At 38.9% G+C, this 72089-nt stretch overlaps 1 protein-coding gene across 1 annotated transcript; it reads left to right on the top strand.

The window, feature by feature from the left end:
• Nucleotides 1–16192: 16192 nt before the first annotated feature.
• Nucleotides 16193–71856, top strand: LRP12 (LDL receptor related protein 12). Its single transcript, XM_086741154.1, has 7 exons — nucleotides 16193–16413; nucleotides 44960–45016; nucleotides 57091–57226; nucleotides 58734–58936; nucleotides 63633–64734; nucleotides 65362–65494; nucleotides 68637–71856. The coding sequence occupies exons 1-7, from the start codon at nucleotides 16335–16337 to the stop codon at nucleotides 69498–69500; spliced, it is 2574 nt and encodes an 857-aa protein (XP_086597280.1). The 5' UTR covers nucleotides 16193–16334; the 3' UTR covers nucleotides 69501–71856.
• Nucleotides 71857–72089: the final 233 nt, after the last annotated feature.

The raw sequence follows: 72089 nt of genomic DNA, 5'->3' as shown, positions 1-72089 counted from the left end.
ATTGAAGACACATCTGTAGATTTAAACACTTAAGAATATAAAGTGACAGGGAGTAATTTCATTATAGTTGGTGAAGTTGCTTAGTGTTCACATCTGTAGGAAGGAGATCTTTTGTTCCTATTAAATTCCCATGCATTCAGCTGGTACTGTACTCTTGATGTTGCACGATAGTCTGCCTAATCTTGCAATAAAGCACAAGGAAACATGGACTTACCAAATAATAACATTTCTTTAATGATGTATTCTGAGTACAGGGCTTTATGAAAAAAGCACACATGCACATACGCACATAACACCTTCCGAGTTCCGCAGGCTACTTGTGTAACACTTGGGGTGTTACAGAAGACAAGTGTTATGCTTTTGCATAATGTCATTATATATTTGAGGGGCAACTTGGGTGGGTTGTGATCTGGAAGAAGCGAGCTGATAACGATTCCAGCCACTGCTCAGCTGGAATCTCTCCTGATTTTTCACCCTTCTGTGCTAACAGAGCTGTCCCCTTTAAAAACAGTCAGGACCAGTATATGTCTTTCTCACTGATGCAAAGATAAATAAACCTTGGTAAGAGATAAACATTCCTCTTCTGCCTCCACCCATTTATTTGCCATCAATTTCCATTTGTTAGGGGTGATTTTCCCACATAATCTGTATTTGGACTTTGCTTTGAAACCTGAACAGGCATGAAAGAAATCTGCTGTAGGAAGGCAGACTATCTCTAGTGTTTATGCTTTTCTCATACAGGCAGTAAGAAAGGAACCTCTGAGAATGGTGGCAGTGAGCATTGGGGATAAGGCTAGAGAAGAAATAAGTTGTGTAATGTTCCAGAATAGGCTTGAAAATATTCTTTTAGTAAACTTTCTACCAGGCTCAAAGCTTTATCATGTTGCTTTTTGACTCAAGTGCTTAGCCAGTATTCAGAGCTGCGCCCAATTACTCTGCTGGTAGGGGAAACTGATTTTTACAATAAGGTCTTACTTTAGTGAAATTCAGTTTATTTACAAAGAAATCTACACAGTGTCCTGCTTGTGTGGACACACTACGATCAACTAGCAGCAGGCAGTTAACGTCCTCACATTTTCTGAGCTGTTCTTTCCAGTGAGTTTCACCTCGGGAGCCCAGCCGTGCTCCTTCCCTGCACAACTGCAAACATGGCTCCTTCGGGCTACGACTCTGCCCTCCCATCCTTCTTCCCTTTTGCCTTGGATCAACAGATGTATGTATCTGCTGTCAGCCCATCTGCAGGTACAGGTGGTTCAGCCATGCTCTGGCCTTGCTGTCCTACTTTCTGGCCTTTAGCTTCAGGTTCAACTGCTTCTTCGTTCAGCGGGAAGAATGGCGGCCTTGCCTACCCATGGACTTCGGCCAGGTGCTCTGCTCGTGACAAACGCACACCAGCACGAATGCTTCCTCCTAAAATTCCATAACTTCAATATAGGGAATATTTGTTTCTTTTTGTGTATGTTATTTTATATGTAGCACCTGCAGAGAGCATAAGAAAAGTATGATACTGCCTGTTCCAGTTGATGTGTTTGGTGTTTTGGTGAATTATTTATCTTCACATTACACCACGTATGCCCTCAAAATGAAAAGGGAGACCCTTGGCACATGTGGATTAAGAAAGGAATATAACACCAAGTTTTGGAAGAAATGTGCATGTCCCAAAGTCAGAGCCATAGTTTTGGTGTGGACCACCACTGCTAACAGCTCTGAATTCCCCAAGATACAAAAAACAGGAGTGGGAGCTATATAATTTTATGCAAACGACTTATAGATCCAGATTTTTAAAAAGCACAATTGGATCACTTGAGAGAAAGCACTTCAATGTTTAAAGCAAGTGTGAATGGGAAGGTTTCTTAGGGTAGGAAAGAGACTTCTGCTGATCAGAATATGGGAAAAATTCAACAGGAGAAATGAAGTAAATGTCTTACTCGGTAATAATATCAATGACCTATACTTACTAATATTTGTTTTTATTATTTTTAAGCTGGTACCATTTAACCTATTATGGTTTATAGAAGGAAGTTAAAGAATTTAAGTTAAAGTTCAAATCCTAGCTGTGGTGTCATTTTAATAGTATTTTACTTTTGAGACTGTTGCCATCATGTGTATTTATAATGAACAGAATTTTTTTGTAATTGGAAGAGCTATCCAAAGAAAACCAGACTTTTTATTTCACAAGTAAAATATAAATATTTAGTAGTGGTCAACAGACTGAGTTATAGCTGTGATATTGTAGTTATTATTCTCATTTAATAACTAAGATTTTAATGTAGGTGGAGTATGAAAAATACTGACTTTTAAAATACAATGTATGAATGGAGTGGAGGAGACTACCTCATTAGTTTGTGTACACTGAAAATTTTTGTGGTATGACTTTCCCTAGATTTCCCACTGCTAAGGATATTACTAAGGATATTATTTTTGTTTGTGTAGTGTTGAATGTGGTTTCTTCTGCAGGGAGTGCATGACAAACAAGCTGAATGCTTTAATAATTATAATAAATCAATATAATGGTGTTTAATTTTCTTGCATTTGTAATAAGATTTTGTTGACTGTTTAGTTTTGAGTTCTTTTATAAAATGCTACCTGCTACACTAGAAAAAATCATGCCAGCTTTCTTTGTATTCAGATCCATGAAGAATAGCATTTGAGGAAATGCTACGTCAGTTCCATTATTAGTACTCTTCAAATTTATAAAATATAAAATGACTGATCTCTTACTTTGGTGCTCTGAAGAAGCAATATAATCTCTAAGTACACAATTTAAACTGAGTATTTACTAGAAAGACATAGTTTCAGAGTATTTCATTTGGACACCTTTAGAGTCTACTGAAATTAAGAAATTGGCATTTTATTTTTTTATTTCCATCATTTTGTATCACCTGATTGCTGAAATTCTACCTTCTGTATTCCACCAGTGAGCAGCCACAGCAGCATTTTGGGTTTTTTGTTTTGTTTTGTTTTGTTTTTAAAGAATTATGACAGTAGATCAAATGGTAAATAGGTTATCTAACAGATGTTTTACATTTTTCAATTTACCACTCTCTGATGATATCTTGTTTCAAACAGTATTTTTCTGATTAACACACTGTGTGATCCCTGCGTATTTCTGGAGCGGTTAACTTGACTTTTTTAATTTGTCAGTAATTAGTCTTAAAGAACTGTTTGCTGAGCAAGCAAAATAAATGTAGGCAGTCATTCCACCTGTGGTAAAACTCAGAGGTCTGTATAATCAGCACAAGCTACACTTCTGAATTAAAAAGGTACAAAGAGGAAGATTCTTACAAGTTAAGCTACTTGGAAAGGATGAAATATAGGTCAGATAACCCAATTCCCTAATTCCCTGCAAGATACTCAGAGACCACAGCAATAAACCCAGTGCAAAAATGTATGATGAATAAAATAGCATGAAACATTGTCTGTTCCCAAAGGAGTTCGTGGGTATTTTGTCGTTGACTTCAAACTCATGTAGAATTCCACCCATGGTATTTCAAGCTAATTGGAAAGTTTTCTTGAAAATTTATATCAAATTTGGATTTTTTTTTTCTTATAGTCAAGACTTTCTGTGTATTTAACTAAGCAAGTTTGGATTTTACTGTTCACCATTGTATTGTCTCACTGGAGAGGAATCTCAAACCCTTGTTGCTGTTGACTATGAAATTGCTCCTCTCTTCATGACTCCTGAAGTCCTAGAAGATTTTATAGCTGTACTTAATAGCTATCTGACAAAATCCTGAACTAAAATATTAGAGTGTCATATGCCTTTGCATCTGCATCCTTCGGCTTACTGTTATTTGTCCTCACTGGTGTAGATACATAGAGATTTTCTTACTTATTATCTTAATTAAGTTTACTATAGTTCAAGATACATTTAGCAAATTGTAATTACTAGTATTTCTTTATATATAGCAAAAAAAAATTAATCAGTCCATCGTTCATTTCCTATTCCTTACATATGATTCTGGCTCTCCCTTAGCTTACAAAATATAATTACAAGTCATTCAGTAATTTTATTAGTGAATACCCTGAAGGCTACGGGATGCATATCTTCTAGACTGGCTCATCTTTACATATTCTGTTTCTTCATGTATTCCCCTACCTGCCAGATCACCAGATATAGTGACATAATCTTCATTACTTAATTATAATTATTAGTCAAGGGGTTTCTACCCTAGACATATAGCTTCCGAGCAGTCTGTTGAACAGATTAGCAACAGGTTTAAAAAATAAACCACTTGACACTGGGAATATTATCTGCTAGTCACCAAAGAAGAACAATAGGAGAAAAAAATACCCTTTTATTATTTGGAGAATGCTATGTAATGAACAAGCACAGAGACAGAATGAAGGTTGTATGTGCATCCATTGCTAAAATGTATTAACTTTTGAATACAGTGCAGTTTAAAGTACTTTTTCTCTTAACGTATAAATTATGCATGTATAGATATGTATATCAAAAATGTTTATATGTTCCTCATGTGGGCTGGGGGATTTCTTGAAGGGAGGAAAATAAGGGGCGGGGGGAGGAGCTTGAAATTCCAGTGAAATCTAGTTTGCAAGCAATTTGCTCTAGCAGCTATAAATTTCACTTAAGCAATTTCCAGGTGTTTGGTGCACATCTATACATGGGGAGCCTTTCCCAAGAAATGAAACTTAATGGCTGCAGTAAAACGGATCTTGATGCGAGATATTTGTGTCTCTACTCTCTGTGAATCTTTACTTCATGGATGTGTCTTTTGCTTTTGCATTGTCTTTGGTTTTTTTGAAAAGAAAGCAGATGAATAGGCTTTGTACTAATGAGTTACACTAGGAGGCTGCTGAATTTCCAGACATGTATTTCATGAATGGACTTCTCTTTTGCAGAGGCAGTTTTTTAATTCCGTTTACTGTCCACATTACAGCATACTTGAAATCAGAATCTGTGACCTGTGGGCACTGTGGATTCATGCAGTAAGACATCCACCCTCAAAATCTTCCCAGTCTAAATGTAAACCGTGGGGAAAGGGGTATTACCTCATTCTTTACGTTGAAAACAGACTCGGAAAGACTTAGTTTTTTCTCAAGGTCACTGAGGATAACTGTAGCAGCGTCAAAAAGTTCTCTCTTGATTTAGTGCCAGTTTGTTCCAGCTCCCATGGAAGTCCTGTCAGCAGCACTCCAATCTCCTTTTTTTTTTTTTCTTTTCTGGCAGAGCCTAAATGTCACAAATTGTTGCAGAGCTAAGTAGATCTTACATCTAGGCTGGACTATCCTATGCAGAAATGTCTGTCCTGAAAGTGAGACTTTAGTCTGGGTCTGTTTAATGGGTATTTCAAGTAGGCAGCAAACTGAAATATATGTGATACGTTCCACTGCTCTGTGCTTCTAGTTGGAAGAGCGAGAAATGAGTAACAGATGAGCAGAGCTTTAGAGTCCACAGAAAAGTTGCATCAGTATGTGGAGCTTTCAGTGACTTTTCCTTTCTCAAGGACACTTTAACCCTTAGAGCAAGAAGTGCCATGTCCATGCCGAGCCTGGCCAGAAGCAGCCAGCACCTTCGCTGCAAACAGCAGCCAATTTGGAGGTTGTCTTGATAGGTTTTTTGATGTCGCAGATTGCTGGAATGAAATTTTATCGTTCTGCCACAATTTTCAGCAGGTTTTATCTCCTCCTACTGGAAGAAATTGCCAGACCAAGACAGGGATTTGTTCCTGCACTTTATGTCCACATTCAGGCTAGGAAGTTGAAGTTTTCCAAGGAAGCAACCAAGTGAGTTTTATCTTCTTCTCAGTGTCTACAGCAGCTTCTCTAGAAAGCTTTATCTGTTTAAGGGATTTAGAGATTAACAGCATGGCCAGAGTGTATACTGTCTCTGGACACACAGATTATGTGTAAGGAAATATTGGCTTCCCCTCAATCTTTATCCTTCCAGCTCTAGATCTGTGATGAAGAAGGAGGGGGAGGACGGCACAGAGGGGAGTGGAATGAGAGACGGGTGCTGCAGTGTCAGCTATCTGGGTTTCTGTGACACAGACCAGTCATCAGGGACAGGACTGCAGATAGCGATGGAGGTTTTTTTACTGACAGAGCCTTTTTCTTCACCCTTTTGCCCTGGACAGCAGTGAATAAACAAGTAAAATTTGAACACTGTGAAAAATAACAAAATGCCTTTCTGAATTTTAAGAGCCTCATGTGCTAGTTCAGAAGGAAATGATCCCAGCTGCCAGCATTTCCAGCAGTCCCAGATATCTCCTGCAATGTATTTATGCAGGCTCAGTAGAAAACTATTCTGCACATTTGGAGCTAAAGGACAATATAATAAATGACTGCAGTGAATTACATTGCTATTGCATCAGATTGCATCTGAATCCACTACTAGTGGGTTTTCTGCTGCTGGAAATCTGCCCTTCAGGATCTCATTGTCCTCTTGTTTGTTTGCTTACATCCTCCTTGATACTGCAATACCAGTGCAAGTCCAAGGTAGATTAGAAGCGGCTGTTTTGTAGCAAAAAAAAAACCCGAAAGCTGTTGTCTATTAGCCACTATCACTTTTTTTTCCAGTGGGAAAAATAAGCCGGCTGTCTGTTTGCAGAGTAGTGAAACTTCATCAAATGGCTGAACTTTTTAAAAACGGAAAATTTGGAGCTTAATCCAAGGGTGATTTCGGGAAAACCTGATATTAGTGGAGCTTCGTTTACTTTGAGGAACAATGCTAATTCCTGCAGTTAATTATACAGCCTGTGGCTCTAAAGTCTCTGAATATTGACGGGAAAATATTTTAGTGTTATTCTGCTACTGCTCACTTGGAGTGTGTCAAAGACTTCTACAGGCCCGGCAGGAATATATTGAAAACATAATTTCAATAAATAAGCAGCATAACATGGTAGGACTAAAGCCTGAAAGGGAAAAGTGAAGTGCAAAACTGTCTGGCAGTCGAAAACTAAAATGTAAAACAACTGAGTCTAGTCCTAAGTGTACTTTTTAGTATATTGAAACACTCCTCCAAATGATCATGCTAATTGTAACTCAGTGATCTCGGTGGCTACAGGGGAAGTGGTCCCCTCTGCTGTGGATCTCCCACTCTCGCTCACGGCAGATACACTGAAAGATGCAAATGGGATTTAGACACCCAGGCCTTAATTTACTTCTGTAGCTCTAATGACTAGATGTAAAATGCACTGTTGGTATGTTCTCTGAAGAATAGGTGACAGAATGTGAATGTCATAATCTTAATCTTCCTTTCACATTTTCTTGTATTTTAATTAAAAGATGGAGAAATGCTAAAAAAAAAATGTAGCACATCTTTCTTCACTACAGGATGTCACCCTACGACAAGGTCCAATTAAAATATTGAATTATTAAACTCAGGACATTTTATTTTCATTTATTTTGCCGAACATTGTTCTTTAATATACTAATGTACATCTCCAGGAATATGCACAAAGTCTTGACATGCACTTACTCTGTCTTCTGTGCAGTTTAATATAGGTTTGCTTCTACAAATAAAGGTAAGTTTGTATATTAGATTACAAATAAAAGCAGGGTTTTTTTTCTAGTAGGCTAGAATGATCTATAAAATACCTTTTTAAATGGAAACAAATTAAAAAAATTAAGTAAGTGCTTTTAGTTCTAATTGACATGTGTATTTTACACAGACTTCAGAACTAAAAAGTTAATGTTCATCTTGGGGACTTCCAGAGCTTTGTAAATCCCTGGCACTCTTTAACGTATTACCACATGGTTTTTGACTTAGCTTGAATGGGTATGAGTGGATTGGCAAATTTTATGAGTCAAGTCAAAATCTTACTGAGATTCTTACAGTTTTTTTTAATAACCATGTGATTTGAGGCAAGGAAATGTGAGACCTAGAATGACTCCTAGAATGTTTGGAACAGGTACTGTTAAGATCAAGGTACCTAAATAAGAGTGGAAGGAATAATAGTGTATATTAAAGTCATATATATATATACACACACACGTCTATGTGTCTACTATTATTTTGTATCTTTTGAAAGAATAACTGTTGTGTTCAGAAGGTTAGGAAAAGTGTGGTACTCCTTGGAATGCTTTTGCTCAAGCCAGTACCTGTCAGTATGTCTATATTTAGCAGTCTGAGAGAAGCTCTTAGAAGGTCTCTTCTCTAACCATGGCTAACCTGGGGGTTATGTTAAGATCTTGCTACAGTTGGTTAGATGATCTGATTCACAATCCTCATGAATCTTTGCCTAAGAGATATCATTGCTTTCAGATTTAGGACTGGAGTCCCTCCTGCCAAATCCAGTTCAGTCATGCATTAAGAGCCAAATTATGACTTTGAAGGATAGTCTCCACTGGATGAGACAATGGAAAGGAAGAGTAACACTGATGTAATGTAATCTCTCTCTGAACATCTAGCTCCTGTAAGGGTTCCTCCCTTTGAAGCTAGCAGCCATCCTATGGAGTGCTCATGCCCACCTCTATGAGTTTACACACCATAGTTTTCTCCAAATTGCAACTCACATCTACAAAATGGCATTAAGTATGGCTAAGCCAAACAAAATCTGTTAAGAATTTTGAAACAGGAACATCCCAACTGTTATTGTGTAAGAAAACAAAAAAGTCTTGGAGAATTGTAGAAATCAGTTTTAGCATTTATTAGGGAAGGAGACTGGCTTAATTTCCTGAATACGCTAAAGGGCCGCACAGCTCCTCTGGCTGAGGTCCTGCCCTCCGACTCAAAGTCCTCCACTTGGAGCTTAGGGGTGCACACGACAAACAGGTCATCTGGAACCATGGCTAAAGATTAGCTGTACTCAACAAGATAAAAAAACCTATTTGGGCAAAATACGAACAGATCACGTGGGTTGCGTTTTCTTCCAGGCCTGTCAACATGCAGAACATGATTGCCGCTATAAAACTAGAGTTCCTTCTGCTTCTTTGAACTTTGGGCTATACTTTAAAAGTAGTTCACTACTTCAGACTTCATGCTGTTTCTGCCTTAATGACCAGTGGGGACATGATGTGCATGTGCAGGCCAGATGAAGGAGGTTCTATTTTAACCTAATTAAAAATCAAGAATATTACCACTGTCAGTATGGAGTCTGAAAAGATAATTGCTTCAAAACTTGTGTGTGAGAAAAAATAAAATGAATTCAGAAAATGAAAAATTCCACAAAAAAAACCCCTGTAGGTTTTTTAATAACTCCTTCCACACTATCTAATTAGCCTCTTAGGTTTTGAAAACTGCTCATGAAATGTTCTGTTACCATTTAAGAGATTTTTTTTTGTTTTCTTTGCAATCATGAAGTCTTTTGTCTTGGCTTTTCCTTTTCTTTGGCACATTCAGGTTTTTTGCCTTTCTTTTCCTCTTGGTCTTTGGGTTTCTCTGCTCTACAATTAAAGTAGTATTAACAGTTAAGTTCTTCATTCTATCCATGAATCAGCTGCACAGTTGTGCTCTTTCTGTGAATGGATAATTGTTCAAAATTATTTGAAAGTTTTATACAAATATTTTTGCCTATAAATTCATTGTTTTGACTAGACTTTAAAGTCAAGCTTTTCCTGTGCGTTTACTATAATGTTTTACAGAGTAATGCGTATACTTGTGTAAAAAGCATGTAGGTTTTAAAAAGAGATTGTAGTGACAGAAGTTTCTTCCAGGTGTCAGCTAGCATGATCCTGAGAAGCTAAATCCAAAGGTAAAAGAATGGCTGCTAAGAGCAGCCCTAAGTCTCATGACTGGAGTGAAGGACTAGATCATCTTCTCATGCTGTTCAACCCCTTTAGACAACCACTGATGCTTCTCTAGTGCACTTGAAGTCCTGTAGTAAAATAATGCAAATACAGTGGTTATTAAGCCACTTCTAGGGCTGTTACTAAGGATGCAGGCAGAGGAATGAAGGTATCGCCATACTTGTTGATCTTTGTGTGCCATCTGTGTCCACATTGCTACAGTAAGAGTTAAGCTGCTTTAGTTAACAGTAAGGAAAGAATAAGGCAGTTTAACACTAGTGGTGTTACCATAATGTAGGTACTCACCTAACCATTATGTTACACTGTGTAATTGCAGGCTGAATTAGGTCACGCTTTGTCACATGGCCTATCCCAAATTGAAGTTCCTTCTGTTTGATTGTCCTTGCGGCAGCAGCAAGCTTGGGCAACATTTCCAAAAATGTCTAAAACTACAAAATTAGTCAATAGCAATTCATGCAGCATATGACAAAAGTGCTATTATTGTCACGGAAACTACAGAGCCCGTGACTACAACTCATGATTTAATCGGAACAGTCAGCTGAACATAAAACAGTTGTAATAATATTTAAAGCATAATATCCATTACATGTAAGAGAGACAATCCAGATTTGGATGACTAACAAGAAAAAATAACTACTATTACATTAGGGACATAAATTACTTTTAACAGAGGTAACAGATTTTGCCAGCAGTTCTTAAAACTTGCTCGTACACAAATGCCTTTCTCCTGTGGGGGATCCAATTACTTTGTTTAGATCCTAGGCAAAGAGCTTACAAACTCTCTGCAAACAGCTCCTCAGGTGATACAGCATGGAAAAAGAGACTTACTCCAAGTGCTCTGCAGTGGTTTGAAGAAACTAATGTGAATTCCAGAAGCAGCTAGTGGAGCACGGTGCTTAAACTAACATGCCCTACAAAATTAGTTTGGGTGCAAGCTACAAGGATGCAGCTACACTGCCACTGGCTCTAGACATACTTCATTTGCAGTTAACCGAGCTATATTTGGACTGTTTTCCACTGCACAATGTACACAATGTCCTATGTTTGGACAGTCCTTAGCATAATAGAACCCTACTCTTGATTGGCCTCTAGACTGCACAATTATACTAATAATAAATATCAGGAAATAAATGATCACTTATCACATTTGATATATTTCCTCCAGCATGCAACAGCAATACTAATAGGTACACCACCACAATGCAAGCAGATTCTGATGTATGCTATATATATTTAAAACAATGGCCTTGATCCAGACATTTCTGGCACCATCTTCTACTGTCTTTTATCATTTCATAGTGAAGTTATGTAGAGTACTCTAGATTTGAAGTAGCTGTGGTCTAGTATTAAAACTAACGTAGAATAAAAAATCTAGTTTATTAGCACCCTTTAGACAATTGCAGTGCAAACAACTGTTTGTTAAAAAAAATAAATCACTGAATAGACGAACAAATTGTTTTTATTCCAGTCTTCATGCGCTGTGCTACAAAACAAATGCAAGTCTGGGAGAGAAATCTACTTCCTTTGCTGCCTATTTTTTATGTTTTAAGTTTATAAATAATTTATTTAAAAAACTAATATCCCAAAATAAGAATATTTAGAATTCCATTGATGTCCTTCTTATGATAAAGTACTTCAGTTCTTCTCAAACTGGAGAGACATGGATTTGATGGGCTGACCATTCAGTGGATAAGGAATTGACTGGATGGCCGCACTCAGAGAGTGGTGGTCAACAGCTCCCTGTCCAAGTGGAGACCAGTGATGAGTGGCGTTCTTCAGGGGTCAGTACTGCGATCAGTGCTGTTTAACATCTTCGTCAGCGACATGGACAGTAGGATAGAGTGCACCCTCAGCAAGTTTGCCGATGACACCAAGCTGTGTGTTGCAGTCAGTAGGCTGGAGGGGAGGGATGCCATTCAGAGGGAGCTGGACAGGCTGGAGAGGTGGGCCCATGCAAACCTCATTAAGTTCAACCAGGCCAAGTGCAAGGTCCTGCACATGGGTTGGGGCAATCCCAGGCACGAATACAGGCTGGGCGGAGAATGGATCAAGAGCAGCCCTCAGGAGAAGGACTTGGGAGTGCTGGTGGATGAGAAGCTCAACACGAGACAGCAATGTGTGCTTGCAGCCCAGAAAGCCAACTGCATCCGGAGCTGCATCAAAAGAAGCGTGGCCAGCAGGTCAAGGGAGGTGATTCTCCCCCTCTGCTCAGCTCTTGTGGGGCCTCACCTGGAGTACTGCATCCAGCTCTCAAACCCCCAACATAAGAAGGATGTGGACCTGTTGGATTGAGTCCAGAGGAGGGCCACGGAGATGATCAGAGGGCTGGAGCACCTCTCCATGAGGACAGGCTGAGAGAGTTGGGGCTGTTCATCCTCGAGAAGAGAAGGCTCTGTGGAGACCTTATAGCGGTCTTCCAGTACCTAAGAGGGATCTACAGGAAAGATGGGGAGAAACTCTTCAGCAGGGCCTGTTGTGATAGGACAAGGAGCAACAGCTTTAAAATAGAGGGAGGTAGATTCATACTTTGTATAAGGAAAAAATTTTTTACACTGAGGCTGGTGGAACAGTGGAACAGGTTGCCCAGAGAGGTGGTGGATGCCCCATCCCTGGAAACACTCAAGGCTAGGCTGGATGAGGCTCTGAGCAACCTGAGATCTGGTTGGAGATGTCCCTGCTTCTTGCAGGGGGGCTGGACTAGATGGCCTTTAAGGGTCCCTTCCAACCCTAGCTATTCTATGATTCTGAAAAAAAGTAAATACAGATGTGGTAGAGGTCTCAGCAAAAATTAAACACTGGCACTGAATACAACAATATTTCTTACAACCTCACCTAAAGGGAGGTTATGGGATAGAAGATAACGAGACTGGTAAAGGAAAACTACTGTTACTTCATTAAACTGAGATCTAGTCAACATCTTAAATTGTCCCCATTCTTATTGTGTATTAAAATGGTGCCAAGAGGCCCCAACCAGGAGAGAGACAGTGTAAGATTATCTCCTACAATTACAGACAGTCAGAGCAGGAATAGAGAGAAAGGCATGAACTGGGGAGAACTATAATCGGTCATAAAACTGCTGTTAAACCTGTGGGTAGCATTTGTTAACAGCGTAGTCTGAAGGGACAAAAAGGGAAAACTGATGAGGAATGGGTATAAAGAGAAAAAAAGAAGAGCAAGGATGGCGAGAAGGAAGAGCATGTGGCAGGCAGTGGAGTGATGCTGAAGTGGCTGTAAACAACCAATCATTAAAAAGAAAACAATGTTGAAAGTAAAATTACTGGGGGGAAAAATCATATGCTGATCTCGTCAGAGGGTGCCTGATAATTCTTGCTGAAGTTGCTTCAGTAGCTTCATGTGCCAACCTTGAGCTTCAGACAGAAGAATAACTGCCTGTTCCAACAACCTTGGTTTGGTTCAAGGTGAACCACGTGTGCACATTCAGGATGTTTTATCTTCACCTGCCTTCAAATACAAAAAAGATGGTGTCAACTTCTGTGCTACCTTAAAGTGATTCCTACTGATAAACTTTTATTAGTCATCTTCAGGTAAAAGTAAACAAACAAACAAAAGCAGTCATGATTAGAATTTCATGTATATAAAGTTATATCTATGGTTTACTATGTACTTTTCAGGCATAGGAGAAATGATATTCTTCTCCCCAAACATCAAAGAGATTAAGACAGACAGCTCTAAGCAGAGGCCAACAGATGGAGCAGCAAAAAAAAGAGTAAGACTTTTTAGTCAGATAACTTTGCTAGAAAATAAGTCTTTTGAAATACTTTAAAGTTCATAGATTTGGTGAACTCGCTAATGGGGCTACACGGGAAGATGTTGCTTGACATCCTGAGCGTCTTATCTGGACTACTAACACTTTCTCTTCCCTGGACTTACAAGATCCAGCACATCTCGTATGCGGGCACTGCTCTTGCAGAGGTTTTTTTTTTCTCTAGATCATCACTTCAGTATCTCACCTTTTTGCTTGCCAAGCTCATTTAGTACTGAGGCAGGAGTCTTTTGCATATCATCCTTCGCTCCACGTCTTTGAGAACAATGTTGAAATTAAGCACATGACACCAGGGGTTGATGTTTTGCTCTCTGCTGCCACGAATGATCAACTTGGGTACATGGTGAAGGGTAGCCACTTGTTTGTGCAAGTGATCAAAAGCAGTTTTGCCAACACAGATACTTTGGTTGTTTGGAATAGCATTTAATCTGAAAAGATAATTACTGTTGTCTTCTTTGTTATGCAAGTGAAACCTATGGAAAGAGAATCATACCACTTCTCTCAAAAACACACAACTGGGTGGTAGAAACTGGATTGAACTAGACAGACAAAAACAACTGTGGGAGGAGAGGAGGAAGGCTAAGGATCATGTGTTTATTTGTTTAATGCTGACCTATGTCTATGGCAGAGAGTTTAACAGCTTCCAGTAAGGACTTGCACCCAGCACGTACAGCTGTAATTACTGTGGGAGGGTTAGGAGTCTCTGTGTGCTCATAGGCTCTGTGTGGTATCTGCTTGTAAAAGCAGTACTGGCTACAGACCAGACTTTCTGAGCATCCTTCCAGTGCCTCACTGTTAATAATTAAAATAAAAAAGAGGAATGGGATACGCTGGGTGGAAAATAGGACATCTGAGGTTTCACTGAAGAAGTTAGTTAGACTTGGAAGTAGAAAGAAACAAAAAAGATTGTTGGCTAAGATGCTGTGAATGCTTTACTTATTTGTATAAACCTATAAATGAAGGTTGTGTTTTCTTCTGCCTTAAAGTGTTAATTCAGTATGCATACTCATGGCTTCTGGGAGGTGAACAGTCACAATCCTCATAGGTTCAACCATGACTGTACAAATTTACTGAAGACTAATCCAATGAGGGTTACTAAACTCAATGATACCATCTCTAATACAGGGTGTTCCTGAGCCACAACTTCTCAAGAGAGCTGGAGAGCATTCATGCTTGCCTGGTTTACCTTCCTTCTTTGGTGACTATTATTAATGCTTCATCTTCTTGCAGATGCTCACCCTTAAATAAACCTTTCCTCCCTCCGAAGAGAGACATCCTCCCAATACACTTCTCTTCCTTCCCAAATAGATGGGAATTGGAAAATAAAGGTGGAAGAAATCAGAGAACAACAAATGAAAGGAAATGTTCTCAAGTTGCACCAGGGGAGGTTTAAATTGGATATTAGGAAAAATTTATTCACCAAAAGGGTTATCAAACACTGGAACAGGCTGGCCAGTGAAGTGATGGAGTCACCATCCCTGGAGATATTTAGAAGATGTGTCGATGTGGCACTTAGGGATATGGTTTAGTGGTAGACTTGGCAGTGTAGGTTAATGGTTGGACTCTGTGATCTTAAAGGTCTTTTCCAACATAAATGGTTCCATGATCCTATGAAAAAAAGAGGGGAATAAGGAGAAGTAGTGTAAAGCACTCCCCACAGCAATCATCATGTATGGAGCAAGAACTCTGGTCTGATCCAGCATGTCTGTTCTCATGGTGTAGCTATGAAACCCTAGCAATGTAAGCTAATTTTTATTTTTTTCAGGAATGCTAATATTTTGTTTTTCCAAGTACATCAGTTCATCTAGTAGAACAGAGGAAATAAACACTTTTCCCAGTGTGCAACAGGCGCTGCAAAATTCAAGCTAAATATAGAAGTTGCACTGTGAATCTCACTTGCTTTTGACACTCGGTTAAACAATTGAGAGCAACAGCTAACTGTGCAACTGGAAATGGTGTCATTAGAGGGTGAAAGACGAGCGATCGTAATTGAACAGAAAGCGTCACCAAGAATTTCTGTGGGGTCCATAATTTTGGATACTATGCATCTACAACGGTTATGCTTTTTGCTTTCACGGTAGTTTTTCGGTCTCGGTGGTGAAACGCAGATTTGGAGGTCAGAAACACGGCGGACACCGGGGTGTTGCTGTGCTTTACAGATCGGGTTTGCTTTCTGCAGAGTTTTCTTCAGGGCGGAGCGGCCGGCCACCCCAACACCCAGACGGTTGCTCTGCGTGGAAGCCGGGAACCCAGGCTGCCCTGCTGCCGCAGCGACAGGAAGATTCGCCCTCCCTCCCACCTCCTGATCCCGCCTCCTGGCAGCGCGGCGCGGCCAGGCCGGCCCGGCCGGCCCGCGGGGCCCAGCCCCGGGGGACGCGGCCTCGGCGGGACGGGCCGAGCGCTGCCAAGGGCGGGCCGAAACCTGCCAACCGTGGCGACCGAGGAGAAAACGGAGGAGGAACAGGACGAAGAAGGGGAGGCGCCGGGGCGGTGCCGCGGCGGAGCGTGCTGCCCGCGCCCTCCCCCGCCGTCTGGGGGCCGCTGCTCCGCCCCGCTCGCCCGCCTGGCCCGCGGCTGCCGGGAGCGACTCCATGCGCTCGGGCCGCCAGTGCGCAGCCGCGGCGGAGCCTCAGCCGGGGAGGAGGAAGCGGCGCGGCGTGAGGGGAAGGAGGCCGAGGCTGGCGGAGGTGGCGGCTCATGGCTCCGCGGGCGGGCGGATGAGGCGCGGGTGTGCGGGCCGCTAGCGCTCCCCGAGGCGGCAGCTCCGGCGGGCGGCTTGCAGCGGCCCGAGCTCTTGCAGCGGCTCCGGCTCCCGGCCGCCTCCCTGCGGGCTGGTGTTATGGCCCCTTGGGGGAGCGCAGAAGGCTCCCCGGCTTGGAGGTCAGCGCAGCTCCTGCTCCTCGTCGTCTCCTGCTGCGGTAGGTACCGGGGGAGTGACGCCACCCGTCCGCCTCCGTCTCCCGGGCCGGGAGGCGGCCGCCCGCCGCGGGGGACGGGGAACAAAGCGGCCTTTCTCCCGGCGGCGCGGCGGTCCCGGCCGGCGGCGGCGTCCCTCGGTTCGGCCCGGCCTGGCCCGGGCCCTGGCCCTGGCGCCTCCCCGGACCGCCGCTACCGCCTTGCCCGCCGCGGCCCTGCGGGTGTCCCCGTACTGTCCCTTCCCAGCCCCATCCTCCCGTCTGTGCTCGGCTGCCCCGGGACTGGCCTCGGGATTTTTTCCTGTCTGTAGGGGTGGGCGGAAATCTCCTCGGGGAAGTCCTTAAAACTGAGGCCGGGATCTGGCCCGGCTGCCCTCGGCTTTCTCTCTCGCAGATGTACGTTGCCGGGAACTCCGGAGTTGGCGTGGGGCGGCGCAAACAAGCCAACCCCAAATCCTCTGAGTCACGAATAATCGCTCTCTGTGGATAATGGGGATGCCTGGGAGATGTTCCACGTCCGGCCGGGCCCGGAGGGACGCGGGCTGGTGTTTGGGAGCAGGAGGCCCTCCCTGGTCGGGGGGCCGAGGGGCTGCGGGGCGGAAGGGAGGGCTGGTGGTGTGATGAGTTTGTGAGGTATCAGCACAGGCCTTGAAGCCCGTGCAGGGACCTTTCCTTCTGCTCAGCCTGCTTTCAGTTCATACCTGAGTGGCATTTCATTTATGTTTATAAACCCATATTTAAACAGACCTGCTAATGAAGAATACTTCTGTAAATGCGTTAGGGAACGTACCTGTGTTAGTTTTTATAGTATGTAAGTGGCCTAGTCCTACACAATAGATCAAAACACAGGTACTCAACAATGAGCATCATCACTTGTTTTCTCACAGAGTTGTGTGTCTTTTACGAACTCGAGTGTAGGTTGTGTCCATGGGCCCCTGATGCGAGAAGCAGCCTTTGGCACAGACCTGGGCGTGTGCCTTCCTCTGAGGAGGACAGCAGCGAGGACCCTGATTTAGCAGTTTCTGAAGTAGATGCCTTTGCTTTAAACACGTGATTGAGCATATGAAGTATTCTGGGTTTGTCTGTGCAGAGGGCTTTGTCCAGCCCATGCCTGTGCTGCAAAGATCCATGCAAACTCCTGAGTGTAAATGTGCCACGAAAATTTGTAAGATGTTTACACGAGTAGCAGTAAGGTAGGCTTCTTCAAATGGAACTACAGTTAAGCCAGTACCTGTAACTAAATAGTTACACTAGTGTAAGTTAATTTTTGAGGGGACCTACTTGCATGAAATAAGCAAGTTGCTGACCCATCTTTTACATCCACATAAAGTCAAGGAAAAGAGTTTTAATACCTATATAGGCTGTTAAAAATTTGATATATCAAAAGCTAAAGTGAAAGCATGACTGTAAAGGAGTTGGCCTATGGTAGAGCAGAAACTGGTAGGGAAAATCTCAAGTCTGGATATATTGAGCTGTCCTTGTGTTTGTATACTTAATGCATTTGAGAAATTTAACTTCTATGCAAAAGTTTTTAACAAACTGTATTTGTTTATTATGTGACAAGAGTTGAAGTGAAAAGTAAAAATTATAATTGTCGTGATATACCTCATCAGCCTGACTTCAGTAGATTGGCTCGGATTGTGATGCTGTAACTTAGACAGTATGGTCAGCATTTCCACTCTAAAACATTAAACCGCAAGCACAATCTTTAGTTAGAGAAAAAACACGCAGATAAAATTCTTGCTGAATAACATTTTTTGTAGACCTTTAATCAAGGCTTTTCAAAGTTCAACCAAGAATGAAGGCTCCGTAAGTTTCTTTTGCCTTGCTGAGAGACACATTGCCATCTGTTATTGCCACTGCTGGGAAGGAGAAGCTGCTTCTGATTTCAGTCAGTGTGCTGCCTCATCCTCATGAGGAATTAGTTTCTCCTAACAGTTTTTGTTACAGATCCCTGAAGTTCTGACCAGTTTCACTGCTCAAAGGAAAGGAACTTTCTCCTCCCTAGGCTAGAGTATCCAAAATGAAAGCAAACATTCTCTGTCTAGGGTAGTCTTATCTCAAGCTGTCATTTTGGTTACTCCTATTTGTTTCTTCAGGGAGAAGGAAGTGGGAGTGGGAACTGTTCCCTATTAAAGCATTTTACCTTCCTGTACCACTGCTTTTAGTTCTTCCAGGCTAAACTAATTTAATATCATCGTGAGTTTGATCCAGGCACTGCAGACAACAGAGCTCTGGACTGTGGTGTTGATCCTAAGCAGAGCCTTGTCGATGTCACTACGTTACTGCTTGTTAAGGCTTTGAATACAGTAGATGGTACTTAAGGTGAATGCACACTTGAAAAAGCAGTAGTGCATCACTTTGGTTGCCTTCCATTATGCAGTTGCACAGCTATAATATCTAGAATCTTCCACTAATTAAAAGATTAAAGTCACCAAGATTGATATGTGGGCATTGAGCTCTACAGAGAATGTTTCTCTGTTTCCTTGTAGTTAGTGAATTTTTCAAACCTTCCTTCTGATTGTGACTATAATTATAAAAATTTGAGAAGGAGGAATACTGATGAGTGGAATATTGGAATAGCACCGACTAACAAGAATTATAGCTTGGTGAGGTGTTGGGCAATGGTATTTGTTTTTAATATGTCTGGCCTTCTTGTTGGCTTGGGAGTTTTTTTATCCAAGAAATAATTGATTGGATGTGTCTATATAATCCTGGCATAGCTTTTACTGGGACAAATATGAAGACATTTCTGCATATCTCAAAGGCTCTAACAGTTATCTGAGTTTGAAATGGAACCGTATGTGGCACAAAGTTGTTTCTTTAGGGGGAAAATGTCATTTGAGAATTGGATCCTGTTCCTGAGGGCAACGTTTTTCAAACCAAAGTTTGATGATTGATCAACTGGAAATCAAATGAATCTTAATTGGTTTTTTTTATTAAAGCACAAGCTTAGATTAGAGAACTAAATTCCTAATGTTACCATTTTGTTTGATTTTTGTTTAACTCTTGGCAGGATGATGGTTTGTATCTTACTGTTCCTGTGATGTAGCATTTTCAGGACCAGTTTGGGAGGGACTGGTGTTAGAGAGCAGAGGCTGAGTTATGAAAAGTCTCTGAGGTGGTACAGTGTAAAAGCTAGGATATACCTTCCTTTGGAACAGAGTCTGGAAGTGTGGATACTTGCCTTCTTCAGATTTCTGGAAAGTCATATTTTTTTTTACAGTCTTAACTGTAGATATCACCTGATATATTAATTTGAATTTCTGTCCCACTGAACAGAAGACTACAGGGAACTTTTATAGTGTTCTGTACAGTTGGTAGTAGTCATTGCGGTAGTACTGCAGGTAAATTCCCCTGCTTCTGGCTTCACCAGATGTAAGGAGTATCAAAGGAAAATATTTACAGTAGTAGGATGGTGAGACTAAACCAGTTAAAAGGTAGAAGTGGGGGCAGATGGAGATCAGTCTTAATTCTCCTTATCTCCAGGATGGGTTTGGCTTCAGTGAGTATTTCTTGAAGCACCAGTGACTGAGAAACATTAGCAGAGGTCAGAAAATTACTATTCCCAAAAATTGTAGTTGAAACAATGTTGTATGTTACTACTGAGACTGCAATGCTATTGACATTATTCTGGCATGTTAAAGACAGACATATGATTCTTATATAAGTTTTGAAACACTTAGTTTTGGGCTAGAGTCATCCCAGGTTTTTGTGGTACAAATGTTGCTTGAAATTACGAGACTATATATATAATTCATTCTTCATTTAGTTTTAAGATAAGGGAGGTAAAATTCTCATAGAAGTTTACTGGTCAGGACCCAAATTTTACTTACATGTCAGTTTACCAGTGAGAGAGTGAGGAAGAATAAATAATTCTTCAAATTCATTCACCTCATTTGAAAGAATAGGCTGAATCATGTAAGCAAATAAAGTCTGCCAGCCAGTTTTTTAATTTTCTAAAGAAGTTGAACTATAAAGCCAGAACAGACTGTCCTAAAGGAATGGCTTGGCATAATAAATTATTGTACCTTAAACTCTTGAATGTCACTCTTCAGTGATACGTTTGTGATATACTGAACAGAAACATTTTGCTAAGCTGTAAATCGTATTATTGGCAAAACTGCTGCATTTAATTTATTAGAATGGTTTTGTAATCTTTGAAGTGAAAATGTCCTAATTCTAATACCATAGAAATTTATGTTGTCTAATAAGTTGTTCATATGTCAAGTTGTGCAAATAGTTCAGTGAAGTTCAGCTGGCTGTTCGGAGCCACAGTTAGGTCTGTAGTCAGAGTGTCGATGAGGTCGCATGGACAATATTTAAAGCAGTTTTCCTTCGAGGGGAGAAGAAAAACTCCACATTCTAGATGATTTCATAGCAAAAAGAGTTTGAAAATCTGATCTAAGGTAGTTGGTGTGATTGTTAGTATGCACTAAATGAGAACATTGTCAACTAGAGGAAGAGCAGAGGGGTACTTGTAACTGGAATTGGGACAGAAGCTGTCTGACTTCATTCCTGTCATCAGAGCAAAGCATATGATTGGCATGGCTTTTTTAGTTGTTTCTGTCATTGCTAGGAGAGGAAGAGCTCTGCTGGGTTAGTGTTCAAAGGGCTCTGCAAGTGAATCTGAGTCCTTCGCTTTAGTCACTCCTATTTTAGTATCAAATAGATGTAAAGTGTATGGGTATTATTTTCAACTAAGCTCTGAATATATTGTTTTGGCTTTGTCGTGGCTAAAATTTGCAGTTATGATCGGTTGTGGTTTGTTAAAAGGTCAAATTTTTAAACTTCAGTGTGTTAGGTACATCCCTCCACACGTCATTTATCTTTTAGCTCATGCCTCAGTTTTCCATGCTGTAGTATGAAAATGTTCATACTTGTAAGTATAGTTCATTCATTTCCTTACATTTTTAAAAAAAAATTAATGACTACTGTTTGTACTATATAAATAGTGTGGTTTTGCTTTCCTAGATGTCTCTGCGTTTTCCAGTTTGTGTTCCATTTATTGTCCCAAATAGTTAATTGTGTTAAATACTGGAGCAGCTGAGATCTCTAGCTAGGCATTGAGTGTGATTTGTCAACAACTATTTTTTTTGTTTTGTTTTGTTTTGTTTTTTTTTTTTGGGGGGGGTGTTGGTTTTCTTGGGGGTTTTGGTTTTTTTTTTGTTTTTGTTTTGTTTCATTGTTGTTTGTTTTCTTATATACATTTCAGAATTCCTAGGTGTAAAATTCTGCAGTACTGATTGTTACTGAGGTGTCAGCTGGTTGGCAAGATTCAGGCTGCTAAGTTTACTGAGTAAGAAAACACTGGGTACCGATGCATTTGATACTGTGGAAGTTGGTTGTATACCCGAGTTCCTGTGTTTATCCCCCAGTAGAAGTAAATGCTCCAAGTGATTTATAGCAGGCTATATAATAGCATACTCTGAAGAACTATGGTGTTCTGACTACATTGTTTTGTTTTCTACACTTTATTTTTTTTCCTGCAGTTGTTACTTGACTAATGCATGAAGGTTTACAGTTGCATTGAAATATGTAGTATTGATTCTTGTGAGTATCTAACTACTAAATTTAGCATAATTGACAGATCAGTGCAAATAATTTCAAAAGCACTATGCTAAATTGTGGTTCTGACTTGTTTCTCAGAACAGATGTTTTACATTTGGATATGCTATAACTTTTGCTACATTGTTAATGTGTCGATGATGTCTTAGCAAGGGAAGTGTATTCAGTAGCTATCTGCCAGATTTTTTTTTTTTTTTCCCCTGCTGTTACATTTGACACTCTGAATTTTAGGTTGTGAGGGAATTCCTGTATAACTTTCTCATCTGTTGTGCAAGGAACAACTTTCTGGAACTAGTCGGGGGTCGGAGGCAGGCGGGGGGAAGTCTAAAATCTCCCCCCCCCCCCAAATTATTTGTTACTGGATCAAAAGTAAGTTAGCAAGCAAGAGTAAAAGCCTCTCAAAATTTAAGAAAGCTTACAAGTAGAGTATATTTGGAAGGCAAAAAAAAAAAAGTCACACAAAAATGTCTGGTTTAGTAGCTTGAGTTGTCATAAGACTGTCTTTCTTTTCATTTAAGCATCTTGTGACTCGCCGGTACTTTCCTAGATACCTTTAGTTGGTTGTGGAATTTTTTGATGTGCAGGAAAGCTCAACTTGCTCACTCTTGGTGAACTATAAACTTTCCGTAAAGCAATGAAAGTGAACTAGTTGTGTTTCTCTGTAAGTGGAAAGTACACTTGAACTATGTATTAGGATGTGAGCTGCATGTTTTTACCCATCTGATTGTGTGTCTGTAATTCATGACTTTCCTTCCTTTAACCTCTGAGATGTTTCCTCCGCTAAGTGGAAGCCCCTGGGACTGACTCTGGGTAATCAGGGCAGACTTTAGAAGTCAGTTGCAGCCAGAAAACAGTAGAGTGATCCTCTAACAAGCAGTGTGAGCGCATTTTGGCGTGTGGTGGAAGTCTGTAATGAAGTTGCTTGTGTTTAAAAGTTAGGAAAAAATGACTTTGCTGGAGGCTTCTGTAACTTGGTTTTATTATTCCAGCTGTGTATGAACCTATTGGGAGACATAGATAGGTCCCTCTGAAAGTACAGATTATGAGAACAGCTCTTTCATTGAAAAAAACCCAGGATTTTGGTTTTTTCCTCTAATTTATACAGTGTTACTAGTAATAAGTTTGTTCTAGTGAATGGTATCTCTTAAAAATGTAGTGCTCTTACTCATTTAAGGAACTGCTGCTTTAGAAAGAACATTTTAGTAACTGAAGATGAACAGTTTAGAGCAGAAAATAGAAGTCTTGTTGATGCATCTTGTAGAGGGAAGACATGCATTTACAGTCATGTGCTCTGGCTTCTAGGTTTTAGCTGTATGTGAATTTTCATAAGACTTTGGTTAGCGCCTTTTTTCTAGACTTTACAAAGTGTATTAGAATACAGTGAATTAGTATGCTCTGATAGGGTGTTTTCCTCCTATGAAGTGGTATTTGGAGTATCTTAAGTAAAAGAAAGTAAAAGCTTCAATTACGGATATTGTAGTGACTGAGAGATCATGAATAGGTCACATGCAGTAAAAAAATCCATATATATGTGTTCCTTCTATTGCATAGTTTTAAGTGGAGCCTTTAACTCCCCCCTCCTTTTTCCCTGCACATAGAGCTAAATGGAGTCCTTTCTGAAGAAAGAGCAATTCTAGAGTCGTAATTAACGTGCTGTTTTATTCATAATATTCTTGTATTTACTTCAGTCTGCTCTTCATACTACTAAGCAATTACATTTTTCCATTTGTTCTATTCTAAAGAAGTGCTTAGAGAGAGCGCACAGGATTTAACTCAAAATGCGTGTCTAAACCGTATGGAAATGCATGTAACTAGGCTTGGGAGAGTACGTATCTATTTTTTTTTTTTTTTTCAACTGTTGATAATTTTTTTAAAGTATAGGGACAGAACATTTTTTTTCCTTTTCAAAATGTAAACATCAGTTTAAATGTTCTGAAAGAGATGCCTATTGTTGTCTGTCAGAAAAATAAATTATAAAATCATCAGTTACATGTCTCTTGATCACAATGACATGCAGCTGGAAGTTCTGTCTGGGGTGGATTTGGGTAGTTGGGTAATTAGTAGAAGTGGCTTCCCTTGTCAGAGCACCTTGCACTGCTCATATTTCCCATCTAAAGGTACTGAGAGAGCAATCAGTTCCACAGCTAAAGTTCAGCTTCTGTCTGTGGCTGAGATATTCATGAAGATTGGAGAGCTGGGACGGCAAGGCGGGGAAAGATTGTGATATCTCGGCTAAAGGTGGCAGAACTGTTCTTCAGTGTGGAAAGGGAAGCTAAGCTGTGTGGGAGAACAGCTGTTGTTCGAGAGGCTGTGCAAGTGGAAGGGAGGAAGGGAACCCTTTTATTTTAAGGGGTGTTACAGTGCCTGAGTGAGCATCTAATCAGTCTAAGAGGTTACTCTTATGAACTATCAGCAAGCAAGAAAGGCGGTTTGAGTGCAGGAGGAGCTCAGGAGTCACATGAGGTCTTACTCACAGGCCTTCCGAGTACTCTCAGGCGGGGTGATGTTACATTTCCGTAACATTTTACCTGTGCCTTAGAAAATAAGTGGATGAACAAACAGATATATTTGAGCATTTTGTGACTTGACGTATGCCTTTTGTCCATGTTTTGAAACATCCTCTCTTGTGACCCCACTCTGTGTTCCTCTTTCTGGCTGATAGTGGCATTTGGCAATTGTGAGCTTTTTAGCAGCTTTTCTGCTGGATGTGCCTGGGAGCTGCATGTTTCTAGACTGCAGTTACTACTGACCTCCCTGTTGCTGCTGATCCAGCTAACGCTGTTTCCAGGCCTGTTGCCTAGGTATTGTCTAGCTTGTCTCACTCAAATCCCTGATTTCAAGTTATCTTCCTGTCTGTCATCTGTGCACGCTGTAACAAAGCTTCAGTGGTATCACAGTTCTAATGTAAATAGCAAGCCGGTATTCCAAAGCTAAGTGATAATGTTACTGCTCTCTTGTTAACTCCACAATACCAGCTTTCTGTTTTTCTTCATCCATTGTGGAAATCTGGGGCAGTACTACCTGTAACAGCCCTTTTGCCTTTACACTGTAGATGTATAAGGCTTGGGAAAAGGACTATACATTTATCTTCTTGCCTTAGTGACGAACGGAGTCTGCTTTCCCTACTGTCTGTTAGAACCACACAGCTTGTGTGTGGTGCCTTTGGGGTCCATGAGGAGTCATCTTTGAATAAGAGATTCTGTGTTCTAAATGTGCAGATTAGGAGTAGTAGTGCTGCAAACTGTTCTATGCAGTGGCATCTCTGGGCGATGACTCCCTTGCAAGTCAGACCTGCCTCACCAGAGTGAAAAGTTAAGGTCACGGCTGGGGAGTTGAGAGACGCCCCCCCTCTCTACTCTCAACTAACACAAAGTTCTAGTAGTACTTGATAGTGACTTTTTGGAATTACTACAGCTGAATATTTCATAATACATCTGTCTTAAAATGTTAACTAAAAGCAGAAGCCAGGAAGATGTATGTGGGAATCAGCTGAGTATGTCTACGTTTGAATCTCTTTCACCAGTTTTCTTGAAGTGTCCCCAGTTTGTGGCTGTACAGAAGAGGTGGATATGAACTCTAGATAGCCATTTAGAGTGCTGGACATGAAAGAATTAGGCATAGAGTGCAATAGCTTTCAGAAATTACTAATGGCCAAAATAAAGCCAAATTTAATTTTTTAATCAAACATCTTGCTTGCTGACCATGCTGCACATATTTGGGAGACAATAAAGTACTCGAATCACCTAATTTGAAATAAGCATGCACAATTTCTCAGGCATGTGTGTGTTATTCAAGTAAAATGATCACATTAAACAGGTTTTTTTCAAGGGAGATCAGTGACTCTGATGGGAAAGAGATCTGAACTAGCTTTAAACTTGTGAGTTGTTGAACATAGTTTATAAATTATTGCTATGAATGTAAGGATCATGGTATTACATTCTTATTAAGCAGCTCCTTCATGCCTGTTCTAAAATATCATCTACTTTGATGTATTTTTGAAATGTCTGAAGATTTTTTAATTTTAGACATATAATCAGAGTTTGTGTTTTGCAGTTTATGGGGTTCCATTGTTCTGGGTCTACTTTTCTCCCTATATCTGGAAATCTATTAAACAGGAAGGACATGTACTTATGTGAGTGATATGCTTCATTACATAAAAGCAGATAAATAGAAATTCAAATGTGTAGGCACTGCGTCTGACATTGATCTTGTACTTGTCACCATGCTATGTCACATTTTTTGCTATTTTAAAATTCATGCCTCCCTTTAAAAAGGATGTAGGAGCAAGTGCTGAATTTTGTTAGCAGTTTGGCTTTTAATAGAGTGGAATGTCTGCCTGTACATGTAATTTTTTACCCTTTATTTTACAGCTGAATTAGTGCATTGAAGCCTAATCTACCCATTTTCCTCTTCAAGCTACATTACTTAAAAAGGAAACCTTTTGAGCCTTAGAACCTTTCTGTAGCAGTGTAGAGTGAAGCATCCCCTGTTGCAGCATGGTCATTATTATTTAAAAAAAAAAAAAAAATTACCAAGTACTGTATTCTTTAGTTAAACTTATCAAGAGATAGGATTTAGTTATTTGTGTGGGACAGGCTAAGAACTCCTGTCATTAATCTACAACTTTGTTTCTTAAGCCAAGACTAACTTTCTCTGTGCTTATGTCTCCTGTTAGTTTTGTTGATCGTTGCCTTAGCCCATCCTTAGTGAAGTTAGAATTGTGAATTAAGTCAATTACTATCTCAGTGGAAGTTGACAAAATCAAGGTAGATCTTTGATTTTCCAAAGTGCATTTGATTTTGTGTAAGTACTGCTAAGTCCTGTGGTTGTATTTGGAAGGGGGAGGGTGTGGAATTTTAATCTACGCTCAGCCTTGACTTTGCTATGTTTTGTTGTGATCAGTTTAAATTTTACTGCTGGCATCAATGATATCAAAGTCAAATCAAAATGAACTACTTTTAAAAATGTAGTAAAATTGTTACCTATAATTATAAGCAATGAAATTTAGCTTTAGATCTTAGGAACTTTCGGTGGTGTTTATTAATTCAAAATTATCTTTATAAAAAGGTAAAGGGGACAAAGGCCAACAGGAATGCCAGCTGTACCATCCCTTTTAGCTCCAGCAAGCAGTTACCTTCTGGGGACTGAACCAGTTAAAATACTTCAAGAGTGAAAACGTACATCTCTTGAGAAGTCATGTTGTCTTGGTACCCCAACACTGGTAGTGACTGAATCCATGTAAAAGTTGTCTTGTAATGTCAGTGCTGAGCCTCTCTGTGTCTGTAGATGATCCAGAAAGGAAAATAAAGTAAATAGTCAAGTGGATAACAATCAATGGCGAAGTATAAACAGTGTTAAGAATTTGCAAGTATTCTGTCTTCACAATATTTACTTTATTACAAATAAGGCTTACTCTTCAGTTTTGCAATCTATATCGGCTCGAAAGTACTTCCTAATTTTAGAAAGTAGTGTATGAATATACTATCAATAGAAGATGAGGAATGGAAAACTCAGATACCCTGAAATATTCCAGACTTCCTGTATACTTTTTTTTTTCCCCAGAACTGTACCTCTTGTAGTGATATCCTTTTCCTTTCTTTTTGAATAGCAAACACACAGTGAAACCAATGCCCTTAAACTGTGACTTATTATTATTCATTAGCCAGAGTTGCCAGTAAGGAATTGTAAGGGATGTAATCTGCTTTCATCAATGCACAAGTGTAACAATGCTTTTCATGCAAATTGAAAAGAAGCTACATCCAAAAGAATACAACTGCCTGTCAAGTTTGGTAAATGGTATTAACATAAAAACTAGTATCTTTTTCACATAGCTATTTTTCCAAAGCATTCTTCGTCCCTTTTTTTTCAAAAAAATAACTTTGTTTCATTCATACACACAGGTTGAATTTGAGTGTCCCAACAAATAGCTGCTGTTCTAGTTTTTTTCCCTAGTTGGCTGCTACTTCATATGTGGCATCTCTTTGTAAAAGAACACTTGTAGCAAGCGTGACTTCCTGACACTGAGCTTCCTTCTTAAAGATAGGTTTATACTAAAAGACTGCTATAAACTTTATTCTAAATTTACTGTGCATTACTGATATGACATGCTTGGAAACAAACCTTCAATTAGTATTTTTCTTTTAAAATATTGTTTGTATAGTTGCCTAAAAGCTCTTTAGTATTTGAAGGTTAAGTGTTAAGATAGACTAGTGACCCCTCACACTGACAGTATTCCTGTAAAGTGGTGGTGTTTGCAGAATAGAAGCTGAAGCACAGGAAATAAATAGCTATTCCATGGTTGTTCATGAATAGAAGTTACTCCACATTTCTGGTCCTGTGCTGATTTTGTGTGTGAGCGTGAAGTGAGGAGTATTGGTTTGGCTTAACTCAAGGCAGAGTCAGTGTGGGAAAAGGCACACTTTTTAAAGGGATGAGAGGCAACAGGAATGTGACTTACTGCTCTTCAGGGAAGCCTCAGTTCTCTGTGTAGGCAGACTAGTCTGTCCCTCAGAGGCAAGATAAAGGATGAAGAGTGGCCCTGAAGCGTTGAAATGCAAACAGAACCCTTTTGGGAAAGATGCAGTTGCTGAGTTTGTGTTGTGGAACTGGAAATAGGCTACTTTGAGAGCACTGTGTCGCTTCTGCTTTATTTAAAACTCCTGTCCTTGTCTGTTTTTACAGTATGACTGCCAACTAATTTCTCTCATCCCCCAAATGCCAGTCCTTTTCTGCTCCTAAGAAGCACAGTCCATTGTATCTTTCGGTTACTGTTTCTTATGGGAATGGGTGCAGACTGTTTGAAGGTTTAGTGATGATCTGCTGCTGCCACTTAAGAGCTCCTTCAGACTAGCTATCTTTTATTGTAAGCAAACAGGTAAAACATTTTTTTTCTTATGGGTTATTGTATCCTGTGTGGAATCTCTTACATTTAGTAACAAAAAAATTTTAGAGTGAAACTGTTACGTTGGAACACAAGTAGAAATGTGTATTTTTTTCTTGAAATTTTTATTAACTGGATTTTTGGGGCTGTTTTACCAAGTATGGTAGAAGTAGTCCAAAATACTTGGAAGTTGTGGAGAATGTACAGATGTGCACAACTGCTCTTATGCTGTATGATCCGTGAGAAACTAGGCTCAAGCTGATATTCAGGTCACCAGATAACAGTGAATATGCACAAACTAAACAGCTGAAGTGTCTTTTGGAGTATTTGATTGTGAACTGGGTGGACAAAGGGGTGGGCAGTGAATATGTAACTTGATCTTCAGTCATCTGATGTTTATCTGAATGATTCTTGGCAGGTATTTCCTTGGAGTTGAAACCAGTTTTAGTATAGTATTCCATATATTTAATAAGATTTTTTAGGAAACTGGAGTGCAGAAAAAAAGCAAGTAAATTGTTAAAACTGTTCTTAGGAAGGAAGTTAATGACTCATGTAAACCTGTGTAGTGAGAATTGTTTTGTTTGGGAAAGGAATAGATGAGAAGAGCTGGAAGAGTTTGTGTCAAGGCAGAAGTGGAGTTAAGGTTTACTAGGTATAGGGATAGCATACTGGAAGATGATGGTAAATATGAATGTCAGGGTAAATGGTGATAAGGATTTAGGAAATACCTGTTAGATCACATTCTCTTCTCCAAGGCGTTCATTCCTCTCATTATGTTTAAGCCTCTCTTCCTGTTTGTGCTTTGTTAATAGGATTTCTGTCCTAGCGAGAGCACATTTGTATGTGTGCACACACTCACTCACAGCTACCTGCTTTTCCGTCCCTGGGGGAGCTGGTGGTTTGGTGAGGTTTTTCAGCTTACTGTAGCGGGAGTATTTTCTTGGTGACCATCCCAGAACCTGGAGGGCCTGGGGAGCGTGTGCCTGTGTGAACCCCCTTTCCTAGTTCTGCTAGTGGGACTGGCATATGGGTAAGCCTGAGAACGGGGGTACTGGAAATCAGCAGCCTCACATTAGCCATATTAAAGCTGAGAGGGATGGTACAGTCACAAGTATGGCCGTGTTTCCGTGAAAGGAGGCAGCTTATTTCTTTGCCATTCGTCTCCACAGGGCTTTTTTTATGAAGATGGTAATGTTAGGTGGAAGCAAATGGGCCAATTCACACCTTTGTAAATGTGCCTATTTCAGGTGTGGAACTTCTTGGAAGTCTGTTTGCTCTTTTGAATTGCTGTGAACTTAGATCTAAAACATGAATGTTCAGAGTGCAGTGAGACACCAAAGTTGGATTTATTTGACCTGGAGAAAAACAAAATGCATATAATGAATTTTAAAGACATTTCCAGTTTCTTGCGAAGTGCGACAAATGAAATGATGGTTCTGCTGCACTGGGGTGCATGTATGTGGTGGACAGAGGGCCGGGGTGGGAGCATCTGTGTGTGTTTGAGAAGGAAAGCAGGACGTAGTTCAAATTCCGTGTTATGAGAGAGAGTGAGAGAAAGCTGAAGGATGCAGGACTTCACTTGCATGCTTAGAGCTACTGTAATGTAGTAGAACTTGGGATTTTGTGACTTCTACAATGTGAGACTTTTCTTACTGGCTCTATAGAGAGTAGGCATGGAGAGTGCATGCGAACAGCCTTTATTGTACACTATGGCATCTACAAGTCATTGTGATCTTTTAATTTCTGTAACAAGTACTCGCCTTGCAAAAAGCCCAAACCAGAATCCATATAGTAAATTAGTTGTGAGTCTAGCACATTTAAGGTTTTCCAGTAGTAATTTGTGTGTCTTGGGGAAAACATACACTTAAGTGTTTTGAAACAAACTTTGTCCTACCCTCTTTGAGTAAAGTTTCTCACACTATTGCTGTCTTGAAAGTGTGCTGTACTCTGCTGAACTGCAGCTGCCTGAACAGGCTGTCAAGTCAAATGCTTATTCCACTCTTCAGAAAGGATTTCTTTGCTTTATTTTGCAGTTGTGGCGTCATAGTACTATCCAACACTCTTGTTTCTAGTTCCTGATGGTAAAAGATAGTGTTTGTCTTTTTTATGACTGGGAGTCCCTGTGGCAAGAGACTCCAGTGCCCTGCAGTACTGTGCAATGTGAAAAGAAGGATTCTGGCTGTTCGATGTGCACTTCTTTTTGTCACATGTAAAGGTGGCAATGCTAACTATCTTTATATTGCAGTTACTGCTTTACAGCTGTTTTCACATAAGCGCTCCTGTCTCTATAGCTATCTCCAGCACAATTGTTAATTCAGACTTCTTCAAATGCTTCCTGAAGTTTCCACTTTGGGATGTGGACAAGCCTTCACCGTCAGTGTTCAGAATTTTGAACTTAGTTTTGAGTGATTTAAGGGAAAAAAGGAAGGTGAGGCACAATGAGGAGTGTTAGCACAGGATAGCTGTAGGTCAAAGTTCTGTTTCACTTGATTTTACTATCTTGTTGATCTGCAGTGATTCTTTAGTACTGATAGCTTTATCACTTATTAACATTAGTCAAGTTTATCTATTTTTTCCCTTTCTGCTTCCCACCACCTGGGTGGATCTGTCCACAGGAAATACAAAGCCATCGTATTTGCTTTCTTCAAACCCTCTTGACTGCTGTTGTTCCTATAAAGCACTGCCATCTGATTATGTTTTGGCACCTGGTGGGCTGGGATTTCCACTTAGGTATTGTACTTTTTTGTTGTCCTTTTCTTTACCTAATAAAAATGTAACCTACACAGTTTTTACAAAGCAGTAAGCGCTGTGGAGCAAGAGTTGTTTTTCTTGTTTCTGCAGTTCCTCACACAATGAAGTTATAATAAGTGCTTATTTGTGCTGTTAGGAAAAATGCATTAGTATATTACTGTTTTACAGATATCATGAGCCTCTAATCTGTTTCCAGTTTTATTTTGAAGACACTGTATTGTGTCTGAAATAAAAGGTGTTAAACTCTTCTACAGGTGTAGTCGTGCTAATGTGCGAGGTATGGCACCAGCATCATTCTTGCAGGACAAGAATCACAGGATTAATGGCAGATATCATGGAAGGGGAGAAAAAAAAACCCAAAAGATCTGCTTTCCAAAGAGAGGGAAAGAAATGCTAGTTTGGGTCTTAGATTTACACGTGTTTCTCTATTGTTTTTTATTTATATAAATACACATAGACTACTTCTAGACTTTTAAAAATATCCATGGGGCAACCTGAAGTTTCCTGTTTTAGAAAGAACAGCTTGAGTCAGTGCAGTAGCTGTAGCAGAGGTTTCTTGAAGTGTATGTAGGTCTTGCATAAAACACTGAAGAGAAAGTAAGTTTTACTGGATTATGAATTTTACTGAATATTTCTCTTATTTGTTTGCTTTGAAACAATTTTATTTGGTCAAAATAATGTAAAAGTAGCAAGGCTGCCACGTACAGAATTCTTACATGGTTACTGAGTGTACTCATGTAAGTGTATGTGCACACATGTTCGTATCAGGAGTATGCCTTGGCTATTTTAAGATCTGATTCTTAATTAAAGAAGTTATTAATCTGAGTAAAATCAGTTTCATATCTTGCAGGCAATCTGTCTTCTATTAATGTCTGTCTTTTTTAAATAGAAGTAATTCATGGTGCATTTTGAGGAATGCAGTATGTTATGACTGACAAGTTATAGCAAGTTCAGCTCTTATTCTTTGTAAGTCCTGAAGATATTTAATGAACAGCATAGTTTAGGCAAATATAGTAATTAATAGCCTTTGGTATTGTGGTGATTGAGATTTTGAAGCTGACAAATAACAGTAGACAGAGCTATGTGGATTGAATATCTTCTTAATAGTGAGAATGGAAGCATCTACATGTGGTTCCCTCAAAACTCAGTGACATCTCCATTTCTGTCTACTGTAACTAGAACAGATCAAATTACTGATAATAAATAAAGAAATTAATTTTGCACATGGGTGTTTGCATGATGTTAACAAAAAGCTTTGTTTTACAGATGTTGAAGGCACAGGCAAGAAGTGTGTTGCCTTAGTTCTTCCCTCCTTTGGCTGTGCTTTTCACTGTGTTGTTGCACTCCATATGAATGGTGGCGTGCTCGTTATGCTGTGCAAGGTTACTTCTACACTTTAATTAGTTCAGTGAAGCATTAATAAGGGACAGAGACTCTGTCTTGTGTTACTGGAAGATAGTTGAACAGGCAGCATGACGTTTTGTGTAGGTTCAGTTTCAGTCTGAATAGGTGCTAGGGGTCTAAAAACTCTGGTTGCCAGACTTTGCATAAACAAGTCTGCACAAGTATTTGCAAGGTCTGCGGTTTCTGTGAACTTTTTTTGTAAATTAAAGAAAACAAGCTTTCTTGAGAGCTCTGCAGTGCTTTTTAATTCTATCAGAAAGAAACCAAAACAAATTAAAGAGTATAAAAGGTTGTCAAAATCGAAGTTTTATTTCTAGTAATAAGCAGCAAGAAGGGAAGAAAACACAATTTTGTTTTTCAAATGAGAATTTTTCCTAGATGCAATAAACATGCTGTGCTTTTATGATTTTTATATTTTATGTATGTGCACAATGTGCATGTAAATACACTGCTGCTTCACCACCCTTTCCAGTAAGACTTGCATTCAATTCAGTTATGTCATTACAGTGAATGCAGCTGGGATGCTTTGCAGTTAATTCTAATTTAGTGTTGTTACCTTCTTGAAGGCAGAGTTGAAGCTCAGCGAGTATATACTCTTGGCTCCAGTATTCCCTAGTTTGCTCAGGCCAATGTTCCAGAAAGAATCTAGCAAATCTGTAAATTATGGTTAGATTTCTCAATCTCCTGCTTTTCCTTCTGTCAGAAGAAGTATGAAATTTCCTGTGATTTCTGCCTGGATTGTAACATTTTAGCCCATCTGTTGAATAAAGACTAAAATAGATCACATGATTTTATTTTATTAATCCAATGAGCTTTCTGGATTTTGAGACCATTATTCTCTGGATGTATCCTGGACGATGATTTCCCCCCCCACACCTGCTAACGTGACTAGTGTTTTTCTCTTCTGTTTGTTGGTCACATGAGATGTAGGCTCCATAATATAGGTGCAGCAGTGGAGCAGTGTTTTTCCTTTTCAGAAATCCTCGTGATTATCCCCCACCCCCCAATATCAAGTACTCCTACACTACTTAAGTCTCTTTTGGAGAAAAATCAGTTGTAAGTCTGAGTCATGCTGTCATCTGGAACTAGAAGCTTGGATGTTTTGAGGGTTCCTGGTAGGGACTCATGAGGTAATAGCAGATAATACTTTAATTTCTGCAAACTTATAATAGATTTCTGATGGCTGCTGTTATTACTTTATGAATAATGATTTTGTCTCTTCTGTTAGCACATTTTCAAGACTAAATGGAATAAAATCATTTGAAGAAAACAGGATAACCAGCAGTATTATATCTTAAGAATATGTGACCTGAAGCCTTACTTTTACCATCTAACTTCTGATAGAGGCCCGAAACCTTCTGGTTGGCTGTAGATGTTTGTTGGTTGGTTTTGTTTGTGGGTTTTTTTTTTCTTTTTTTTTTCCCCCCTAATACAATATACCAACTGTATATAGATTATTGCCTACTGCTATTTGTTTATCCAGTTATAAAAAATTAGGATGGAAATAAATCTAAACTTGCATGAAGCAAACCCAAAACTAGGTGTTTTACTGTAACAGTGATTTAAAGAAACTGTAGTAGATAAAAGTACGAAGCATGTGGAGAGTATGAATCAAATCTGAAATGCTCTTCCCCCTACTGTGTGAGCACTGAGCAGCCCACACATCGAAATTTTCCCCTAGTCTGGCACTTCTCAAATGTGAAATACTTTTAGTATCTGAAATGTAATTTCAGAAGAAAAGAATAGTTACTGCAGTTGAACATGTACAAAGGCTCTGAAGAGTCCTTTGTTAAAGTAATTGAGTTTTATTGTTTTAAACATAGCCATTTAAAATAGCTGGAAACTTTGGCTTTTTCTAAGTTTGTAACTAATACAGCAGTGGAATGTTTTCAAATAGGAGGGCAAATTGTTAGGTTTGCATTCATGATAGGATCTAATCTGTTAAGAATAGGCACCTAAACCTGATAAAGGAGACAGTTAATTTAAGGGTGGGTAGGCAGTATAGTCTCTCTTCCTCTCTGCCCCACTTCAGCTTCTAGTCTGTTCCTTTTTTCTTCTGATTTCCTTATCTTTTTTTTTTTTTTAAACTTACATGAGATTTCACTGTAATTTAGAAGACTGTATTCACTGTTTGAACTGTTTAATTGGTTTTAGTAATCTTTTTTCTACTCTGTCTAATCTGAAATGCTGCACTAGATTACCACCTGGGAACACATACGACTTGCAGACAGTGGCCAGTCAAGTAACTTCCTTTATAGCTGGCTGGGCAGAAGTATAGGGTTTGACATGAATAGAACTACTTATGTGCTTAAAATCAGGAATCTTGTTGAAGCTGAGCCAGTGTCTCTGCTAGATTTCCAATTTCCACTGCTTGCTGCCAAGTATATTAGAGCTGTCTATAAATAGTTTGTGGAATTTTTGAGTGAGAATGAAAAAAAAAACCAGGTTCTTTTCTGTCCACACCTTTTCTAACTGTAGCTGAGAAGTTTTAAGTTTTTTTCTGAAACTTTCACACAAAAATCCTTCTCTTAAGTAAAGATGGTTTAGTTATTCATTTAAGGGGTTTTTTTTTGTATTTTAATGACAATATACTCAATTAAAAATTGTCTTGTGGGATTTACAGATGTGTCCAGATGTTGTGGTTTGTTTTTTTGTTTTTTTTTCCACTTGCAGCATTAAATCAGAGTTGCTATAGTTACTACTCTAGCTTCTGTTTTACAACCTAGGTTAAAATAGCCTTGGATTATCTTCCCAGTTTGGTGTGCAAAGATCTGTTTCCTGTTCTCTCTCTTTTGAGCGTCTCTCCTGCACATACACCCAGAGAAAAGGTTTTTACTGCCTTAAACACAGCCAAGTACAGAACTGCTGGTTGCTCTGTATGTTTGATTGTCAATAAGGAAGAGCTATCCCTTCCTCTAGAAGGGACAAGGAAGAGTGGAAAGTGACTGAGAGGCCACACCTATAGAGCAGGAATGCGAGAGCTCATGTTGTAGACTGCAGCATCTTCCAAACATTTACTTGATGTGTACCAATGGTGCTGAGGGCTGTGTTTCATCTGACTGGCAGCATCTGTGTCAAATTTGCATTATGCTAGCATCTTTTATGGTTTATATGGAATTTTGTAAACTTTTTGTGTGTTGCAGCAGCATTCATAATTGGTGTAATATTAGTGAATAATTATGCAGTGCTTAATGAATCCAGAATGAGAACTTAAGTTGCTCACACTAAATGACTGCGGAGAGTTAGCATCATAAAATTATCAGGAATAAAGGGCATTTTATATTTTGGCGGAAAAGTGAATAGATCTGTTGTGACCTGATCATTATATATTCTTACAATTCTAAGTGTTTGTTTATGTGTTAAACGTCTATTTTTAGAGTACCTGTTTTAATAGTCAATTTTTGAAGAACAAATGCCGACCTTTTTTGATGGAGGGAATAATGTGACAGTGCTAAAGAATGTAAAAGTAGTAGAATATTTTTTTTTTAAGATTTTTAAGTCAATGTTATCAAGATTGTAGGAATAAAGGTATGCGCTATTGTTCACTCAAGTACTGATTAACTTTGGGTTTAGACTCAGTACAGTGAATGTAGATTTGGAAACTTTGTGGCTGTGTTTTATTCACTAAAAGGTTAACAAAGACCTGTTTTTCAAAAGTATCATGCAGCTATGGGTCATTTAAAGTCCCTCCATGAGGGAGGGTGAATGAGAATTGAGAGTGAGAGGGTGATGCGAAAATGCAATGTTGGACAACAGGTTTTCAGTATACAGTGCAGGCTTCTGGCAGCACTGTGCCCGTTGCTTTACACTCAAGAAAAAATTTTCTAAGCACAAAGTGGTAGATATTGGTTGTTGTAAAAAGTAAAAATGTAAAACCTACATAAAGCAATTCCATTGCAGTATTGATTTTCTAGTTCTTGTCGTAGTTTTCTAAATAAAACTGCATCACAGTTGGTCTAAAATAAAAATGATGCTACATAAAATAACAGCATTGAGTATTGTAAACAAATTCTGTGCTTTATCTGTTTTTTACAGTGAAATTTTATGTGCTTATTTCCTGCTTTTGTATCATAAACACATTTAAATAAGCCACTATTTCAGTATAGTTTCATCTGTTAGTCATTTTTATTCTTTTCTTAATTAAGGAAATTAATTATGCCATTGCAGTATTTGAGAATACAACGCTTTCTCATTTCGCGTGAACATTCACTTTCACTCTTTGAAATTTTAGATATATTTACTGTATCTTCTTTGTAGCAGATGTTCTGTTATAGGGGTTTGGAATAAATCTTGTCACTGTCTTGCTCAGCTTGCCTTTAGTAGAGAATTGACTGATGTCTGCACAGAAGTAAGGCTTTCTCTCAGTGTTTCTGTCTATTGCATGTGTAATTTTATATTAAAATAAATGGTTGTTTAATCCTTCCCTTATCTGAAGGAGAATTTACATCTTGCCGCACAGCTTAATGTGGTTTTACAAATGACCACCTGAAATTCCTGTGATTTCAGTACCTAACCTTAAGGAAAAACGGAAAGTAACTACACATAGCTAGTTAACACCAAACTGTTGGTTTAAAAATAAGTAATGTAACACTTGTTAAGAACTCTTGCAGAGATTCTTCAGCTAAACTGGAGAGTATTGATCAGTTGATGCCTAAAAGTCATTACTATCACTTCTCATGATGCTTTTTTAATTGCCTGTTGTCATGAAATACGTGAACTTACGCAAAAGCATGTGTTGCCCCTTGTCAAGGAAGCAAGCAGCAGTTGGATGTAGGACAAGAACTTCTGGTCAAAGATGCAATGCACTATATAAAAAAGAGAAAAAAAGACTTGAAAATAAGAGATGACTATGGATCATGAATCTTGTCTTGAGTAGTTAATCCAAACATGTATTTGTGCACCAACGTGTTGGTTTTTTCATGCATATCTCTAATGATGCAGTGATTGCAAACTAAGCCGTCAGAAAGCAGGAAATAATAAAATGGTGTCACCTGTAAAGGCTGTGACTGGATTTCTTAGGAATCTGGGAATGACACTGCTGCTTTGCCTTGTTTGCTGAATGTAGAGACGTAACAAATGTTGTCTCACTTTGGGGAACTGTGTACTCTGAGCTTTGCCACACCTTCATTTCAAGCATTCCCTGTAGCAATAATACTTTTTATTTCGTGAACTGTTCCGGGAAGGTACGCTTCAAATGCTTAGACTGCTTTTCATTTTTTTTTTTTCCTTTTCTATTTGCTCCACTTTCAGTTCCTTGTTACTCGTAATGTTTAAATTGTGCACGTAGCTCTGTTCCTGTCTTATGAGGAAGACAAAGTATGAATTTTGGTAATACAGTTTAGCAGTGGTAGGAGAACAGGTTTTGCACATATACAAGAGAAGTACAGGAGAAACTGTATTCTCAAGAGACTGTTCTAGGTTGCAAAAGATGAAAAGATAAATCTGGTCCCTTTTGTAGCCTCGTATTAATTTGAGTTTATAAAAAGTGGGATTTTTCTCAGTTGCATAATCTCAGTTTACTGTGTACTACTCCTGCAGTACAGGGGAGTTTGGCAGCAGTATGGCCATATACCTATCGATATGTGGCTCTTTGCTGTTGTTACAGCATTAAATCCTTGCAGCTAATGCATTTGATTGTAAATGCACAGTGGTTTAGCAAATACAGATGCAAAGTGTTCAGGAGATGAGGAGGCTGTAAGCAGTGAGCCAGAAGACTGAGGAGGATGCTACCTAATTTTTTTTAGCTCATTACCTGCATGTTACCTACATGTAAATAATTCAATATAGTATTTTTGTATAGTATATATAGTATTCAGTTACATACCAAACAAATGTTTTTATCATAGGATCATTTGATCTGGAACCTTTAAAGTTCATCTAGTATATCTGGAGGAGTGTGGTAGTACTTGTTTTTCTGTTGGTCTCCCACGTGCTCTGCTCTGAGCTGTAGCATCTTAACCTTAAATTAACCCTAGGTATGATGTGTAGGCAGTTAGCCTTTGCACGTTTCTCCCACAGACTCAGCAGAGGAACGTGACTGCACTTCAGCCTGACACACGGTGCCTTCAGGTGGAGCTGGTTTCTGCACAACTGTGCTTGGGTATTTGCAGGAAGTGAGGGGGTGGGATGGCCACTGGCGGAGACTGTCACAAAACATACTCGCAAAGGAGGTCGTTTCCAAGAAGCATGCTGGAATGTTACAGAGCCATCATGGATGTTTCCAGCTTCCATATCTGTAGATCAAGAATGCTATTTTTGGACTAGGGCATCATAGGTCCATTGTGAAGTGGCTTTTTAGTGGGGTGGTGTGTAAGGCAGCACCAATTTGTTCATGGAAGTATATAGTAAAATTCTTATTTTAGTGGCATCATCCACGCTTGGTGAAGACTAATGCCAAGGCAGTGTAAAACAAGTTAAGCTTATTCTTTGTAAAGTATAGAGTGGGCAGGAGTTTTGGGAGTAGCGTGAAGAAAGGAAGTTTGGTCATGAAGTATGTTCTCTAAAGTAAAGCAAGTTGAACACGTTCTATGATGAAGGGTGCTTGGAAACATGTGATATACAGGAAGTGGCATTGATCTCTTGTCTCTGATAGTTGTGTTTCAAGAGAAATATCCTGTCCAGTCTACTTATGTAGCATTATGCACCACAGTACTTTTAAATCAAGGTAGTTTAGAAAAAGCTCTGTTCAGTTACAGAGTTCCTCAATTAATACAGTTCTTTTTATAGAGGGGTTGTAATTTGACTGTTAAAGCTAATCACAGAGGCTTCGTCTTGATATAGAAGAGCTTAGCTTCAATGGAAATAAGTGTGCATGACTTTTTTTTGTGGACGGTAAATACTTGGTCTAACAGCAAAAATAAAGGTAACTTCAATGTGGTGTTTGCCACTATGGATATATAGATAGATAGATAGATATATACACATATATATTATTTCAACAGTCAAGTTAATTTCTCTGTAAAACACAATCTGGATTTAAATGAGTTCCAAGATACATGATATTCTTCCAAACTGAAATTATAAAATTTTATTTTATGGTCATGGTGGAGAAAATCACATCTGCAAAATCTTTTGTGTGCACTTTTACAATATTCATTGCTTCACTGTGCATTAGTGTTCCTAGTTTTAGTACTAGTAGTACCCTGGAATAGGCTGCAGAGGGAAGTAGTGGAGTCACCATCCCTGGAGGTATTTAAAAGGCATGTAGATGTGGCACTTAGGGACATGATTTAGTGGTGGACTTGGCAGTGTTAGGTTAATGGTGGGACTCGATGATCTTGAAGGTCTTTTCCATCCCAAACAATTCTATGATTCTATGAATATGAGTAAAACTTAAACAACAAGCTCATTTCAGGACTGTAGGCTTTAAAGTTACATGCAGATAAACCTTTGAGTCTGGTATTTTTCCCATTTTGAGAGCAAAGCTGTGCTGTGTAAGCTATGGGGAAGGATGGATGTAGGGGGGGTAGCATCCTAAAATGAAGACTACTGCATTGTGGTTAGCTTGAGCATTACTGCTACTGTCTGAGTTTCAAACATATAGAACTTGGCAGATGTTTTTTTCCAAACATCGTGTTTTTTGAGTATGAAAGCATTGCTTTTTCCACACTTTCCCCTTACAGTTTTCCTCTGCAGTTTGGTTGGAGTGTTTGTTACTGCCACGTTTTCCTTCTTGCCAGTCCCACTTCCCTGGCCTGTGTTTATTTTCCGATCTGTGATGAAACTCAGATGATGTTAGTGAGTCATATGCCTTCCAAGGCTATGGTTTTTGTCTTCTGCCTAGTTTTGTTCTCCTCTCCAGACTCTGTATGGGAGTATAGGGCTCATGGCTCTTTGACTAGCGTGTTTGGAAGTGATGTGAGGATGTTGGGTTTTTCGGAGTGAAGTGGGGGTTGTTTAATGTAATTTCATGTAGACTCATAGGGGAGAAATGCCCCAACTGCTGGAGAACCTGAAGGCAAACCTAGTGTTGTCTTGCCTGCTTGTGTGGTCAGTCAGCTGTGAGACACAAATCGAAAGGAATTAATTCACATGTTCATGGAGCTACTTGTTGTCTGTTTCTGTCTGCTACTAAGACAAGACAGCATCTCAGCTTGGAAGATTTGAGTGGTATAGAAAAAAAACAATGAATGTCAAAGCGTCTGGCTTTGTGCTGTGAAAATAAAATTTTATGGATGAGTACATCAGGGTCAGTGACCAATTTTGACTATAATCATACTTTGAACATTTAGGAGATTAAGTTACTCAAGACAGAAAGGCATCTCAGAAATTGGAGATTGTTCCATACTGTAAACACACTCTATAAAGAGTCTGGCTCATTTAATTACCAATATAATATAACAATATAGGTGGTTTTTTTTTTTTTTTTTTTTAAATTGCAGTCAAGGAATCTTTAGAGATATTGCCAGCAGCAGTGGCAACAAACTCATGCACTTAAATAGAAAGCCATTAAAAGTACTTTCGACACTTTTGTTTAACTTACAGGTTACCAGTAGTTTAATGTATCTTGCATCCTGTTGACTAAAGATTCTGTTTTGATTTGTTGGGATTTCTGGTGGTGTTTTTCAGTCTTTGTAAAAACATAATTAATGCTTGGTTTTACCTTGAGCCTTGTCCACTTGAATTTTTTAACTGAAATGCAGTTGCTGATCATGTTTTAAGCTGCAGGATGAAAGTTGCATACATTTCTGTTTAATACCACTTATTTTAAGTGGTCCGTTTGTCATAAGTACTTGTAAAAGGACATGAAGGAGATGAGTATAATCCTGGTTATAAAAGAGTCTGGTTTTTTTGTTTGTTTGTTTTGGTTTTTGTTTTTTTTTCCAAAGAAGTTGCCCAAAAAAAGAGAACGTGATGGAAGATGTCAGTTTTTGAAAAACAAACTTGATTTCTCCAAGGCAGAGTGGATTTGTGCAGGAGCTTCTCAGTGTGTGTCTTCAGCACTGTGCTGTCATACGTACTTCACCAGCTCCTGTAACTGATGCTGGCAAACTTTGTGTCAAGTTTTCTTAGGTGGCACTTGTTTCAGTTTTAAACTTCAGGTTCAAATGGGAATGAACAGTAAATATTTCTTTAAAACATCAAGAAATATGAACGTTCACTGATGACCTGAGAAATTTTTTTTGTAATATACTCCCACTCCGCTGTATTAAATAGGTAACCTAACAGGAATTTCAAAGATAATTATATTCCCATATCTTAATGGAAATTACTGATCTGTTATCAGATACATTGATATTCTAGTGGGCTCAGTTTATATGGACCATGTGACATAATTATTGAGATCTTATAAGGATCATTGCCTGAAAATTTTGTAAAGGTATCGGCAGTTAGTAATGCTTAAATGGCATCTGAACATGCTATATTTCAGTGGCAGTTTCCAATAAAAAAGGAAGTAATAATTTGAGGGGTTTCTAAGATTCATCTTTCATGTAATGAATTATTGGGAAGGAAGTATTTTTAAAAAAACCACCTTATTTTGATATTATAGTACTTGGATCTGAGTTGAGGCTTCATCATCACACATTAATGCTGCTTTTGAGTAATCGCTGAAGTTAGTTTGACAATAAATGTGACATCGCTTAATGTCAAGAGATTAATTGTTAGATCATAAAGCATATTTAAATGGAAAATGTTAAATTGTTCCATTTTGGATATTGACTTAACTTTTCTTCTTAATTTAAACCATTAACTGTAATGTGTATAGGATTTGGATATGAGTTCCCATTTTAGTGTGCTGCCTGTTATTACTGATTTATCATTTTTGTCAATTTTTCAATATATATTGATTTTAATCACTTCAGTGTTATGTCAGTATTTTCATGTTTTGTTATTGTATTTCTGTCAGAACTGATATCACTAAAATTCTGGGATTTTTATTTTCCTGATCTTTATGTATAGGCAGCTTGGCTGTAATTCAGCTTCTGGGGCTATCAGTGAAGTGCCCAGATATTGACTGTCTTCAACATAATTATTTTGGGGCTTTCCATATTTCTACATGTTTGATTTTTTTTTCATGTTGTTCATTTTCAGTGTTCAATAACAACTACAGATAGAGTTGTATGTGCTAATAACCCCTTTTTGAAAACACAGAAGCGGTGAGTGATCCCCACTGTAATTGAAAGATGAAATAGCAGTACGAGATTTTTAGCTTAAAGCAAGAGATCTTTAAATGTGTTAATGTTTTCCTTATGTTGAGGGAAACAATAGAAACAAAGACAATCAGAAATGTACTTCTGTGGAATCAGTTACAGATTGAATAACTTCACAGTAAAGATGGTGTTTATTTTGTAAATTTAGAGCTAAGTGTTACCAAAGACATGAAATCAGTGGCAAACATTCCTTAGCACATCAATTTATATGCAAAATGGAGACATTATTTGGAGAATAGCTTTTTAAAACTTAAGATATTTTAGTTTTGAAAATAGTTTAATTGGAAAATAGTTTTTGTTTTAAAATACTTCTGTCTTTTGAACATTGAAGGGAATTGTTACACTGTGGAATTTAAAAAAAATTGAGACAAAGCAACTCGGTCTGTAAATATATGCAGCAAGATTAGTACATTAAGAATGGAATGGGGGGGCAACATAACTTTTAAGAGCCCAAGAATTTAGGTGTGGGGGGTTTTTTTGTGTTTGTTTTTAAGAAAAAACAGACTTGATATTTTTCTACAAATTCTGATCATCAGGTTTCTAACTGCATTGTGTCTTTAGGAAGTAAAAAAATTATGTCTTTGTTCATCTGGTGTCGGCTCTGGTAGCAATTTCTGAAATACTTTATTTGTAACTACTGCCATGGAGGAGCATTCAGATTCTTGCTTAAGTGTGTATGATCTAAGTCAACTCAGTCTTTAAGCTTGATATAAAACGAGTTTGAGTTTTCTTCATGTATTTAAGGTTCTTGTTACCAAAGCATATCATACATGTCATACATTGCAGGGCTGGTAGAGCAACTGTTTTCACATGTATGAAAATCTGTGTGACATGGCAAATCTTCAGTATTACAAAACTTAAGAGTGATAAGGAGTTGTGGTTTTAAAATTTGCTTAGTGATACTCTTTTAAATTTTAGATTGACTGCTGATTATTCAAAGCAGCTTATTTATGAAAGTAGTGCTATCCTCCAAAAACACCTGAAAGATTTTATTAAAAATTTGTTGTAAAGGTTAAAAGAAAAGAGATTGAATGAAGGAGAATGAGAGCTGTTCAGTGGGGGAAATGTGCACAAATACAACTTGATCTGTCCTGTCATGTAACAGGGCTGTCACGCATCAGCAAATGTATTTGCTGTAGCAGGCTTCTTTTACTTTAGAGAACTACAAAGTAGTGTGAGATTCAGAGGAATAGCTTTTTTGTCTCTAACTCTTGATGACTGCGTGGGTGTCATTATTCATCTTTGCAAGTGTACTTAATTTTAATGAACATAGATGGGGAGTTACTCTTGAAGGCAGCAAGTTCCTGGCCATATCTGAAACGTTGTTCTGGAGAAAGGGTGTAGCTGCAATTCATTATGAAATAGATGGATGTCTTCCCCCAGATGTCTTTATTTGTATAACATTTACTTACAAATCTTGATCCAGGAGGAGATAGGGAAGATGCATTGAAATAAACCTTTCTTGAAAAGAAAATAACATTTGATGCCAAATCTGCCACCTAAAATACCTTTAGTTTCTCAAAACTCTTTGCTACTATCAGTCTCTCATTCCTTAACTTTTTAATATATTTAATTGCTCCTAGTACAGTAATGATGCTTGGTTTTTATTTTCATTGTATAGTAACTTTTCTCTAGTTTTCTCTAAGTTTTATCATAAAATTAATGTAGGACCTTTAATGTTTAATATTAATTAAAATAACTTTAGTTTTGTTCTTTCTGTTCTGTGAAAGGGTATCTGAAGAATTTTTACAAATTTTATCCTGGAAATTAGCTTATTCATTATGTTTAATTTTAGGAAATGGTGCGCTTGCAGAACATTCTGAAAATGTGCATATTTCAGGAGTGTCAACGGGTAAGTCATTTTTTGTAATGTTTAAATTTCATGCATGACTTAAATAGTAAATATTGAAAGCCACCTGGTATCTTATGAAGAGATATTTGGCTATAAAAATTATTACTGCCTTTTGCAGCATGTAATAAGGAATGAAGCAACTGGAACATGGAAAAATTCTCATAAGATAAAATTGATACCTGCATGCTCATGAACAGATTATGCCTTTCTAAGTGGACTGCTTAATTATTTTTCCATACAAACATTGAACTAAGAGAAAAGTTGGTTTAAGTTGAATTGATGTTTTCTTTCCACGGAAAAGTTTTTTTTGTGAAATGAAATTTATTGTAATTTTGGACACTGCTACTATCAAATAATATTAATCCAGGAGTTAAGTGTTTCACCTGATTAGATTGAAGCAGTAACTGAAACTACTGTGCACTTGACTGCACAGTTTCCTTAATATAAAAGAAAAAGAATTTTAGAACCCATGAAACTGAGAAACTGATGAGATGCTGGGGGAGTATGGGGTATAAAAGCAGCACACGTTGCTCAAAGGTTGCTACGTCTGTTCCAGTAAGTTGATCATCCCTGGAAACGTTCAAGGCCAGGTTGGATGAGGCTCTGAGCAACCTGATCTGGTTGGAGATGTCCCTGCTCCTTGCAGGGGGGTTGGGCTTGGTGACCTTTGAAGGTCCCTTCCAACTCTAACCATTCTATTATTCTGTGATCTCAGGCCTCTTCTGGGCAGCAGGCACGGTTGGGATTATTCTGTGTTAGTGATGTGATCGTGTGTCCATGAAGGCATTAGGTGATACCCTTGTATAGTCTTTGTTCCTTAAATGTTGCGTAGTGTCAGCTAAGCTGCTTGTTGTCTTTTATGATACAGATACTCAGAATATGTGCAAATGAGGAAACAAGCAGTCGTCTTCAGTGAGCAGAAGAATACCAGCCTGATTCTTTCCATAGGGAAGCTGCCACTAATCCCTGGAAATCAGGCTGATTTTCATAGCCTTCTGCTAAAATAAGAGTCAAAATGCAAACTTGTCCTTTTTGACAGCAGCTTGCACATCTCGCTGTAGTTATCCTTGCAGTATCGCTTCAAACATTACATCGCTACTTATGCACACAGTTAAGTTTTTGGATAAATGTATGGTCAGTGAATGGTCCCTGTTATACCGTACTACCTTCTTTTCCCCTTCCAATGTTTGTCATTCAAAGACTGTCAAAAGTCTAATTATAGAAGATCTTTGCTATCCACTCTTGTGCTGCATCATGAAGAATGTTGTTGCTTTTCAACAGTAGTAATGCACCAGGTACCATATATAGTACCTTTATGGCACACTGTAAATAATAAATAACAGCACAGGTACTGGCCACTGTTGGAACAATTGTTGCTGGAATTGGATTGTACGAGATACACAGCCTAAAATCTAGCTGTGCAGCTGTCAGGATATGTTTTAACAACCCTTCACCCCTTTGTTTACTGCAACAGTTGTGTCACAGGTCGCAATACAGGCAGGAAAAGCATCTGCTGGGCAAGAGGTGAATGGAATTTTTCACTGTTTTTAGTCAGTACTTTGGCTAGCATACTTGAATAGGCATTGCCAAGAAGAGGAGAACACAATGTACTTTCTATGTAAGATAAGATGCAAGGTAGCCTGACCGGTTTGCATGATAACTAGTGCTACCAAGAAAAAAAGACGCGTGGTGCCACAGGTACGGAGGCACCCATCTGCCGACCCGATGCGCTCTCTCGGGAGGTGTGCTGTCTCCCGAGGGCTCGTATCAGGGATGTCGCAGAGAGAATACCTAGCCTCATACGGCCCACGGACTGTTATCCACTACTGGTGTTTCCTGTGGGTGCCAGCGACACAGCCGGCAGCAGCCTGAGAAACATCAAAAGGGATTTCAGGGCCCTGGGTACAACAGTCAAAGGCTCTGGGGCGCAAGTGGTATTCTCGTCAATCCTCCTGGTCGAAGGGCAGGGACCTGAAAGGGCCAGACGTATCTGGCAGGTTAACTTGTGGCTCAGGGAGTGGTGCTACAGCCAGGGCTTTGGGTATCTAGATCACAGGGTGTGCTTTCAGAAGCCCGGGCTGCTAGGGGCGGATGGTGTGCACCTAACTGAGAAGGGGAAGAGTGTACTTGGACGAAGACTTGCCAGGCTCGTCCGGAGGGCTTTAAACTAGTGTTGCTGGGGAGGGGGAGCACAGTTCAGCCCACTGCTGTCAGCATGGCGCCAGTGCCAGCACCGAGGGTCCAGAAGCTGAGGAAGGATCTCAGGTACGCGCAAATGAACTTAAACTGCAGTCCAAAAGAACTCCTGTCGCTCCAGCCAGCAAGTCGGCTTTGTCGGGGGCCCAGCTGAAGTGTCTCTATACCAATGCACGCAGCATGGGAAATAAACAGGAGAAGCTGGAGATGTGTGCACTCGAGCAGGGCTACGACCTTGTTGACATGGTGGGACATGGTGGGAGACATGGTGGGACAACTCGTACGACTGGACCATCAACATGGAGGTGTATAGGCTTTTTAGAAAGGATAGGAAGAGGAGATGAGGAGGCGGTGTAGCTCTCTACATCAGCAACCAGCTGGAGTGCGTGGAGCTCCGCCTGGGGATGGAGGAGGAGCTGACAGAGCTTATGGGTCAAGATCAGAGGACGGGGATGGACAAGGGGATGTTATGGTGGGGGTCTTTTACAGGCCGCCTAGCCAAGAGGATAGAGCAGATGAGGCGCTCTATAGCCAGATAGGAGCAGCCTCACGGTCACAAGGCCTGGCCCTCATGGGGGACTTCAACCACCCTGACATCTGTTGGAGAGACAACACGGCAGGGCACAGGCAGTCCAGGAGGTTCCTGGAATGCATGGATGACAACTTCCTCCTGCAGGCGATAGAGGAGCCGACAAGAAGGGGTGCCATGCTGGACCTTGTGCTCACCAACAGGGAGGGACTGGTGGGGGATGTGAAACTGAAGGACAGCCCTGGCTGCAACGACCACGACACGGTGGAGTTCAAGATCCATGGTGCAGCGAGGAAACTGCACGGCAAGCTCTCTGCCCTAGACTTCAGGAAGGCGGACTTCGGCCTCTTCAGGGACCTGATGGGCCAAGTGCCATGGGAGGCGGCCCTGGAGGGAAGAGGGGCCCAGGAAAGTTGGTCCACATTCAAGGAGCACCTACTCCAAGCTCAGCAGAGGTGCATCCCGATGAAGAACAAGTCAGGCAAAAAGGCCAGGAGGCCTGTGTGGATGAGCAAGGGGCTCCTGAACCAACTGAAAGTGAAGAAGGAAGCCTATAGGGGGTGGAAGTGGAGACAGGTAGCCTGGGAGGACTACAAAGAGGCTGTGTGAGTGGCCGGGGATTGGGCGAGGAAGGCTAAAGCCCTGACGGAATTGAATCTGGCCAGGGATATAAAAAGCAACAAGAAAAGCTTGCATAGGTACGTAGGGGACAAAAAGTCCAATGAGAATGTAGGCCCCGTCCAGAAGGAAACTGGTGTCCTGGTTACCCGGGACATGGAGAAGGCTGAGTTTCTCAATGACATTTTGCCTTAGTCTTCACCAATAAGGGCTCTTGTCTCACCACCCAAGCTGTGGAAGGCGCAAGCAGGGACTGGGAGGATGAAGAACTGCCCATTGTACTCGAAGAGCAAGTTCGGGAACATCTGAGGAACTTGAAGGTGCACAAGTCCATGGGACCTGATGAGATCCATCTGCGGGTCCTGAGGGAACTGGTGCATGAAGTTGCCAAGCCACTGGCCATTGTGTTTGAGAAGTCATGGCGGTCTGGTGAGGTCCCCAATGACTGGACAAGAGGGAACATAACCCCCATTTTTAAAAAGGGGAACAAGGAAAACACGGGCAAATACAGGCCTTTACGCCTGGTAAGGTCATGAAGCAGATTCTCCTGGAAACCATGCTAAGGCACATAAAGAGCAAGGAGGTGGTTGTTGACAACCAACATGGCTTCACCAAGGGCAGATGGTGCCTGACCAATTTGGTGGCCTTCTATGACGGGGTGACAGCATCAGTGGACAAGGGACGAGCAACGGATATCATCTACCTGGACTTGTGCAAAGCATTTGACGCTGTCCTGCACAGCATCCTTCTCTCTAAACTTGAGAAGCATGGGTTTGATGGACGGACCACTCGGTGGATAAGGAGTTGGCTGGATGGCAGAACTCAGAGCATGGTCGTCAACGGCTCGATGTCCAAGTGGAGACTGGTCATGAGTGGCGTCCCTCAGGGGTCCATGTTGGGCCCGGCCCTGTTCAACATCTTTGTCGGCGACATGGACAGTGAGATAGAGTGCACCCTCAGCAAGTTTGCCGATGACACCAAGCTGTGTGGTGCCGTCGACACGCTGGAAGGGAGCGATGCCATGCAGAGGGACCTTGACAGGCTGGAGAGGTGGGCCCATGCCCATGCCTCATTAAGTTCAACCAGGCCAAGTGCAAGGTCTTGCACATGGGTTGGGGCAATCCCAGGCACAAATACAGGTTGGGCAGAGAATGGATTGAGAGCAGCCCTGAGGAGAAGGACTTGGGAGTGCTGGTGGATGAGAAGCTTAACATGAGCAGGCAATGCGCCCTTGCGGCCCAAAAGGCCAACCGCATCCTGGGCTGCATCAAGAGGAGCGTGGCCAACAGCTCGAGGGAGGTGATTCTCCCCCTCTACTCTGCCCTGGTGAGACCCCACCTGGAGTACTGTGTCCAGTTCTGGAGCCCCCAGCACAAGAAGGACATGGACCAATTGGAGAAGGTCCAGAAGGGCCACGAAGATAAGAGGGCTGGAGCACCTCTCCTATGAGGACAGGCTGAGGGAGTTGGGGCTGTTCAGCCTGGAGAAGAGGAGGCTCTGGGGAGACCTGATAGCGGTCTTCCAGTACCTCAAGGGGGCCTACAAGAAAGATGGGGAGAGGCTGTTCAGTAGGGCCTGTTGTGATTGGACGAGGGGTAATGGTTTTAAAATAGAGGGAGGTAGATTTAGATTGGATATTATGAAAAAAATTTTTTACAATGCGAGTTGTAGAACACTGGAACAGGTTGCCCAGAGAGGTGGTTGATGCCCCATCCCTGGAAACGTTCAAGGCCAGGCTGGATGAGGCTCTGAGCACCCTCATCTAGTCGGGGATGTCCCTGCTCCTTGCAGGGGGGTTGGACTAGATGACCTTTGAAGGTCCCTTCCAACCCTAACCATTCTATGATTCTATAACAGCAGCTGGTAGACAGATGTTTAACTACTGAGAAGGAAGATCCAATGAGGATTTCTATTGAAAAATATTTTTTAAAAATTACACACACACACACATATGTATATATATATACACATATATAAAAATGATTAGTAAAAGTCATTCTTATGGTCCTGTGTTTCTAAGATAGCTTTCCAACTGGGGAAAAAATAAATATACTCTTAAAATTTTGTTTTAATATAAAGTGAAAATTCTTTACTGGAGTTTTGAGATAATGGGATTGGGAGTAGTCTGTTGATAAAAACCTGAAGAAGGCGTGTAGGCAGAACCAGTGCTGTTTTCCGTACAGTTCTTTGTATCCACATCTTAAATGTTAGGTGTATGGCCCAAGTATAAAAGATGGGAGTGGATTTAGATGATTTTTGAGTTCCTTGAAACAAACTGGGTCTCCCAAACATGTTTTTGAACTTGCAGATTATCTGTTTTATCAAGCATACCTGGACAGTTTTATATTCATCAGAACAATTTTAAGCAGAGTTTCTGTAAAATAGAACCTAAGTCCACCTGTCCTTTGATCTTTATAATCCAACTTTTGCTTGGTTTCAACACCAAGTTAGCGATTTTCTTGGATAGTTGCTACTGAGAAGGGATTTAAAATGAAATGACTGTCTTGATGGTGGATTTCCTGTCATGCTGCTGCTGTAAGACTGCATGACCTACCTTACTAAATTATGTTGTAATAGCCCAAACCTCTGTGGTCATTGGTATTTATGCTTCTGCTGTATATTATATCTGCCAAGTTGCAGGTACGCTGTTGATACATGGGCACGCTTTTTCTACCAAGAGCAATAATGGAGTGTTGCATATAAGCTATCACTAGAAAACAAGTGTTCATGCCTTTAAAATCTCAAAAAATTGAGAAATATTTTCAGGTCTGTCTTTGGGGTATGTAGTACCATAATTGTCACAGCTGCAAAACCAGTCTTATCATCCCCTCCCTTTTTAAAGAACCTTTATACTGGTGAAAACACTTGTTCACCGCAATTTTAAAAAAATACTCCTTTCTACTGAGTGTGTGTCTGTGTTGCAGAGCAAAGGGCGTTTTAAATTAAAGCTTTCCACCTTGACCTGGAGGCAAAGATTCCCATGCCTCCTTCCCCTGGAGTTCTCCAAATAAGACTTTCAGTGGCTCCTGAGAGTTAAAAATGCAATAATTATCCTCCCTATTCATGGTTTAGACTTTATCACAACATTATTCTCTTTTTACTGTAAGCTGTTTTAAGCACCTTCAGATCATTTATCCAGCTGCATTCATGTCCTTACCATGTCCAATATAATGCATACCTTATCATCTTGTGGTTCACATTGAAAGCTAATTCTTTTATCTTTTCAACTAATCTCCTGGCATTACTGTGAAGATAAATCCCTAATCTCCCTCTCCCTGCTTTTCTGAAGTGACTTTTTTTCCTTGACATGTTGTTCACTGTTACCGCAGGTGCTTTACTTCTCCAGATCTTGCTACAGAATTTTTTCATAGGTTTCTCAGTTATTTTCTTGTTTTAACTTGCAAGTGGAATTTTGTACTCTAAAGTTTTCATTGGCTTCCTTCTGTTTACCAGTCAACATCCCATAGGGAGTTTATGGTCATATTCTGTAATGTGAGGCAGTGAAGAAATTTCAGGAAGAAAGGAATAAAGAAACTGTTGTACGTGTAAGAAGTCTACAAGAAAACCCATATGCACCAGAAAACCATGTGCACAGCTTATCCTCTCAGCAGTTTTTTTGACCGTTATTTTACACTTCAGTCCGTGAAACGTCTTCAGTCCTAATTACAGTATTGCAATCTACTGAACAGTTATGGCAAAGTTACAAACAGAATTGCAAATAGATTGTTAATAAAGTAAAGGCTTACAAAGGAAAGAGTTTAGAACAGATAGGAGATGGATGAGCAGAATTGTACCAAAGAATATAGGGGAATTGAGAGGAATGTAGGCAGAGACAACACCTGTGTAGAAATGCTTGTGTAGGAGGGAGTTATTCCCACCCAAAACTTACAACCAACCGCATGAAAACATCTTGGGCATGCATCGCTATGTGTTTTTCCTTCTCTGTGATGCAACCTTCTAAATTTGTTTTGTGCTTCTACCTCCATTACAAATTCATCTTTTTTAAAATGACTCTGCTAATTTTTGATTGTACAGTTTTCTTATGTTTTTAAAATACTTTTACTACATTTGGAATAATTTATTAAACTTTCCTGTAATTTTAAGTTCCTATAGACATAACTGACCCAAATGACAAATGCCTGCGGGGTCACTAGCAATTGAAATGAGAAGTGCAAATTCTCCACAACTTAGTGAAAAGACACTTGCCTCTATTCATACATGTCTGGATTACATGCTGTCAGTTGAATTGTTTGGGTTGCTTGTTTGTTTGTTTTGTTTTGTTGTTTTGGTGGTTTTTGTTTTTTTTTTTTTTTAATTCCCATGCCCTTCTTGATGTTGCTGGCATTCTCCATGTTTACAAACACATGAATAAAATGTTTGTTGTTATATTCTCAAAAGCTTCAGAAGAAACATCCTAGTTAAGCAGAGGGTCAGGAATTTAATTTAAAAGGCTTGCTATTATCTTTGTAAAGTAGATTCCCTTTAAAACTGTTCTATTTTGAAAGGTTATCCTTGATTTTAAAAATATTTCTGAGAAATTATTGTGTCTCAAAATGGCAACACTTCTGAAGTGTAGCTTCTACACAGTTGATCTTGACCTTTATACACTTTTTAAGCAAGCAAGAGGTTTCTTTTGTCTTCTGAGTTGTAAGTAAGAGACTTCAGTGCATGAATGTATACCAAATAAACTAAATGTATTTGCATATCTAGCTAACCTTCAGTTAAGGAAGCTATAATTCCCTTTTCAAATCCATTTTCTTTTATTTTTTTTAACCTCCACTTTTATATGCACACTTCTATCAGTTCACTTTTCTCTCTTCTACAGCAGAAGTACAGTGTTATTCACTCCACTCTGTATTTTAGTGTCTCTGATCGTTTTTCCTTCCTCATTCCCTCCTTGGTCTGCTTCTCTCTTCCCGTATTGGATGGTGCTGGAAATGGTCATATTTTGCCCTCTGCTCTTTAGCGTTGACTTTAGTGGAAACAGAGAAGATGTCATCTTAAGTAAAAGAATATAGAAAATATAGGGATATGTCTGATACTGCAAACAAAGGCTAAAAATCCTGAAATCTAGTAAAACCAGAAGTTTTAGAATCATAGAATAGTTTGGGTTGGAAGGGACCTTTAAAGGTCATCTAGTCCAGCTCCCCTGCAAGGAGCAGGGACGTCTTCAGCTAGGTGGTGCTCTGAAAATACGCTCTTTTTGTGGTGCTCTGAAAATACTACCTTGGTTATACAGGCTTTCCACGTGGAATTTCTTCCGTTCAGCCCCATGTAACAAGTAAAAGTCACTGTACTGCTGCAGGGATTGAATTGAGATTATAGTTGTCGGAGTGCACTGTGCCAGCATAGGAGATTGCAAAGTTAGTTGCATAGTAATTTACAGTTGCTAGCAGTGTTTGGAGGTTCCTATCCAACAGACACATGCTGCACATACATTTATAGCATGCTTAAGTTTTTGGAGATGAACTTTGTAAGGTTGAATGAACGTGCTGAATGGATTATTATCTTGTAGATTTTCTTTGTCAGGCAAATTTAAACACTTCCTTAGAGGTTCTCAGTGACAAGATCTCATATGTCAGGTTGTTAACATAAAAAACCATGTGGATGTTGGAATAGTATAAATTTCACCTGAAGGCAAGTTATTTGAAGCTGAGCACTATTTCAGTAGTAACCAAGTAGTACATGGAATTACTTGCCAACACGTGCAAGCTTCATACAAAATGTTTTACATGTTCTTCTAATTTTTTGCACGTTTTTGTTTTGAATCTGTTAAAACTGCTGTTTTACTTCAGCATTTAATTGTGAATACCCACTTTTTCTTTCCAGTACTTACAGTTCTTGTCTGAGCAGATGTAAAGTATATCCAGATGATTCACACAGGGGCAGTGTTCCAAAATACGGTGTTAGAGCACCACCTATAGGGTTTGCTCAGAATTAAAACAAGAAAGTTTCCAGGGAATAGTTGAATGAATGTTCAAATAAAATAATGTCTTTCTGTAGGCTGAGACTTTTTTATCCCTAGATATTAGGATAGGTCCTACATTCTGTACCCAAAGTATGTTAATATTTAACTGTGCAGCATGAATAAAGCTCTAATAAGAAACATGAAAAACTATTTTAAGCAATATTTTCTTACAGCTGTATGTGAAGACAGTACATTTACTGAGTTTTGTTTTTGTTTCTAGAGTTCTCTATTTAAGCTAATATAGAAAATGCAGACATATACCAGCATTTTTATCTTTTAATCCTTTTAAACCTATCTTTAGAAATGTATGTTATGCCATATAGAAATATTAAGTAATAACAATCACTTAGTAATATAGATCTGTATTGTATTAGAGCTAGTCAATAATGTCAAGTGCCTGTAGTCTCAAAATCTGATCTTAAAAGCTTGATTGTGAACAAAACCAAAACAATTAATAACCTGTTTACTAATTACGTTATTATACCTTTTACACCATTACAAATGCAGTTCTTTCTTCATCGTGGTTGTTCACTGCATCAATTCTGATTTGTTATTTTAGCCAAATACGTATTCAGAATTTAAAAAATTCTAAAAGCTTTTGCTATTAAGACAATAATGAAAATGCCTCCTAGTTTGTAGTAGTTTTTATGTTTAAAGTACTGTGTGTAATTGATGGTGCTACCAGTAAACTTTCAGGGCCCACAAGGTTTGGACTAGCAGTGAGGAAATTGTAAAATAAAAACACAGAGGGTGGTTATTTTTAGTGTGTTTTCTGACCTCTGAAGCTTCATCATATTTTCAGGCTCTCTAGCAAGAGTATTCTGGCCTTTCTATTTGTGTGAAGGTTGTGAATACAGTGGACAAGGGACAACCAACTGACATCATCTACCTGGACTTGTGCAAAGCATTTGACACTGTCCCACATGACATCCGTGTTTCTAAACTGGAGAGGCATGGATTTGACAGATGGACCACTCATGGATAAGGAGTTGCCTGGATGGCTGCACTCAAGAGTTGTGGACAATGACTTGATGCCTAAGTGGAGACCGGTGATGAGTGGCATTCCTCAGGAGTCGATATTGGGACCAGTGCTGTGTAACATCTTTGTCCGCAGTATGGACAGTGGGATAGAGTGCACCCTCAGCAAGTTCGCCAGTGACACCAAGCTGTGTAGTGTAGTCGACACACTGGAGGGAAGGGATGCCATCCAGAGGGACTTTGACAGGCTGGAGAGGTGGGCCTGTGCAAACCTCATGAAGTTCAATGAGGTCAAGTGCAAGCCAACCTCATCCTGGGCTGCATCAAAAGAAGTGTGGCCAGGAGGTTGAGGGGGGTGATTCTGCCTCTCTGTTCCACTCTTGTGAGACCCCACCTGGAGTACTGCATCCAGCTCTGGAGACCCTAATACAAGAAGGACCTGGAGCTGTTAGAGCGAGTTCAGAGTAGGGCCACAAAGATAATCATGGGGCTGGAGCACCTTTCCTATGAGGACAGGCTGAGAGAGTTGGGGCTGTTCAGCCTGGAAAAGGTCTCTCTGTGGAGACCTTAAAGCAGCCTTCCAGTACCTCAAGGGAGCTACAACATAGATGAGGAGAAACTTCTTAGCAGGGCCTGTTGTGATACAACACGGGGTAATGGTTTCAAAATAGGAGGAGGTAGATTCAGACTGGACATAAAGGAAAAAAAAATTATACTGAGGGTGATGGAACACTGGAACAGGTTGCGCAGAGAGGTGGTAGATGCCCCATCCCTGGAACCATTCAAGGCCAGGCTGGATGGGGCTCTGAGCAACCTGATCTGGTTGGAGATGTCCCTGCTCCTTGCAGAGGAGTTGGACTAGATGGCCTTTGAAGGTACCTTCCAACCCAAACCTTTCTGTGATTCTAATATGCTATATGACAAGTGTTGGACATAAGGCTGCTGGGGGGGGGGGGGGGCGGGGAACACAACAAAACAAAACCACAAAATAATAATTACATTACTTAAAATAAAATCAACTGAGCTGAGAACACTCTAGTAAAAGGAGAAGGCAACTGAGTTAAGGCCAATACAGAAATCTATACCTATAATAAAGTAAAAATACAAATGGCTGAGTTACTTCAGTTGCATAGAATTAGTCCTATAAATACAGGCTTTCTAGTCCATTATAAGAACTGTAGTTATGCCAGTCCCTTTTAAGAATAATCTCTTGTCAACCAAACTTCTAATATCTATGAATGAAGTGTGCTGCAGTAAGTGCTCTGTGCCTTTCAAGCATTGGAGTCATGTATGAAGATCATTTCCATGCTCAGGGCTTGGAGAGGGTATTTAAATGATGGGCAGACACTGGTCTTCCTCAGACAGGGAATTTGAATTACTTGATTTTTTTTTTTTAAGTTATTTTTCACTTTCTAATGCACTTTTCAATATAAGGTGCAAATGCACAGTTAAATTGAACTGAGCCTTTTTGAAGGCTAAAAATAAAATTAGGAAATCAAAATCTTTCACATTGCTAATAAAGTTGTCAAAGTCTTTATAGAGCAATCCTTTTTTAATCTGTGGTGTTCATTGGCATTAGCATAAACTTCTGCACTGTCAACACTGAAAAACATCTTTTGACTGACATGTTGTGACCTGTGTCCATTATGAACTCCTTTAGACGTTCTTTTTATTGCTACCTCATCTAACGCAGTGGGATACGATAAGGGCTGATTGATTTTGTCCTGCTGGCTTTTAAAAAAGTGACATTAATCAAGTTGCTTTTAATATATATGTATTTTCTAGCTTGTGGAGATGTTCCAGAACAAATTCGATCACCAAGCGGGACAATCACAAGTCCAGGGTGGCCCTCTGAGTATCCTGCCCGAGTCAACTGTAGCTGGTACATCCATGCAAACCCAGGGGAGATCATTACTATAAGGTAACAGTGCTTCTGTATTAACTACATGGGTTGACAAAGTACTTACTAGACATTTTTAACTGCCAGTTGTGTACTTACCAATTTTTTCTTCCTTCCTGTAAATGTAGGATTTCTGTTTTGTTTGGTTTTTGCCTTTCCTTTTGTCTGATTTGCTCTTACACAGCCACGTAGCATTTGTTTTCAGTTGGAGAGTTAGTGACTAGAAGAAGTTTCTGTGTGCTCGTTTATTTGATTTCTTTTTAATGTCTCCTCAGTATAAGAATTTTGCATTGAAAATAGGTAGGGGAAATTCTGTAGTGCTTCATTGCTATGAAGTCTTATGGTGTACTTAAAAGTGGCAGAGTATAAATAGTTAATCAATAGATAAGATTGCGGTTTTGAAAATGCTGACTTTTGGTGCAGGGAGCTCCTCGCAGTTTCACGTACCTTATAACTTTTCTAAAGAAGTAATGTAAAAAAAGTTGTACTGTAGGTTCAAGTTCTCATGAGTTCATTCCTCGTTACTGCCACAAGGGAAATCTAGACTTGTTCTGGCATCAAGATACAAATTAGTACTGCTTTGCAGGCTGGTCATGAAACTGCATTAGCTGCAGATTTAGTTCAGTTTCCAGTTACAGACCTGCTGGCCTAAGAAGCAGCTCTTCATTATGAAGTACTTGTTTTGGCATCAGTTACCCTTTTAAAGTACTGTTTTTAAATTTAAACAGTCTTTCTACTAAATATTAAACTGACATAAATGCAATGTAAAGTAGACCTGTTCATCTACTAGAATGCTTTCTAAACTTTTTCATACAGTTTATTTTTCATAAAACTAATTTTTTTCTCTCACATTGTTTTCTTCCACTCATCTATCTGGCATATGTTTCACACTTCACTTCTCATTTACTGCTGTGTTGTCTGTACTGACCTGTTTTGCTCAGACTGTCTCCCCGTCACACTTCATTACCCTGGCACCATGTCTTCATATAGCTGTAGCCATTCCGTGACATTCCATGACATTCCCATTGGGTAACTAAGTAGTGCAACTGAGAGCAACTCTTATCTGAAATTATAGTTTTGAACAAACTAGCTGTATTTATAATGTCAAATCATATATTTGGCTAAGTGTAGCATTAGCTAAAGTTCTGAGGAAATTTGGGTTAAATAAAACCATATAATATGTAAAAGCCGTTACATAAGAGTCATAAAGACGGTTCCATTAACTGAATTATTTATTTTTTTAGGTGAAGACTTAATGTGGTTTTTATAGCAAAACTGAGCTTCTTTAAGTAGTGGATTTTGGTTAACAGAATGGATTCTTGCTGTCCTAATAAAAATACCATCACCACAAGGTTAAATGCTATTCTTAACATGGGTAGAGAAGCCGATCTTTTTATTTCAGACCAGAAAAGAACTTAAAGCTAATTTCCATTTTAATGTGTAGGAATTCATCAACTTGGTTATGTAATATCCAGTTCAACAGCAATTTTGACCTTTTCTCTTTTTATTTTTCTTCCTCCCACCCCAGCTTTCAAGACTTTGATGTTCAGGGATCACGACGATGCAGCTCGGATTGGTTAACAATTGGAAGCTACAAGAATATTGAAGGCTATAGAGCATGTGGCTCCTCCATTCCTTCACCATACATCTCTTCGCAGGATCATGTTTGGATCAGATTTCATTCAGATGATAGCATCTCCAGAAAAGGCTTCAGATTAGCCTACTTTGCTGGTATGTTTCAAGCGGTACCTAGTTTAGGGGTTTTATGGTTTCATTTTTTTTTTTTGTTTTCTGTTTCAAGAACTACTTCCTTGTAGCAGGGTACAGTATATGCATTTCCTGTGCTTGATTCAAGGCTTTTTGAAATTATACACTGTGTAGATTATTTTGATCCCATGCACAACTAGACTATTTAAAGCAGGAATTAGTGTCCACAGTAATAAGCAGAGTGAATTATATGGCGGGGGGAGAAGGTTCACTATTGATACTAGGCAGCTTAGGAGATTTCTTTTTTTAACATAGCTTAAGATTTGGAATTTTTTCATCAGAATAAAATCAGTTGTTGAAATAGTTGGGTAGACTTCTGAGTAGCATAAATAAGGCAAGAGGAGGAAGAAACAGTGGGATTTTTTTATATTTGCATCTTTTTTCCCATCTCCAGAAAGTATACTCTCTTTTTAAAAAAATCCAGAATTTAAAAAACTGTTAACATGATAAATTACTCTATCAAAGTATAGACATGGTTTTGTACATGCAATTTTTTTCTTGGATAATTCAAGTATGCGATATAAACTAATTACCAGTAGTAATAGTTTGAGACTTTTTTGGGCAATTCTTGCCCTAGTAGCTGTTGCCAGGAGAGAGGAATCATGGGTAAACACTAGCTTCAGATTTTTTTCTGACCTTAAGTGATATTAGGATTTTATATAATAGCACAATCATGGTTTACTATGTCCTAATAATCAGAAATACTCAGTTACATTCCTCTTTGTTTTCATGATGGTTTCTTGTTCTCTTGCTTCCTCGAATCTCTGTGCACTAATTTTTAACGCTCCATAAAACAATTCATACTCTTACACCAATCCACTGCCACTCATCTTCAAAACTATTCTCAAGGTTTCGGTAAAATGAGCCCTGATCAACTCTAGCCTAAGCCATGTTTGCCCTGTTCTGTGTTCGTGGTCTTTCTGCCCAATGCCTTCCTCCACCCTGTCAGTCTTTCACAAGCCTGAAGTTTCTAGGCAGGCTTATCCCTTTCTATCACCTGTTTTCCAGCCTACAAAATAGTTCCCTCTATGCTTCAGCTCCTTGCAGCTTGGCAAGTCTTGGGAAAAGTAATGCAGCCTTACATTTGATACTGACTCAGCTTTCAGGGCAATGTTCCACCTGGGTTTTGCTTACTGTCTCACTGAAAAACATGACAGGTAAAAAAAAAAGCCAGTGTCTAGTCAGTCATCCTCTACTACTGTTTCTGCTAACTGCCTACACGTGCTATTATCCTCTGTGAGACATTGGCTCCTGCCCTGCTTATCTCCCTCTCCTCTTAGGCACAGAGGGATGGCAATGTTCCTGCCTGAGGGGCTTTGAGAAGGAAGGACATTTTGGATAAGGGGGTGGAATGGGCTGAGGAGACAAACCCAGGCTCAACAGAGTTTTTTTCTCCAATCTTGAAACAGTTTCAGTATGTCAGCCCTTTTAGAAGAAGCTGTAACATTTTCAACAACAAGCAATTTTTACTCATACGTGATTTCTTCTTAGCATCATGTAGTGGTAATCAGTTTAGAGTACTTAGGTCTTTAATGTTTTCAAATGTAATTTTTTTTTTTTCCTGTGTGGGGTTGTTTGTTTGTTTTTTTTTTTAATTAACCTTGCTGAAACTTTGGTTTGAGCTTGTTTTCTATGCTTGATATGTTACTTAAGAAGTATTTTGTGATTGAGGTGGTAGTGTTTCAGTGATCAGAGTAGTCTTCTGATGTTGGAAACTGACCTGTATATAGGAGATGAGTTGACAAGTCTGCTTTAATAATCATCTGATGGTTTCTACTTTCCAGTGTGAAAAGGAGACTACTGAAATACTAACAACACTTTTGCTATATGTTCAACTGTTCCATTATGTTGTTTGATTTCTTCTCATTAGCATCATGCAGTAGTGCTCAGTTCAGCTCCTCAACAGGCTATTTAGTTCAGTGTTGTCATGGCTACTCTCAAAGGTGGCATGTCATCTTAGAAAGAGGGGGAAAAATGGTAATAATTTGGTTACATGCATGCAAGTTAGGCCTGCTTGTGCTGGAATGATAGAAGCAGCATAGATTACAGGTGTAAAAGGGACCATTAGGGAGCCCCTTGTTTAAAATCTGATGTGTAAGGTAGGCCATGTGAATTGTTTGAATTAATTCTTGTTTAAAGTAAGTAATAGCTTCCACGTAAATATTCATATTTAGTTGTAAACAACAAAACACCAACCAAATAAAAGCATTACAGAAAGGAAGGGTACTTGACTAGAAGGTAGATTTTGTCACTTGTCTTTTTCCTCTGTCAGCCTTTATCAGCCTCTTTAATTATGGGTATAGAAATGAGGTGGAGTTTACTAATGATGATGTAGAGTTGAAAATAGAGTTAATAAAAGTAGAGGTTTATGTTCACTCTGACTGCATGGAAGGAATGTGTTTGTCCTTCGGCTACAACTGCACGTAGGTTCTGCTAATGTTACTATCCTGAAGTCTTGTGGTACAGTTGCCAAAAATAGTCTCATTTTGTACATATCTTACTGTTCTACTACTCTAATTTTGATTCATATGTAAACTTTCCTGATGTAGTGACGTCAGGATTGATGATTAAAAATGCTAAATCAAGATCAAGTAGACAGCTCTTTTCTGGCGTGTTTAAAAGCCTACAGAAGGAAGAGCTTAGGCTGAAATTGTGCCCTATTTTGTTACTGTCATTGTTTACAGCTCCATGTTGTAGCTTTCTACTCAACCTTTTTCCAGGTTCTGCAGGGTGCGAGCATTGAGCTAGAGTATAATCAGTACTTGAGCAAGTTCAATGACTTCTTATGCGTATTCTACTATAATGCCTGCCACCTATGGGGAACAGTCATTCAATTTAGGCAGAACAAGTCTAGTAGTTCACTTCTACAAGTTTCAAATTCAAGGCCAAGGTTCTTACCAAGTATTTGTCATACTAATATTATGAATGATATGTATGTGTGTGAGTGTATAGTATATATTAAAAAAAATATACATGTAACAGAAAAAGAAGATCGTATCACTTATACTAGATCTGTTCTTTGGTTTTTTTCTTATTGAAATAAACATTTTCTAAAACTTAATCACTGGCAGCACATATATTTTACTCTCCTTTCCCTCTGTGTCAGCAAGTTTAAAGAATCTTCAACAGTCCTTACAGTATTTATCACTCTTCTTAGTTTCATTTTTTCCTGCATTCATTTTTTTAAAACTTTAGCATTTGTGAAATTTTAAAAATGCTGACGTTGCACCTTTTTAAAGAAAAATATTTCAAAGTAAAGTATTTCTTTTTTAACGCTTTCTAAGATACTGAAATAGCAAGAAGAACAGAGGTGTGATATGACTTGACATATCACCACAGATTAGTTGCAGCAAGGGAAATTCAGGGTAGATATGAGGACTTTTATCACTTTGTGTGGTTACACACTGGAACTTTGCAAATACTTGATTGGACGAGGCCCTGAACAACCCAATCAAAGTGCCCTGCTTTGAGCAGATGACTTGATTAGGTGACCTCCAGAGATACTTTCCAATCTGAATTGTTCCGTTGTAAAGCAAGATAGAACCTGCTTCTTCAGGGAAAGTATGTATTTCAGTAAGTGGTTTTTAGATTTTGTATGTATTTGTCTAATTTAGTTCTTGGATTACTGCTGTGTAGGACTATCTGCATTGTAGATTTTTTTTTTTAATTTTTTTTTTTTTTTAAGGATTGACCACAGGAGTTTGTTTTACAGCCAATTTTACAGTCTGGACCATGGTTTTTAGAAATCAGTGATTTTAAATGATACAGCAGGTTTTGACTCAGCTGAGTGATTGCAGAGCTGAAATAGCTTGCTTCCTAGGTATGCTTCAGTGTTTAACATGGTTGGAACTTTAATAAATGAGTACGTGAAAAAAAGTATTCTTGGTGTTACAAGTGTAGTAATAGCCAGTAGAAGACCACATTTTCTTAAATAAGTCTTTTGACTTTTTTTTTTCAGAATTGCAAAAAAAAAAAAAACAAACCAGAATAAACAAAAAACCCCACACTTCCATGTTTTCTGGACCACTACTTGGATCCTTAAGGCATAATTTTATATGTTTTTGTATATTTTAAGTATCTGTTTCTACATTTGCTGCGCTCTCAGTTGCTGGAGGAGATGGGAAGAGGTGAGAAGAGAGATTTCTCTCTTTGGTTGGTGGTAATAGGTAATCTTCAGCTGTCAGCTTCTCTCTTGTCGTAGATCCTTTGGTACAAAGTAGGAACCTGTGAAAACAGGAGAGAGGTGTCTGACGCTTTTATAAGAAAGAATTGAAGAAGTAACCAGTACTGCAAGACAAAATGTTTGTGTTTCAAGTGATACAGAGGAAAGAAACAGTATTTTTCTGATTTATTTGGAGCACCTTAGAAGTCAGATTTCTCAATCACTGTCTATAAATGAGCATTGTTTTCTTGCTTGGATAAAAATTATTTGACTGCAAGCAACTAAGGATGAGGCTCATGCTGATACACGGACAGAATTTTGACCTGAAAAAACTGCTGTATCTTGAAACTTACTGAAAATTGTGATGACTTACAGATAATTTAAATAGTTGTTTTGCCATTCTGAACTACCTGGTGCAGGAAATAAATATGTGACACAAACCATAAAGTGCTAAATTCTAAAAAGATAATACTTTTATAATTTTTTTTTTTCTTTCAGGGAAATCTGACGAGCCAAATTGTGATTGTGACCAGTTTCATTGTGCTAATGGGAAGTGTATACCAGAAAGTTGGAAATGTAATAATATGGATGAATGTGGAGACAACTCGGATGAAGAAATCTGTACCAAAACAAATCCTCCGGCAGCTTCTTCCTGTCAGCCTTGTGCTCCCAGTCAGTTTCAGTGTCTTTCTCGCTTCACCAAGCTTTACACCTGCCTTCCAGAGTCTTTAAAATGTGATGGTAACATTGATTGTCTTGACCTCGGAGATGAAATAGACTGTGATGTGCCAACATGTGTGCATTGGTTAAAATACTTCTATGGTACTTTTAGTTCTCCCAACTATCCTGACTTCTATCCACCTGGAAGCAACTGCACCTGGCTGATAGACACTGGTGACCATCGCAAAGTAATTTTGCGATTCACTGATTTTAAACTTGATGGTACAGGTTTTGGAGACTATGTCAAAATATATGATGGATTAGAAGAGAATCCACGGAGGCTGTTGCGTGTGCTAACGGCATTTGACTCTCATGCTCCCCTCACAGTTGTTTCATCCTCAGGACAGATAAGAGTGCATTTTTGTGCTGACAAAGTGAATGCTGCAAGAGGATTCAATGCCACCTATCAAGTAGATGGCTTCTGTTTGCCATGGGAAATTCCCTGCGGTGGAAATTGGGGTTGCTACACAGAGCAGCAACGCTGTGATGGCTACTGGCACTGCCCAAACGGAAGGGATGAAACTAACTGCACCATGTGCCAAAGAGATGAGTTTCCCTGCTCTCGAAATGGTGTTTGCTACCCTCGTTCAGATCGCTGCAACTACCAGAATCATTGCCCTAATGGTTCAGATGAAAAAAATTGTTTCTTCTGTCAGCCAGGAAATTTTCATTGTAAAAATAACCGCTGTGTGTTTGAAAGCTGGGTTTGTGATTCTCAAGATGACTGTGGTGATGGCAGTGATGAAGAGAATTGCCCAGTCATTGTGCCCACTAGAGTAATAACTGCAGCTGTCATTGGGAGTCTTATTTGCGGATTGCTGCTTGTCATTGCGCTGGGATGTACTTGTAAATTGTACTCACTCAGGATGTTTGAGCGAAGGTAAGTAGAACAGATTGCCTCAAGAACTTAAATTTTTAAAATATTTGCATGTCTTTTATTGTTATACTTGAAACATTTTTTGTTGACATTCAGTTATTGTTGCATGTGATTTCTAAAGGCATTGTTTCTTCTTCTTTGACAGTGAAAAGAGGTTAGTTAAAAGAGGATAGAAGTATTCTGATCACTTAACCAGTGAGTTAAGCTTTCAGATGTTGTTACCAAAAAGAAAATGTGGAAGAGCTGTGTTTCTGTAATTCAATATTTCAATTCTGTATTTAACAGCATGTTTCTTCTATTATAGACTATCTCATACTAGGTTTACACGTTCTTAAATTTTTAAAAAATAATATAAGCACCTCTCATGGTGCCTTTTGTATTTAGCCTTTGCTTCTTTTTTTTTTTTCAAGAATTTAATGTTGGGTTGGTTTTGCTGATCTTATCTTAGCTGGACAGACCCATTGGAATGACTGCAAGCACTTATTGTATATTCTTTGTCAATTAAATTTCAATTAATAAAACTTCATTTGCTGAAATGTATTATTTCAGATTATAATAGTCTGATGTAGTTTTAAATATATACATACATCATAGTCTTATGTATTCTGATATTTCTTTTCTCTTTTAAAGATCATTTGAAACTCATTTGTCAAGGGTTGAGGCTGAACTGTTAAGAAGAGAAGCTCCTCCATCCTATGGGCAGTTAATTGCCCAGGGTTTAATTCCACCAGTTGAAGATTTTCCTGTTTGTTCACCAAACCAGGTAAGATTCCAAAGTCAGAGGCAGACGACTTAAATTTTAAGGAGACTGAAATAAAGATATTTTTAACTTTCATCTGCATTTTTCTGTTCTATAGCATTACCCTTTTCTTCTTTTCAGGCCAATACTGTTATACTAAGGATTAGCTATTGGGTAAAAATCATGATATGGTAGCACCACAGAATTTTCTTTGCAGGCTTTTTTTCTTGTTCTTGTTAATGAATGTCAGTAATGCACACTATAGAATCCCTCTTGCACCAAAAATAATAGATTCATAGACCTAGTTGTATGTTCTGTATTGATGTTGTTGTATAAGTTAAGTTGGCAAGATAACACTTCAAAATTTGTGAAAGAAGAATTGACACTTCTAATGCAAAATGATAGTTCATGTCTATTGTGCATGTGCATTTAGATACGATCATGTCCACCATGCATAGAAAAGATGATGGCAAAGGCAAGGCTGTAATATCATAAAATTAACAAGAATGAGTAACAAAGTAAAAGCTAGTAAGTAGGAGTTAATAGTGTCTAGGCATCTTGATTCTCAAATGGATTGTTAGTGCAGTTCTTACTTGGTTGATGAATTAATGTCTATCAAAACAACTTTTTCTTTCTACTTTCAGTTATAATGCTCTTGTGAAATAGAAGAAAAGTCTCAGTCTAGGAATCCTCCTGTGATGCTGTATTAAAAGTTGTCATTAACTTGTATTATGTGGTTAATACAGCAAAGTTTACTGTTGGTTAGTATTGCTGAACGTATAAGAAAAATAGTTACAAGACCATAAGAAAGGAATTATTAGTTTATTGGGGGGTTTTTTTGTTTTTTTTTTTTTGTTTTTTTTTAAACAGTGCTGATTTCATTACACTTACTCTGGCACAAATTTCACTTACTCTTTCATGCATACATATTCACAAGCAGCAACTGTGATCTGTGACAAAGGATTTTGCAGAGGAAAATAAATTTCAGTTGGCATGAGAGACTTTGGAAACATATCAGAAAGAAGACATTATGAAGATTTTTCAGGATCTAAATTACCACTAAAGCTTACTAATGATCTTATTAATGAATCCCTATGATGAACTCTGTAGAATCCCTGATTCTTAGTGGATGGGTTATCATGGCTATAAGAAAGATCAGTATGCTTCTGTTTAAAAACAATTCTGTACTTATACAAATTTTGCTTGCTGTCCTCTTTTCCACATTTAAGCTTCGCCAGTTTGTGATGCAGCTATGCTTACAAGCCTCTTGAGGTAGGATTAGCTCAAGAAAGTCTGGTAAGACAGTGCAGTAGTTGTGCCCGGATATGTACCTCTGGTACAGGTAACTTGGAACAAACTAATGCTTCCTGCACAATGCTTCAGATTTGGTGCACATGAACACATCTAGGAACCGTTACAATTTTCAGACAAGCTTAGCTTGCTCAGACCTGGTTTTCATCAGGAAACCCTGTAAAGGTGGCCTTAAGATCTTGGGTTTTACTAAAATTAAATCTGATAAAGAGGATAATTATGAAAAGCCCAGGCACGTAGTGGCTGCAGTCAGAGATTGGTACTGGAGCTTCTAAAAATCTGTGCAATTACTGAAGTTTTATCATTAGTTTGACTTAAATTGAAGCAAACACTCTAGCTATGTATATATTTTAAATTTTTTTTCAGAACTAAAATATAATGGAATTTGAAAGACTTACTGAAAGTGACATTTTTCCATAGTGGCACATAACAAAATGTAGCTGCTTCATAGTCTTTCTTTGTAACCGTAATTTCACACTCCATAAAAATACTGATGGAGGTACAGCAGTTTTGAGCAATGAAAGTAAATTCCCCCATTATGAAGACCAATATTTCAGATAAGACTTGTGGCCTTGAAAACTTAAGTGGCTGTAAGCTGTGAACTTAGGTTCATTCTGTGAACTATTGGAAGGGAAGAGAGAGGTTGCACATAAAGTATTGTTTGGATACTGTGCTGTGTACACCCTGTGGGATCTGAAGGACTGTGGAAGGAAGCTGAAAGTGACAGCATGAGAACGCTGAAGTTCAGTGTTTGTAAACAAAGTGAAAGATATATGCATATATGTTAAATGTTTAATTGGGGAAAAAAGGCTGTTCTGAAGATTATTCTATATTTTTGCTGTAATCTTAACTAAAAAGTTCTGGATATGGATTCTGTCCTATAACTAAACACACTGGTGAATGTTTTCAGAATCATGGGCATCTGGCAGGTCTTCCACCTTAGTATTTGAGAATTGTGCTCCTTAGCTCAGGTATTGTTTTCTGTAAGTTTGAGTAAGGGTACTTGAGTCAAAGGTGTTAATATCTTTGTGTTACCTTACCATTTAAAAGTTATACAAGGTTTTAAGCAGAAAAATTCAGACGTGCATTGTTCTATAGCTGAATGACTAGAAAACGTACACCGAATTTGGGAAATGCATGGTAAGATAATTGTAATTAAACAGAAGTATTAAAGCATTTTGAAACTGGAATTAACTGATTATGCCAGAATGGGGGAAAAAATCAAACTACAAGCCTCTGCCAGAGATGATATTTAATTTAGTCTCTATTCTGGGCAGCCCCATGGTAGTGGATAAGGAAAGGTCACCTCTGTTAAATCTTTCTGGGAGATTTCATTTTTAAATCCCAAACTTTGAGGCATGTTTCTATGTACTGTACTCTGAAATCCACAGTGACTACTTCATCTTCTTGGTAAGATTGTATGTAAGAGATCTTGCATACCTGCTGTACTATACCTTCTGCACTGTTTCTGTGGCTCTGCTTTTCTGTAATCAGTGTTCTATATACAGGTTATAGTTTATTTGGAGGTCCTTGATTTGGATAGAAATGTACCTTATATACTTAATTGCTCTTTTATTTGTCTTTTTTCTTCCATACATATTTCCACTTAATTTCCCTGTTCATATTAGTTTTTCCTCAAGAGAATCTAGACTTCTTTGATGCCTGCTTTGTTTTTAAAATAGCCTATTGCTACATACACCAGATCTTAATATGAAAGACACTAATTTTTTTAATATTTAAGCCTCTACGTTTGACTTTGTGATTATATGCCATTTTGTGCAATAGTCATAATTCTTTTGTTAGAACAGCGCCAACATACTGTCAACACTTGATTGTTGCTTGTCTTCTCATTTAGGCCTCAGTTCTGGAAAACCTGAGACTGGCAGTACGATCTCAGCTTGGATTTACCTCAATCAGACTTCCGATTTCTGGCAGATCAAGTAACATTTGGAATCGAATTTTTAATTTTGCAAGGTCACGTCATTCTGGATCATTGGCATTGGTCTCGGCGGATGGAGATGATGTTGCCAGCCAAAGTACTAATAGAGAAGCTGAAAGAAATAATACTCACAGAAGTCTATTTTCTGTTGAATCTGATGATACAGACACAGAAAATGAAAGAAGAGACACAGCAGGAGCAGTTGGTGGTGTTGCTGCCACCTTGCCTCAGAAAGTCCCACCTGCAACAGCAATTGAAGCAACAGTCGGAGCGTGTGGGAGTTCCTCTGCTCAGAGCAGCAGTAGTGGTAACACGGCTAGCGGAAGAGAAGTGACAAGTGTAGAGCCCCCAAGCACAAGTCCTGCACGTCACCAGCTCACTAGCGCGCTAAGTCGTATGACTCAAGGCTTACGCTGGGTACGCTTTACTTTAGGGAGATCAAGCTCAGTGAATCAGAACCAAAGTCCTTTGAGACAGCTTGATAATGGGGTAAGTGGAAGAGAAGAGGATGATGATGTTGAAATGTTAATTCCAGTCTCTGATGTAGCATCAGACTTTGACGTGAATGACTGTTCAAGACCTCTACTTGATCTCAGCTCAGATCAAGGACCAGGGCTTAGACAGCCTTACAGTGCAACACATCATGGTGTAAGGTCATGCAGTCGAGATGGCCCCTGTGAGAGCTGTGGCATCGTACACACTGCCCAGATACCCGACACTTGCTTAGAGGCAACAGTGAAAAATGAAACTAGTGACGATGAGGCATTATTACTCTGCTAGGTACGGATTGTTTAGGAAAGATTGTGTACAAGTTGGAGCAATATCTGTCATTGTTTTGTACTTCACAGTTAAAACTAGTTTTTAGTTTTAAAAAATCCAGGACAACGTTGTGTTAAAACTGTTTTAGCCTGTGTGGTTGGTTAAACATTTCTTATACTGGATGATGTTATGGAACTATTAGAGTGAACGTTTTAATGGCTCTGAATGCATAATGTGTGTATCCAGTATATTCTGATTACTCTTTAAACTGAAGTTATCCCAGTTAGTTTCAAATTTAGTTTATCCTGGTACTGTAGTTCAAACCAGAAACATGGCTGCTCAAGACTTATTTGGCTGCCTGTTTAACCCCATATTAACGGTTGAATTTGTACAGAATTATTTTCCTTTAGGAATTGACTCTGTTGTATTATTGCCAACATACTTGTAACTTAATATACTAAATGCTGGTAAGAATTGTTAATGTAAAGTATGTACTTTTCTTTGAGTTTATACGACATTTTGTCTAAATATTCTTGAATTTCATCATAATGTGAACTTATTTAAAGGGAGGAGAAACTTTCTCCAGGAGCATTCATTTTCTTTCAGAAGTACAAAATGCAAATGATTTGTGAAATTTAAATACAATAAATAAACTGGTGGCAAAAGCTTTTATAGCACTGACTTTCCTAAACCGCAATCTAATATGGTACAGCCAAATAGTACATAAAATCCCCAGTCATTAGTCTTTTCAATTTGAAGTAAAAAAGGGCTGAAGATATAATATGTTAGTTCTTTAAATATCTGATACGTACAAATACACTACAGAATAAGTTCCAACTGGTAATAGATCTTTCCCTAGTACTGTAGGGTATAAAGCTTGTTTGGACTCAAGGGATTTGCACTAAAATCATATTAAGGTCTCTAATGAGCTTAGTGCACAAGCACTATCACTTTAAGTACTATTACTGTTTAATATTGCAATGGCTATATATTTCCATGGCTCTTTTCTTGGGGTGTTGCATTTTTGTTGCAATTGAAGTTGCTTTACTAATTCCCCTATTTATTCCTTGTATTTAAAAACTGGTTTACTTGGTTGCAGACTGGTTGTTTAAAAAAAAAAAAATCCCTTTCAGTGTATTCTTTAATGATATTACATGTTGGAGCAAATCAGATCTGTGGAAAAAAAAGCTCATAACTTCCAATTCTGAGATAGGCAAGTTAATATGTGGCTACTAGCGACAACAAGAATTTACACCTTTTAAAAACAAAAATGTCAACTACTGTTTTATTTATTCTTTGCCAGTCTGTTTTTAGTAGGCTTAAAGATCCAGTATGAAATGTATTTGTGTGTGATTGTATGCTATTTATTAAATTTTAAATACTTTGTTGAATGTCATTTTAAAGCATGTTTAAAGTCTTGTGCATTTCTGTCGTGTTATGCTGTCAGGCAGAACTGACTAAAATGTTTTAATATGTATCAAAATTAAATTGAATTTTTGTTATGTTTTGAGGTACTTTTAAATATAAATCCAAGGTCTGTCTGGCTTTTTATTTTATTTTTTAAAAATCCTAATCTCTGAAGTACAAATCACATGCAGAAGAAACAAATTAATGAATGGATTCCGAAGTGTATATATCTTCTCCCTCTTCTCTTCTTTCACAGACACTGGGATGAGAAAAATAAACAATTTTACCATCTGGTTGATTTTGTTCATGAGAGTTAGCAGGTAAATTCTGAGTTCAGGACTCGGTTATGTAGATTTGTGCTTTTGAGGAACTTATGTGCAATACAGTTGTAAAAGATTTTATTGTAATGACCCATGCAGTTTCCAGTTTCAGAACAGATCACATCACACTGGTACCAGACCAGGTACAAATTGGCCCATAATTACACATACCCAAGTAAAAGTCATCAATGGCCATTTTTATTCACATTGAATAATAGCTAAATCTGTGGGTAATCTTTAGTCTGATTTCAGTGGCATTGCTTATAGAGCAGGCAACTTTGCAGTATGAACGTGGTAACACACCCTTAAATATATGTGAACAGTATGTCCTGGTATAAAATACTGGGTTTTTAAACCTTCCTAATTAATTGTCATTAGAAAGTGGTTATGGAAATGTTTGTCCCCGAGGCAGATATTCTGTGAAGACTCTTTCTTCAAAATGTACCTTTGGTGTTTTACACACTCATAGTAATCTAAATTTGTTCCATTAGAAGCCCCAAATAGCATGTACCTATGGACTCCATATTGCAGATGTAAAAAGAAGGCAAGGTTTAATTTGTTTTAAAGGAGAAATGCTACATGTTTAACTGACAAGTTCGATTTGATTGAGAATTTGGAAAATTGTAAATAAAATTCATATTTGTATGAGGCTAATGTGTTGCAGTGATTTCTTTCGTAGTGAATTTAAAACAAGTCATCAAATTTTCTTTTGATGAATACTCATTTGGTTTACTTTTTTCTTTGGGTTTTTTATTTTTTTTGGAGGGGTAGTTTTTTTGTTTTGTTTTGGCTTTTTTTTTTTTTTTTTTTTTTTTTTTTTTTACTGAAACTTCTGTTGAGGTGGATTGAGTCACTCTTGGTTTAGCTGTGCTACAGTGCTAGG

This window comes from Chlamydotis macqueenii, chromosome 2 (genome assembly GCF_036417535.1).
Source record: "Chlamydotis macqueenii isolate bChlMac1 chromosome 2, bChlMac1.mat, whole genome shotgun sequence".
Classification (NCBI taxonomy): domain Eukaryota; kingdom Metazoa; phylum Chordata; class Aves; order Otidiformes; family Otididae; genus Chlamydotis; species Chlamydotis macqueenii.
Note: the sequence above shows the minus strand (reverse complement) of the source record. Positions and strands in the feature narration are given on the sequence as shown.

Excerpts from the sequence above, each read along its gene's own strand:
- LRP12 (XM_086741154.1), top strand. The coding sequence starts at position 16,335 with ATGGCCCCTTGGGGGAGCGCAGAAGGCTCCCCGGCTTGGAGGTCAGCG. Across the intron at positions 57,227-58,733 it reads GGGGAGATCATTACTATAAG|CTTTCAAGACTTTGATGTTC; the intron begins GTAACAGTGCTT and ends CTCCCACCCCAG. Across the intron at positions 64,735-65,361 it reads CTCAGGATGTTTGAGCGAAG|ATCATTTGAAACTCATTTGT; the intron begins GTAAGTAGAACA and ends TCTCTTTTAAAG.